General features: G+C 42.5%; 1 pseudogene; it reads left to right on the top strand.

Moving 5' to 3' along the window:
* Positions 1 to 13240: 13240 nt before the first annotated feature.
* On the top strand, positions 13241 to 57295 carry LOC140915211 (zona pellucida sperm-binding protein 3-like; annotated as a pseudogene).
* Positions 57296 to 72089: the final 14794 nt, after the last annotated feature.

The raw sequence follows: 72089 nt of genomic DNA on the forward strand, positions 1-72089 counted from the left end.
AAACAGTTCGGTTACAGCTCTTGTTTCATAAGAATGAGGAATAAATTAGAACATTTATTTTAAATTGAAAGAAAGAAAATGGAGATGTACGATTGAAAGTCCTTGAACCAATTAGCCACTGTATTTCTTATTCGTGTGCTAATTTCTTTCAGTTTTTTTGCAGCACTTAGCACCTGGCTTAGAATCCCTGATGTTGGCTTCCAGTATCATCCCAGGATGATATTAAAGTTTTATTTATTTCTCATCAGGTATTCTTGGATGCAAGTGGTCTCCAGATGTGCACTGTAGAATCTCTACAACTGTCTCCAAGGCAATTGGGATGTGCATTTTGTGTAGGTTTTTTTTGGGGTGGTGGTGGTGGTGTAAGTGACCATAGGGTCAGGAGAATCAGTTCAGAGCTGGACACTAACTTCAACAGAGGCGAGTCTCATGAATTTGGTAGAAAGTAGCCTCTAACACACTGGGTGGCTGAAGAAGAATGAATGAAGGTGCAAAGCTGTATGACACTGCTTCTCTTCCCTACATGGAACGAGAGCAGGCAGGGTGAATGCTGGCGTCTCCCCACTTCATCTGTGAAGACAGCCACCAAAGAGTCTGTGAATGATCCAAGAGACTTTGACTTTCTGGTATCTATATCCATATGTCTACACTTTGTATCAAGTTGAATGAAGGAGCAGCATTCATTTTATTAATAAGAACTTATTTTTCAATGCTTTTCACTGTAGCCCTTCTCTTGACCACTTGTGCAAGGGCTGGGGCAAAATGAGCTTGTCTCCCGGAGGCTTGGTTGTATCTTTGCACATTCTTGCACCTAGTTGTGACCAAGAGATCATATATCATGATGACCAGTGGGGTGTCAGGCCACATCTAGCTCTGAACCTGGAATGGAGATACTCCGCAAATAGGCTGGATGGTATGTCACTCATACCTCGTTCTTGTTGCTGATCTAGTGATGTCTGTAATTTGTTTAGGGCTGGTATGAGGAGAAGTATGTAACTATTTTGTTTTTTTCCCCCTTTTCGTGCTCTGATCTCTTGTTTCTCCAAGAAATGTGCAAAACGTATTGTCTTTGCAAAAATGTTCTTTCACTAATATATCCCATGTGAGCATGAGTTCTGAGCTGTATTCTCTTGGTCCTGACAGCAAGAAAGGAATTAGCAGTAGCACATGCTTCTATTTTTATTTTTTCTTTCGGTTGGAACTGCCTGGGCAAAAATTCTCTCTCTCAACTGATTTTCCCAAACTTATTGTTGATCTTTTAATCTCACTCTTGCTCCATGAACAGTTATGTGTATCTCTTCCTCCTTGTTGGCAGGAAGGGTGGGGGATGGGGTGTGTTTGTGTGTGCTTGTGTGTGCATGCTCATTTGGCCGGAAGGCAGCAAGCTGCATGATTCTTCTTCTTGTATGAGGCAGTGAGTTCCATAGTGCTGGGAAGGTTCTCTCTCCAGAGATCACAAGTCTCCCCCTTGTGAGACTTCTGTATTGAGGCTCTTAATGTTTCTGATCACTTCACTTTTTGTTGATGCCAAAGTATCTCTACCACTCCCTGCAGATCAAATGCATTCCTACCCATCATTTATTTTGCTTTTTGTCACCTTTTTTTCCTTCTGATATTTGCTTCAAATATATGAGGCAGTAGATTTATAAAATATATTCTTCTTAACTAAAAATCATTAAACTACTCAGGACTGCTTCAACTGTGCCTGTGTGCAATGGCCAAACTGCTCCTTCATTTACAAACACCCTGATGTCCCAGTGATCTGAATGTACCACTCATGCCCAATTATGTGGCAGTTTTAAGAGCTGAGCAAATATATTGTAGGAAGGTATCAGAATGTCTGACCTATTTATACTATTTAGAGATCAGTATGGAACAAGATGATGCCTTTGAATTACAGGAAACCCTTCAATGTGACTTTATAAGCATCAACATTTATTTTTCTGCAATAGTACATATCAAGAATTTCTGGTTTTTAAAAGCAAATTGATAGGCTGGGACAGGCATTAAATTTCAATGTCTCATGAGTATTAGATGAGGTGTTGCACAAAGACAAGCTTCCAAAGGTGCCTCTCTTCAGACTCAGCACTTACATGTCTTGATGTGCAGATGGCAATTTAGTGAAAGCAGATGATTAGGTACACTGTCATCCATCTTGGTGATGCTGTTGGACAAAACTGCAGAACTTAGTAAAGGTATTGACAATCTGTCCTCCAAACACAGCTGCTTGACCTTGCAAAGTGAAGAGCAGCAGTGGTGATCTCCAGACATTCCCTGAATGATTATAAAAATAGGCAAAAAGCTCCAAGGTCTATTTAGCCTGTGTGAAATTTGCATCTACCAGTTATATACAGCTTTCAAAAAACTGAATGAGTCTGTTTTCAAAAAACTGAATGTACAGGGTCTCTAAAATATTAACTGATGGTGCAAGTCTGATTGTCATGGGGTGGGAAAAGAATGGAAATGAAATGGCTACCTCCTTCCATAACAATATATATTACCCAGCACTTTGCTGCATGGGTCAGGAAATGGAACATAGCTCTTCAGCCAAATAAAATTCTGCTGATGAAAAGGAGAATGCTAACTTTTATACCTTTGAAGGTCAGGCTTCCCCCAGTGATCCAGACTTACAGCCATTTATTTATATATATATATATATATATATACATACATATACTGTGGAGCAGCTTTCTTCCTTTTGAACATCTCACAATATAATACATTACTCATGATTTCTATCAAGTATTTGTCCACAGCTGGTTTTGTTGCTTAGGATGTGCACAGAGAGTGGATGCCACAGAAAGCTTCATTTTGGCAAATTAATTCATATCTTCATTTTTATTTTAAAATTCTCCTATACCACCACACTTTCTCTGGCTCTGTCAGAAACCAGTCCTACAGTATTCCAAGTAATCATCTAAAATATTGCAATATCATTGTCATACATGGTTGCACGGGGAACTTTAACTGCAGAACATTGTGGTACTTTCTTATAAGTGCTCCTTACATCACTATTATTAGTATTTTATATAACAGTAGTGCCTAAAAGTACCAACTAAGATCAGGGTCCCTGTCAAGGTTCCTTCCCCACTGTGAACTCTAGGGTACAGATGTGGGGATCTGCATGAAAGACCCCCTAAGCTTATTCTTACCAGCTTAGGTTAAAACTTCCCCAAGGTACAAACTTTTACTTTTTGTCCCTGGACCTTATGCTGCCACCACGAAAGTGTCTAACAAAAATAATAGGGGAAGTGCCCACTTGGAAACATCTTCCCCCCTCCCGCCCCCACCCCAAATATCTCCCCAAGCACTACACCCCCTTTCCTGGGGAAGGCTTGATAAAAATTCTCACCAATTTGCATAGGTGAACACAGACCCAAACCCTTGGATCTTAAGAACAAGGAAAAAGCAATCAGGTTCTTAAAAGAAGAATTTTAATAGAAGAAAAAGGAAAAGAATCACCTCTGTAAAATCAGGATGGTAAATACCTTACAGGGTAATCAGATTCAAAACATAGAGAGTCCCTCTAAGCAAAACCTTAAGATACAAAAAGACACAAAAACAGGAATATACATTCCATTCAGCACAACTTATTTTATCTGCCATTTAAACAAAACAGAATCTAACACCTATCTAACTAGATTGCTTACTAACTCTTTACAGGAGTTCTGACTTGCATTCCTGCTCTGGTCCCAGAAAAAGCATCACACAGACAGAGAGGACCCTTTGTTCCCCCCCCCTCCAGCTTTGAAAGTATCTTGTCTCCTCATTGGTCATTTTGGTCAGGTGCCAGCAAGGTTATCCTAGCTTCTTACCCCTTTACAGGTGAAAGGGTTTTTCCTCTGGCCAGGAGGGATTTAAAGGTGGTTAGCCTTCCCTTTACATTTATGACAGCCTCCTTGTAGTAATAGCTCTGTGCACACATAGTAGGAGATGGATCCTGCCCTGAAGAGCTTATAAATACAACCAACATGGACAAGAGAAAGGGGGTGGGGGAAATGAAGTATCATTATGTATTACTTACGGAAAATTGAAGTTATGTGTCTCACGCAAGGCCACACAGGAAGTCTATGGCAAAGCCAAGAATAAACCCAGTGCCTTAACCATAGTGCCGTCATTCTCCTTTACCCTTGTCTCTTTTTGCCCCAGCTCAACAGAAATGTTTCATTTAAAATTACTAAGGCCAACCTGTCCTTGTCTCTTCCAAGACTTTCCTTTGCAGTGATTTCTGTTAATTTTCCTGGTACATGGTCAGACCAGAGCATTTGATGAACCACATTCAAAACACCCAATGGGAGTTTCACATGGCAGGATCAGGTGTCACAATTACTTCTAATTAAGTAATGTTAAATGTATACAGCAGAAGATGATCAAAGAGATTGTATTGTTGTCCAAAACCTCCACAAGTTTTGGACACTTTCTTCTTATTCTAAGTCTGGGTTTCTACACCTCCAGCTTGCGCTTTTCACCTCCTTCAGTGCCTCACTGGACCCCAATCACATGCAACCATATCCTAGAGGTGAGAAGAGTGAAAACTGACTCTGTGAGTTTCTGCAGGTCCCTTAGAGCTGACAGAACCAATGCACTGTAATATACATGTCCAAAAGATTCTGAAAACTCTTTCCTGCAACATTCCACAGAAAAACATTTCTTGCAAATTATCTTCACTGTACACTTGTTTAGGTATATTCTAATTTAAACATTTTAACTTGGGTAAATGCTTACCTCTTTTCAATGAGAACAAGTACTTGAAACCAAAAGGCCAGTGATTGAAAACAGAGTATTAGCATTCCTACAGAACTCCAGTTCTTACAGAAATACAACTAAGAAAGCATAAACAGAGATGTGGGTCATGAAATATGACTTTGCTACTGAAACCATAATCTAACAACAGTTCCGCCAAAGTAGCAAAAGCCTGCTGATAAGGAGGCACAACTTTTTATCAGACAGTGGCTGTACCTTTCAGTGGGAAAGAAATGAAGAGCTAATCTTGAACTCAATAAATAAAGTCAACGCCAGTTCTCTAGCCTGATCTGACAGACATTAATTCAAGCCAGTTCCTAAAGAAATAAATCCAGCCAATAAGGTTACGAGTAGAAACTCAAAATAGATTAGGCAAATTTAAATCTATTTGCCGTTTGCAAGTACATAGCAGATAGGGTGACCAGATGTCCCGATTTTATAGGGACAGTCCTGATTTTGGGGTCTTTTTTTTTATAGGTTCCTATTACCTCCCACTCCCATCCCGATTTTTCAGACTTGCTGTCTGATCACCCTAATAGCAGATAGAGTAAGCTGTAAAGAACATGTAACATGTAAAGTACCATGATAGAACCCAAAGGGAAACAAGGAATCTTGTCTTATTATATCTGTGTCTGTCTTTTAGATTCTTGGGGCAGACTTGTCTTCATTTTTGTCCTATACAGTGCTCAGCATATCCTCGGTGTTTAAGAAATAATAAATAATGACAGTATTCCCAAAATATATGTCAGGTATTCAGTATCAGGATCTAATAAGCACCAGCAAAAAGCTCCCACTGAAAATGGTCAGAGTGTGACTGTGAGAAAGATCATTCCTAGCATTCAGCAGTGCTCTTAGTGCATTTACAATAGTGCATTTAGTACAATAAACTTTTCTTACTCATTCCACATAGTATACACCATAACTTTTCACAAAGAGAAGAATCCTCTAGAAAGCCAAATATAGACAATGGCATAGAAATCTAATTACAACTGATCAAAATCTAGCCCGATGACTTAAACCCCATTGTGATGAATGGAAAAACTCCACTGATTACAGTGAGGGACAGACAGATAGATTCATTTTTTTAGAGAAACCTTTTGAAAGGTCATGCATCATAATTTCCTCATGTGAAGGAAATTTGATGTCCGCAAGGTGTGTTTGTGAAGTTTTTGCCCCATTCTATAGAAGCCTGTTTCACCGTCTCAGTTATATAAACAATATCTCAAATATATTACCATGTGCTGAATAGAAATGCCTGTCTATTTGCAGGCATCATGTCAGATGAGGGTGGCAAAATGCTGTTTGGAGGGTAAGTCAAAGAATCAAGAACCTCCACGTTTTCTAACCACCCACTTAGGTCCCACTCTGTTCCATCCTACCCTTCAAACTCACACTTCCACCTGCATGGTATTATGGTGGCAGGTTAATGTTCATATCTGAGTTACAATACAAAACACGCTAGAAATCTTGGTTGGCTGAAGCTCAGGGTTTTTCTCTTTTCACTGTCAATATTTTCTTTCTTAATTTTTAGGTGAGGTTATTTCTAATGAGAGATGGTGGCTCAACAGCTCTGAAGAATGGGTTCCTGTTTTTATCCAGCCAACAGGAACAATAAAAGCAACTAAAGGACAAGTTTCCCCAGAATGCCCAGCCTATTTGCTTTAACTCTGCTTTAAAGGGATCCTTTTAGGAGTGAAAGGATAGTTGAGTCTCTGTGTTGGCTATTTTATTGAGATGATCAACAAGGGGGCAGAAATTAAGAAAGTGGCTTTTATGCCTGTCAGGAATTGTACCCGTCTACCCATTTCACACAGACAATTTAAATTCATCAAACAGTAACAGCTTTCAGTCATTACTAACTTAGCATTGATTCAGTTCAATAAGCTAACAGAAAATGTACTACCACTTATCTCTGGAGGAATTTTATCTTCTTCCAAATGAAGTATATTTAAAATAAACACAATCAGACTTACAAGTATGGTGCATTTGGGAATTTCCCGTGCTGTAAGTGCATTACTAAATATACCACCTGAAGACATGACAAATATGATTGTGAGCAGCATAAATGATTGTTCTGTATCCATGCAACACAAGATCAGGCCTGCATAAACTTCAAAAAACTGCTGATCAGGACCAGCAACTCAGGGCTGGCAACATTTCGTTCACATAATATCTGTACCTTTAATCATATATGCTCAGATGAGCATATAATAGAAGGGCAAAGGGAAATTTGTATGCTGTTTGTGAATTTTGAGAAGGCATTTGATAAAATCCAAATTGAGAAGACGATATATGTTCTTGAAGGATGCAGTATTGACTTCCAAGATCTAGAATTAATAAAAAGCCGGTATTGGGGATAGAAAGCAGCAATCCAAATGAACAATGAACTATCTGAGGTATTGCAGCATCAAGAAAAGTATATGCTAAGGTTGCATCCTGTCTCTGCGACGATTCATCATATACGTAGAAGGCATAATGAGGAAAAGCTTAGAAGACACCCACAAGAGAATACATGTCAATGGCATATCTATCAACAACAAAAGATACGCCAGTGACCTAGTTTGCATCACTTCACCAAGGGAAGAACTTGAGAACATGCTTACTGCCCTGAACAATGCCAGAAAGAAATATGGAATGACTATTAACATTAGCAAAAAGAAAAGGAGTACTTGTGGTACCTTAGAGACTAACAAATTTATTTGAACATAAGCTTTTGTGAGCTTATGCTCAAATAAATGTGTTAGTCTCTAAGGTGCCATAAGTAGTCCTTTTCTTTTTGCGAATACAGACTAACACGGCTGCTACTCTGAAACCTGATTATCATTAGGAAGCCAAAAAGTATGATAATAAGTAAACAAAGTAATGCAAAAGCTAAGCAACACCTATATCTTGACCGTTAAATGGTGCAACAAATCAATAGTTTCCCCCTGTTTAGGGAATCTAATAATATCAGACAGATGATGCAACGAGGAAATAAAAAAAAACACATTCAGCAACTTGCAAAGGCTTCTGTGTTGTCAAAAGCTAAAACTATACATCCTCATTAGATTGCTGAAGTGCTATATATGGTCACCCCTCCTGTGCAGGTGTGAGAGCTGAACACTTAAAAATGAAACAGATGGCTCAGAATGTTCACATTGTGTTGTTACAGAAGAATGTTAACAATTAACTGGATAACCAAACCTATGAATGATGAGGTGATATTAAGAAAGAATTTTTAAAGAGCACAATTATTTTAGGCTCTAGGTAAGAGAATAGCATCTTTCTGTGGTTGCTGATCGCAGGGTAACTCAATTCCAGCACTCATACTATCAGGCAAGATCACAGGCAAACCAGGAAGGGAGAGGAAGAGAGCCAGCTACATTGGATACACTACCAGATGGACTAGTATCCAAAAGAGAGTGGAAGTTTTACACCTCTTTCATGATTGTGAAAGATGAAAGGTGGTGGTTGACAGTCTTTGTATCACTTGAAGAAGAAGAAGTCCCATTAAAGGCAACAGCACTAATCACATGAGTAATAATTATATCGTGTGAGTAAGGCCTGCAGAATTAAGTCTTCAGTTATTTCAGGTACTTAGGCCCTATTCAGCCAATATATGCAAAACTTTAAGCAATGTTGTCATAAATATAAAGGGAAGGATAAACCCCTTTAAAATCCCTCCTGGCCAGAAAAAAAAATCCTCTCACAGGTAAAGGGTTAAGAAGCTAAAGGTAACCTCACTGGCACCTGACCAAAATGACCAATGAAGAGACAAGATACTTTCAAAAGCTGGGAGGAGGGAGAGAAACAAAGGGTCTGTGTGTCTGTCTATATGCTTTTTTGCCGGGGATAGACCAGGAATGGAGTCTTAGAACTTTTAGTAAGTAATCTAGCTAGGTATGCGTTAGATTATGATTTCTTTAAATGGCTGAGAAAAGAATTGTGCTGAATAGAATAACTATTTCTGTCTGTGTATCTTTTTATAACTTAAGGTTTTGCCTAGAGGGGTTCTCTATGTTTTGAATCTAATTACCCTGTAAGGTATCTACCATCCTGATGTTACAGGGGGGATTTCTTTAGTTCTATTTACTTCTATCTCTATTAAAAGTCTTCTTGTAAGAAAACTGAATGCTTTTTCATTGTTCTTAGATCCAAGGGTTTGGGTCTGTGGTCACCTATGCAAATTGGTGAGGCTTTTTATCCAACATTCCCCAGGAAAGGGGGGGTGCAAGTGTTGGGAGGATTGTTCATTGTTCTTAAGATCCAAGGGTCTGGGTCTGTAGTCACCTAGGCAAATTGGTGAGGCTTTTTACCAAACCTTGTCCAGGAAGTGAGGTGCGAAGTTTTGGGAAGTATTTTGGGGGGAAAGACGTTTCCAAACAGCTCTTCCCCAGTAACCAGTACTTGTTTGGTGGTGGTAGCGGCCAATCCAAGGACAAAGGGTGGAATATTTTGTACCTTGGGGAAGTTTTGACCTAAGCTGGTAAAGATAAGCTTAGGAGGTTTTTCATGCATTCAGAGCATTCCTAGCATTCAGAGTGGGGAAGGAACCTTGACAAATGTGATCAATTGTTTTGATGGACAGAGATGTATTTAAGCACATATGTAAGTACTTTGTTGAATAAGGACCTTAATGCAATAGCTTTGAACCTGAAAGCCTGACATGAAATTTGAGTTAGGACACTAGACAAAATTCACAGAAAAAGCAAAATTCAGTGGTACACAAATTGTAGTAACCTGGTTATCTTGTATATAGTCATATGGCAAGATATTAACCCAGTGAGAACTCAGATCTGCACATTATCACCCCTCTCCTATTAACAGTAAAGGGAGAATAATAATTCAATCTAATTACACATACAAAAGGTAGTAATTAATAGTACAAATTAGCTATTAAATGATTCAGAAATTCTTAAGTGGGTAAATGACCTTTTCACTTTTTATCTGGCAGTGATACACTGGCTGCTGATTTGGGGGAGAAACAAACAGCAATACAACTTGATACAGATCTTCCTTAGACTCAGACAGGCTCAATGCCAACCTAATTAAAAATATAGTAGGAATGCTTTATTTCATGATGTACCTTGGCATGTCATTGTTACACAACCAGTTCTAAGGGTCATCTTTCTTCATCTACTGAACCATGAAGCCTTTCCTAATACTCCAAGTGGAAAAATAAAAATGAAGTTTTAATACTTAATATCAACTATAATTAACTTAGAATCATTCAATATTATTACATTCTGATTAAGTATTACCTACTGTAAATCAATCTATTTATTGTTCATTATTTTGTTTAACAAATAATTATATTACAGAGTTCTACATTTCCACTCTTGATGGCTTCAATTTACAAAATGCTACAAGTTTATTCATACATGCATTTAATATTGTGCCAACCTGCTGGGATGCATAATATACAGCACATAATATCAAGTGTGACTTATATTGTAATATCAGCTCTTACTCTTATTGTTAAATTAATTTTAGTGCCATGATAAAGATTTTTAATACTGGATTTCTCCTTTCTCAGAAAAAGAACTTCGTTTTTTTATTTGTAAATAAGTTTTAGAATTAATTTCTGGCCTTGCATGATAGTGCCTAGTCAGATAATAATTCTTTTACACATAATTATACATATATATATGGGGCAGATCCTCAGTTGGTTTAAAGCAGCAAAGCACCACTGAAGTCAGTGCAGCTAAACTTATTTACACCAACTGAGGGGCTGGCCTACAAATTCTCCTTAATAAATAAAGTAAAATAATAATGGCAATGAGCTTGAATAGCAATTTACATTTTCTGTTTCATACTTTTTTACAAACATAAACTAAGTGCTTTTCTGAATGGGAATTGAACATAGTTCATCAGCTTTATTGTGATAGCTGCAACCATTACCTCTTGGGCTGTTTTTTTTCTTTTATCTTCCTGGCCTGGCTGCTAACCATGAACACCACTGAACCTTCTGATAGTCGGGTAATTAATCATACAACTTTGCACTTTTCTAATACTATTTTTTTTCAAAGGTTTCAGAGTAACAGCCGTGTTAGTCTGTATTCGCAAAAAGAAAAGGAGTACTTGTGGCACCTTAGAGACTAACCAATTTATTTGAGCATGAGCTTTCGTGAGCTACAGCTCACTTCATCGGATGCATGCCGTCATGCATCGGCATGCATCGGCATGCATCCGATGAAGTGAGCTGTAGCTCACGAAAGCTCATGCTCAAATAAATTGGTTAGTCTCTAAGGTGCCACAAGTACTCCTTTTATTTTTTTTCAAAGGCACTTTTCAAATATGAGCTAACCTCACAATAAGCCCTTACAGCTAGGTGAAAGAGAATGATGTCCTCATTTTAAAGATAAAGAAAGTGAGACACAGTTATTATGGCCCTGATGCAGCAGTCCTTCCCTACTGAGCATGTGCTTAACTTTAGGCAACAGAGAGAGGCAATGTCACAGCTGATAATAATGTGAGCACCAGAGCCAGAAGCTTAGAGGGATGGAACCCTCTTGCTCTCTCTAGAGTATGAAAGTCAGCTCTGGCCAGCCTCATTTCCATGAATTAAAATATTGCTTACCCATGTGGTTTCACATACTGTGTTTTATTGCTTCAGCTGGAATTTATGGTCAGATTGTGTAAGTAGTAATAGACTGTTCCTGTGACTGTACTCATGAAAGAGCACAGAAATTGTGCAGGATATTGTTAGGGGATCTCCCCAACTTTGCAGACAGAGAACTAGGAACAGGACAGAAGGTGGTGGAGGGCTGTCTCCAAGAGACCAGCAGCTCTCTCCCAGGGAGCAGAAACTCTGTCCAAAGACCCTGTTTTGCTCCAGGTTCTCCACCTGGAGACTCTGAACATGTTGAGTGTACTGATTCTTTAGGACTGGACTGGACCGGACCAACTGAACCAGTAGCAGCACAGAGCTGACTTCATAGTGACAGCCAACTTCACTGGTGACAATCGTACCCCCAACAGGTGGTGCCTGCACAAAGTTCACCTCGAAGAGAGCCCCTATCGGACCAGCAGTGGCAGAGCTGATTTCACATAACTGTACCAGAAAGCTGCACATCACCGCAGGTCTTGGTGGTGCAGACTTCTCCAGATGACCAGCCAGCTGGAGGAGAGCCCCCCGCTTATGCCTCTCCTAATACCACTGAATACAATTGGACCAGTTGGTGTGGATCTAGGTGGGTGGGGATTGCTTTGAGACTGAGTCATACTCCTGAATCACTAGGTGAGTTTTGCTCATTTTATTATAGATATAGATACAAACAGAGAGGGGGGGAGCATTATCTTGTTTCTAATGTTTGATTTTCCTTTTCCCCAAACAAAAGGTATTTATGGTTCCATATTCCAAAGACTCCTGGGTGCTTATAAGTGAGGAAGAACCACCTAGAAAGGGAGTATATACTTTAATTTCCCAGAGCCAGAAATAAGGCCTGGTCTACACTGGGGGGGAGGGGGAGGATCTATCTAAGTTATGCAACCTCAGCTAAGTGAATAACGTAGCTGAAGTCGACGTATTTAGATCTACTTACCACGGTGTCTTCACTGTAGTAGGTCAACTGCTGATGCTCCCCCATCAACTCCGCCTACACTTCTTGCTCTGGTGGAGTACTGGAGTTGACAGGAGAGCACTCGGCGGTCGATTTATTGCGTCTTCACTAGACAAGATAAATCGACCCCCCCCCACTGGATTGATCGCTCCAGAGGTAAGTGTAGACATGCCCTAAGAGTACAGCTCTGGGTGAGTGCCTGAGCCATAGTTTTATTTATTCTTGAGACAGACTGAACCCAGCCCTTGTTGCTGCCATTGGCAACTGGCAGAAGTGTCATTAGAATTCAGGAGATCCTGACTCAGAGTCCTGTGCTCAGACCACGTTTCTATGTATACCCGTCACTGTAGTCTCGTAAATGTTGTCTCTCTTCTCTCCTCCCTGTTCCTCTGGAAGTGGTAGGAAGGAAGGAAGGAAGGAAGGAAGGAAGGAAGGAAGGAAGGAAGGAAAAGTTATCCAATATATTACTATACAATAGTTTTTGTGCGCAAAAGTCGTTCAAAACTCTTGAGAGTAACTGTAAATATAGTTCAGCAATTTAAAAATTAGCAGTGGGGGGTAGATATTAAGAGGCAAAGAATGAAATATATATATATATAATTACAGCAGAGATTTTAAATGAAATGGAGAGCTGAAGAGTCTGAAAGATGCAAGAAGACAGTTCTAGATGGCAAGACTAGAGCAGGACACAGCAAGATTCTGTCAATGGACAGAGCCTCTAGCCAGTGTTAGCTTAGCAGAGGAAACAAGGAAAGGAGCAGAGAGATTCAGAAAATCAAGGGCAATTTTGAATAGTATCTTGAACTGGATAAGGAGGCAATGAGGTTATCTGAGGTTGGAACAACAGGGTTGTACTTTGTATTTTTGAGAAGGCAGGGTACAGCTTCCCACAACTGCTGACCTCTGGAGAGTTGCTATTTTAGGATGTAATCACAAAGGGAATTGCAATAATCTAGATGGTGGGCAATGAAGGCACAGGTAAAGACTGTGAGAGTGGTGGGGGCATGCCAGGATTGTACATAGGCACTGATAACCACTTGGTGATATGGAGATTTACAAGCACGGTCAATTTGGGAGAAAAAACTTTCAGCATTAAGGTTGTCACTGCAGCTTCACATAGTGGAGGTAAGTGGAAGGCCTGTGTCACACAGGAGATAGAAGAGGGCATTCCCACTTGAGAGGATCACTTCAACATGTAAGATATTTAATTGAAGAGGGTGGAGATAAAGGCAGAAGTTTGCAAGCTTAAGGCAGGCAGAGAAAGGCAATAGTAAAGAAGTCATCAAACAGGGACAAGTTAGGATAACCCACATAACTTCAGTAGCTATGCTAAAAAATTGCCCAATCCTCTGGTTCCCTCCAGTGGCACAAAGAATCTGCAACCACAATTTAAATGGCCCTGGGAATATACATCTCCCTTGTGCAGGGAGCATGCAGGGGCATTCTCCCCTCAACATGAGCTAACAGAAATGAAGGGGAAGCCTGCTGCACCTCCTTTAGGCCTTGGGCACACCCCACTGTCCACTGGAGACCTCTCTGAGGGCTGGAGCACGACCATCCCAAAGCTCCTTCTGAGGCAGCTTTTCCCACCCCTTTCTGAACTCTGTGCCTACTGGGCCCAATCAAAAGGTATTCTGTATTTGCACCAATGGAATATACCCCACAGGTTGTTTCCCAAAGTCAGATTTTGGTGAATTAAACACAGGCCTTTAACAAAGTGATTGTTGAGCCATATGATTTCTTCATGTGCTCGATCACACATTAAAACCAGAGACAGCTTTTCTTTCCCCCCAGTGCCAGAATTATAGCTTTCTGCTCCAATGTATTCCACCTGAGACAGTATCTACTGCAACTGATGATGTTGTACATTGTGCAGCATCAGTCCTTATCTCCTCTGCAACAAGAAAGTCCTGAACAGAGATTTGCTGCCAGAATACGCAGCAGAAGCTTGGAGGAAAAACACTAGTTTAAAGAAAAGAAAAGAAGAGAAGAGAGAAAAGTAAACACAAGCTCTTTGGTCTCACAAGCCTAAAGCTCAGTTAAATGTAATAGAGGATTGTGGTACCCAGACTCAGGCTGACTAGTGCCTCACGCTGAGAGTAATCTCAAAGTTTTACATGAGAATTGTCATAAATATAAAGGGAAGGGTAAACCCCTTTGAAATCCCTCCTGGCCAGGGGAAAGCTCCTCTCACCTGTAAAGGATTAAGAAGCTAAAGGTAACCTCGCTGGCACCTGACCAAAATGACCAATGAGGAGACAAGATACTTTCAAAAGCTGGGAGGAGGGAGAGAAACAAAGGGTCTGTGTCTGTCTGTAGTCGTCTTGGCGGGGGACAGAACAGGAATGGAGTCTTAGAACTTTTAGTAAGTAATCTAGCTAGGTATGTGTTAGATTATGATTTCTTTAAATGGCTGAGAAAAGAATTGTGCTGAATAGAATAACTATTTCTGTCTGTGTATCTTTTTTGTAACTTAAGGTTTTGCCTAGAGGGGTTCTCTATGTTTTTGAATCTAATTACCCTGTAAGATATCTACCATCCTGATTTTACAGGGGGGATTTCTTTATTTCTATTTACTTCTATTTTTTATTAAAAGTCTTCTTGTAAAACACTGAATGCTTTTTCATTGTTTTCAGATCCAAGGGTTTGGGTCTGTGGTCACCTATGCAAATTGGTGAGGCTTTTTATCCAACATTTCCCAGGAAAGGGGGGGTGCAAGTGTTGGGAGGATTGTTCATTGTTCTTAAGATCCAAGGGTCTGGGTCTGTAGTCACCTAGGCAAATTGGTGAGGCTTTTTACCAAACCTTGTCCAGGAAGTGGGGCGCAAGGTTTTGGGAAGTATTTTGGGGGGAAGGACGCGTCCAAACAGCTCTTCCCCAGTAACCAGTATTAGTTTGGTGGTGGTAGCGGCCAGTCCAAGGATAACGGGGGTAATATTTTGTACCTTGGGAAGTTTTGACCTAAGCTGGTAAAGATAAGCTTAGGAGGGTTTTCATGCAGGTCCCCACATCTGTACCCTAGAGTTCAGAGTGGGGGAGGAACCGTGACGTGGTGGCACAGTGGTGGGATTAACCTGAAATCATTTTGAGATCCAGTTGAGATTTTTTGAACTAGAAATACAGATTTTAAAAAGGAATTTTTAGGAAGTCCAGAAAGCAGCTTTGAAACTGAAAGCAGCTTGGTTTCTCTCTGCTTTGTGGCCAAGCAGAGACAAAAGGGGATTATCTTGTGAATTGCAGGTTTTCTTTGCCTGGAGGCAGGGTACTTAACTCCTGCAGGGAAATTCACAGTCTTCCAACCCAGAGGTGTTTTTTTTTTCTTTTCTTCCTAAAAGTAAATAGAGGGTGTGTGCTCTACCCATTTGCCTGGAGACAAAAGTGGCAGGGTTTTTTTTAGGATTTTGATTTTTTTTTTGTTTTACAAGGAGCACAGGTTTGAAAAGAAATTTTTTTTTCTTTGGGCTGGGTAAGCAGGTTTCCAAGTAGTTGGAGGTTTTTTGCTTTAATTTGGGCCCAGAGCAGAGACAAGGGAATTGTCTTTTTCTGTAGGCTGACAATCACTATCAGAGAATAGGTATTCTATTCCAGCACAGCAAAATTTTACAGCCAAGTTTTGTTTGTTTATTTCTAAACCTCGGGTGTAAAGTTAGTTAAAAACAGAGAGGTTAGAATGGCCAAATCCTCGGCTCGACTACAGCTGGAATTAGCCAAATTTCAGGCTGAGGAAAAACAAAGGGAACATGAAAGACAGATAGAACTCATGCGGCTGGAGAAGGAGGTACAGGAGGCTGCCCACAAGAGGGAAATGGAGGCAAGGAAGCATGTGGAGGAGATGGAGAGGATAAAGGCCCAGCAGAATATACCAACAAACCCTAGCAATCCTTCTCCAGGTACCACTTCCCATCCCAGAAAGTTCCCCACCTACAAGGCAGGTGATGATACTGAGGCCTTCTTAGAAAACTTCGAAAGGGCCTGCCTTGGGTACAACATCTCTACTGACCAATACATGGTAGAGCAGAGGCCGCAGCTCAGTGGACCCTTAGCTGAGGTGGCAGCTGAAATGCCTAAAGAACATATGAACAAGTATGAACTGTTTAAATCCAAGGCGAGAGTCAGAATGGGGATAACACCCGAGCAGTCTCGTCGGAGGTTCCGAGCCCTAAGGTGGAAACCAGACATGTCATTTACCCAACATGCCTACCACATTGTGAAACATTGGGATGCCTGGATATCAGGAGCAAGTGTTGAATCTCCAGTAAATTTGCCCTTCCTAATGCAAATGGAACAATTCTTAGAGGGTGTTCCTGAGGAAATAGAAAGATACATCCAAGATGGGAAACCCAAAACTGTAATCGAGGCAGGAGAGATTGGAGCCAGATGGGTGGAGGTGGCAGAGAAGAAGAAAACTGGTCGCAGTTGGAGCGGAGACCAGAAGGGACCACCCCAGACCACACCCTATTACCGGGGGCCGCCCAAAGCCCCACCTACCTCCCAAAGAACCCTCCAGACCCCTTATCGTCCCACCACCCCGTTCTCCAGCAACCCACCTCGCCCCGGTGACCCGTCAGCTGGACGATGTTTTAAATGTAACGAGCTGGGGCATGTAAAGGCCAACTGCCCCAAGAACCCCAACAGATTACAGTTCATTGCACCGGAATCACACCAGAGGTCCACAGGCCCAGATACCTCCCAGATACCCTTGGAGCGGAGGGAAACTGTGAGTGTGGGTGGGAAGAAGGTCACCGCGTGGAGGGACACCGGAGCACAAGTGTCAGCTATCCATGCTTCCTTAGTGGACCCCAATTTAATCAACCCAGAGATCCAAGTGACGATTCAACCCTTCAAGTCCAACTCTTTCAATTTGCCTACAGCCAAGTTGCCTGTCCAGTACAAGGGCTGGTCAGGAATGTGGACTTTTGCAGTCTATGATGATTATCCCATCCCCATGCTGTTGGGGGAAGACTTGGCCAATCACGTGAAGCAGGCCAAGAGGGTGGGAACGGTCACCCGCAGCCAGGCTAAGCAAGCCGTGGGGCCTAGCTCTGTTCCGGAAACTTCTATCAGGGCCCGGTCAGAGGTGATGGACCTGGACCCCAGGCCAATGTCTGCAACAGCAGTAGTGGATCCAGTCCCATAGACCCAGATGGAACCAGTCCCAGAACCGGAACCAGCCAAACAACCAACACCAGACCCCGTGCCAGCACTGAATCCAGTACTTGCAACCTCAACACCAGAGGGCCCCACCGAACCTGAACTGGCAGCAGCCGATAACCCTACACAAGAGGCTCAGCCGGAGCCTGAATCCCAACATAGTGCACCAGCGGAGAGCGGTTCACAGTCAACAGAAACAGCTCCATCCCCTATATCGCTTCCAGAGGGACCAAGCCTATGTCCCCAATCCAATGAGGAACTGATGTCTCCAGCATCAAGGGAACAGTTCCAGACCGAACAGGAAGCAGATGAAAGCCTCCAGAGAGCGTGGACGGCGGCACGGAGCAACCCACCGCCTCTCAGCTCTTCTAATCGATCCAGGTTTGTTGTAGAAAGAGGACTTTTATACAAGGAAACTCTTTCTGGGGGACACCAGGAAGACTGGCATCCTCAGAGACAGTTGGTAGTTCCAACTAAATACCGGGCCAAGCTCTTGAGCTTAGCCCATGATCACCCTAGTGGCCATGCTGGGGTGAACAGGACCAAAGACCGTTTGGGGGGGTCATTCCACTGGGAGGGAATGGGCAAGGATGTTTCTACCTATGTCCAGTCTTGTGAGGTGTGCCAAAGAGTGGGAAAACCCCAAGACCAGGTCAAAGCTCCTCTCCAGCCACTCCCCATCATTGAAGTTCCATTTCAGCGAGTAGCTGTGGATATTCTGGGTCCTTTTCCGAAAAAGACACCCAGAGGAAAGCAGTACATACTGACTTTCATGGATTTTGCCACCCGATGGCCGGAAGCAGTAGCTCTAAGCAACACCAGGGCTAAAAGTGTATGCCAGGCACTAGCAGACATTTTTGCCAGGGTAGGTTGGCCCTCCGACATCCTCACAGATGCAGGGACTAATTTCCTGGCAGGAACTATGAAAAACCTTTGGGAAGCTCATGGGGTAAATCACTTGGTTGCCACTCCTTACCATCATCAAACAAATGGCATGGTGGAGAAGTTTAATGGAACTTTGGGGGCCATGATACGTAAATTCGTAAATGAGCACTCCAATGATTGGGACCTAGTATTGCAGCAGTTGCTCTTTGCCTACAGAGCTGTACCACATCCCAGTTTAGGGTTTTCCCCATTTGAACTTGTATATGGCCGTGAGGTTAAGGGGCCATTGCAGTTGGTGAAGCAGCAATGGGAGGGATTTACACCTTCTCCAGGAACTAACATTCTGGACTTTGTAACCAACCTACAAAACACCCTCCGAACCTCTTTAGCCCTTGCTAGAGAAAACTTACAGGATGCTCAAAAAGAGCAAAAAGCCTGGTATGATAAACATGCCAGAGAGCGTTCCTTCAAAGTAGGAGACCAGGTCATGGTCTTAAAGGCGCTCCAGGCCCATAAAATGGAAGCGTCGTGGGAAGGGCCATTCGTGGTCCAGGAGCGCCTGGGAGCTGTTAATTATCTCATAGCATTCCCCACCTCCAACCGAAAGCCTAAGGTGTACCATATTAATTCTCTAAAGCCCTTTTATTCCAGAGAATTAAAGGTTTGTCAGTTTACAGCCCAGGGAGGAGACGACGCTGAGTGGCCTGAAGGTGTCTATTACGAAGGGAAATGTGCTGGCGGTGTGGAAGAGGTGAACCTCTCCATGACCCTTGGGCGTATGCAGCGACAGCAGATCCAGGAGCTGTGCACTAGCTACGCGCCAACGTTCTCAGCCACCCCAGGACTGACTGAACGGGCATACCACTCCATTGACACAGGTAATGCTCACCCAATTAGGGTCCACCCTTACCGGGTGTCTCCTCAAGCTAAAACTGCTATAGAACGGGAGATCCAGGATATGTTACAGATGGGTGTAATCCGCCCCTCTGAAAGTGCATGGGCATCTCCAGTGGTTCTAGTTCCCAAACCAGATGGGGAAATACATTTTTGCGTGGACTACCGTAAGCTAAATGCTGTAACTCGCCCAGACAACTATCCAATGCCACGCACTGATGAACTATTAGAGAAACTGGGACGGGCCCAGTTCATCTCTACCTTGGACTTAACCAAGGGGTACTGGCAGGTACCGCTAGATGAATCTGCCAAGGAAAGGTCAGCCTTCATCACACATCTCGGGCTGTATGAATTTAATGTACTCCCTTTCGGGCTGCGAAATGCACCCGCCACTTTCCAAAGACTTGTAGATGGTCTCCTAGCGGGATTAGGAGAATATGCAGTCGCCTACCTTGACGATGTGGCCATATTTTCGGATTCCTGGGCAGACCACCTGGAACATCTACAAAAAGTCCTTGAGCGCATAAGGGAGGCAGGACTAACTGTTAAGGCTAAGAAGTGTCAAATAGGCCTAAACAGAGTGACTTACCTTGGACACCAGGTGGGTCAAGGAACTATCAGCCCCCTACAGGCCAAAGTGGATGCTATCCAAAAGTGGCCTGTCCCAAAGTCAAAAAAACAGGTTCAATCCTTCTTAGGTTTGGCCGGTTATTACAGACGATTTGTACCACACTACAGCCAAATCGCTGCCCCACTGACAGACCTAACCAAAAAGAAACAGCCAAATGCTGTTCAGTGGACCGGAAAGTGTCAGAAGGCCTTTAACAAGCTTAAAGCGACACTCATGTCTGACCCTGTACTAAGGGCCCCAGACTTTGACAAACCGTTCCTAGTAACCACAGATGCATCCGAGCGTGGTGTGGGAGCAGTTTTAATGCAGAAAGGACCTGATCAAGAATTCCACCCTGTAGTGTTTCTCAGCAAAAAACTGTCTGAGAGGGAAAGCAACTGGTCAGTCACTGAAAAAGAATGTTATGCCATTGTCTACGCTCTGGAAAAGCTACGCCCATATGTTTGGGGACGGCGTTTCCACCTGCAAACCGACCATGCTGCACTAAAGTGGCTTCACACCGTCAAAGAAACTAACAAAAAACTTCTTCGGTGGAGTTTAGCTCTCCAAGATTTTGATTTCGACATCCAACACATCTCAGGAGCTTCTAACAAAGTGGCTGATGCACTCTCCCGTGAAAGTTTCCCAGAATCAACTGGTTAAAATCGTCCTTGAGATGTGGAAAATATTGTTAGTCTTTATGTACTTGGTAGTATATTTAGAGATGCATGTGTCTTATTAACTCTGTTTTCCTAGAGCTCCAGGAAGAAATCCCAGCCAGTGTTTCACCCTAGCTGAGATTTGGGGGGCGTGTCATAAATATAAAGGGAAGGGTAAACCCCTTTGAAATCCCTCCTGGCCAGGGGAAAGCTCCTCTCACCTGTAAAGGATTAAGAAGCTAAAGGTAACCTCGCTGGCACCTGACCAAAATGACCAATGAGGAGACAAGATACTTTCAAAAGCTGGGAGGAGGGAGAGAAACAAAGGGTCTGTGTCTGTCTGTAGTCGTCTTGGCGGGGGACAGAACAGGAATGGAGTCTTAGAACTTTTAGTAAGTAATCTAGCTAGGTATGTGTTAGATTATGATTTCTTTAAATGGCTGAGAAAAGAATTGTGCTGAATAGAATAACTATTTCTGTCTGTGTATCTTTTTTGTAACTTAAGGTTTTGCCTAGAGGGGTTCTCTATGTTTTTGAATCTAATTACCCTGTAAGATATCTACCATCCTGATTTTACAGGGGGGATTTCTTTATTTCTATTTACTTCTATTTTTTATTAAAAGTCTTCTTGTAAAACACTGAATGCTTTTTCATTGTTTTCAGATCCAAGGGTTTGGGTCTGTGGTCACCTATGCAAATTGGTGAGGCTTTTTACCAAACCTTGTCCAGGAAGTGGGGTGCAAGGTTTTGGGAAGTATTTTGGGGGGAAGGACGCGTCCAAACAGCTCTTCCCCAGTAACCAGTATTAGTTTGGTGGTGGTAGCGGCCAGTCCAAGGATAACGGGGGTAATATTTTGTACCTTGGGGAAGTTTTGACCTAAGCTGGTAAAGATAAGCTTAGGAGGTTTTTCATGCAGGTCCCCACATCTGTACCCTAGAGTTCAGAGTGGGGGAGGAACCGTGACAAGAATATTCATTGAATAAATTGCTACACTGTGAAACTGCAGTACAATCTAGCCATGGATGCAATTACCAGCACCTTTTGGACTTTATTTTTCAACACAATCCAAGGACTGAACTGTACCTCTTAAGCACTGCCTGCTATATGGGGCAGTGTGAAGACTCATTGTCCCATGAGGAGCACAAGTTAACAATGTGTTTCAGAAAGGCACGTCTAGCTGCGTGACCTGATTGCAAACTGGCCAGTGGAGGGCAAGGAGTGGAGCCATAGCTCCATCTACTCTTCACCCTCTTTCCATCATGGTAGCCATGCCTACTGCACCCACTGGCAGAGGCTTTGATTCTTGGATGCCTTCGAATAGGCCAAGCAAAGGTTATGAAGGCTTCTTCTTCTCTGCTTCTCTATCATATGCAGCTGTGTGAGGAAACCACAATCTAATCTGACATGAAGCAGCCGGCAAGTTTTACTGAGAGTCGTGAGTGACTAAAAAATTTTTGACTGAAACATTTTCCCATTGGGAAAAGTAGTTTCATCGAAATTGAAATTTTCCATAGAAAAATGTCATCTTTGGCTTTTAAAAATTTTCAATAGAAAAATTCAAAATTATTTTTTTGTTTAATTTCAGCTTAAACTATAATTGTGTTTTAGTTTCTCACAATTCTTGCCTTTCACCCTGGAAAAAAGGGAAGAAAATTTTAAAAAGAGAGTTGCCTGAAAATCCAGAACTGATAATGATTTAAGAATGGTTAAAAGTTTCCATTTCAGATGGCAACATGCTAATATCTACCCTGTGAGCTTGATTCTGCAGCAGCTTACTCCACGAGTCATCCTTTTAGTTTCAGTTGCTAAGAGAGCAAGAGTCCTGTACATTTTCATAGCCTGTCAGGCCACAAGAACAGAGCAGACTGGCAGAGATGCAGACTACAACCCCTGAAGTCATATGCACACACAGATCTGTCAACCAGACCAAAGCTGGCAGGCCTAATTTTATACCTATGATCCTTCCCCCCATTCCTCTCATTACAAAAACTGAAAGGACACACAACTTTCTCATAAACTGCTGAGTTGTACTTTGCCAGTTAAGTGTGATTACAAATTCAGACTTTAGATGAATTATTTCTTCCAATGCAGCTGTCAGGTTGGACATGTACAGCACAGGATATTTTAGATTAGCTCAGTTAATCTACACTGTGAGTAGGGGAGGAGGCTGAGGCCAGGGCTTTGCCCATTCCTTAACTTTCCCTGCCCACCTACTCCAAGGGGAGTAGCCCCACTTACACTGATCTGCCGGGACCCAAGATCTAGGTAGCTCACACTTGGGAAGGGGAATTCTTACTCTTATTCCTTTCTTCAGGCACATAGTCTGAGTCACAGCCATTCCCTCAATAATTAGTTGCACTGACAGCTTCAATATTCTCTTGAATATGGTTCTCTGACACTGCTACAAAAAAACAGGATCAGAGAATTGTATTCAAGAGAATCTAACTGAAACTCTGGAGAATCCCCAGACCCACTGAGGGCAGGGTTCTGCCTGGTCCTATCACACGTGCACAAAGGGAGAGTGGAGAGAAATCAGAAGGGACAAGCAGCTTCCCCAGCCACTTGCACGGCCTGCATAAGGGCCAGGCAGAAGTTCTGTCAAGATCCAACTGTCCTCCATATTCATCCATGAGTAGCGCCTCCAAAGGGAGCAGGAAGAGAAAGGGAGGTAAGAAACCCTGGATGGTTTCCCCCTGCTCCCGGTGGTGGCTTCCCCTGCCCTCACAGGGAATGGGGAGTAAAGGGAGGGCAGCCTGCCAGGAACCTGGGAGCCTGTGGGGTAGAGCTGCCAGCAGAGCTTAGAGACCAGGCTCTCAGCTCCCCACACTGCCCCTCTTAGATCAGTGCTCTTGGTGAGGTTGCTCACCACCAACCCAAGGAGGGTAATATGGACCACCACAGTAATTACTGCATTGGTTGTAAATCAACCTAATAGAGGTTGAATTAAGTTTGTAGTGTAGACATACCCATAGTTTGTAATTCCAGATGGCGGCAGTGATGTCCCTAAACTGACAGTTTCCCAAAAGTCTTCTCAGGGTTCCCAGATTGTCTCGGGGGATCTGCGCTTTGCATCTCGTGCACTTCCTTGTAAGAGTTCAAACAGTCCAGAGATGCAGGATCTTCCCTTGAATCCATACTTATAGCTTCTGCTCACAGAAAACAAGATGACAATGGCACTGCCCACGTGGGCTTTTCCTTTGATCACGGAGAGTGAGAAATGCATTTTGAGTCTTTGACCTCCAGACATCACACACAATGACCACTTGCTTTGAAATTAGCACTTTTCTGCTGAAGTTCTTCATTTGCATTCCACAAGGCGCCTTTCTTGTTTGATGGGTTATTTCATTACAGGAGTACACACAATGTAAATGTTTGCTACTACATTATAACGGGATACAGATAAGTGAAAACAATGCAAGTAACATCCCAACAGTTTTCATGAAGTTTAAACACTAAATACAGTCTCATACTTTTAACAATCACTTTGATCTATACTACTAATACACAAATGAATTGGCCTGGGGCTCTGGCATGAGCTGGCACCTGGTCTGCTAGGGTCACACACCCCCTTAGTATTTACTAGATGTGTTAACTTCCTACAGCTTTCTACAACATGAAGGTTAACACTTCTTCACACTGTAGCATTTGCACATAATATATTTAGTTTGCTGTACTTAGGGACAGATCATCAATAGTTCATAAAAATAACCAGAGTACAGGACAGAAATCTCAACCAATTCTCACTTGCTGTGTTTCATCCACATTTTTCCAATCAAGAGAGTATAGAGCACCCAAACCTGTTGGTTCTGCCACATTTGCATAGATCTTGGGAGATCTGTGATGTCAGGGCCATGGAGATCACTTTTCTTCCACCAGATCTATTCCCTTGGCCTCCTCAGCAGCATGTCTCCTGCAGGGACAGGGCTCCCTTGGGCTGGACACCAGCAGGTAAATGAGATCATTACAGTACTTTTCTGTCTCTTGTAACCATTCTAAAGGTAAAGAGTCTAGAGACTGTTTTAAATAAAGTAGCTCACAAATTTCTTGCTCTGGTAAATATTATCTTCCCCAGTTAGACAGTTTTTGATGTTAAGTGGCTGTCCTGTAAGCCTCCACAGCCACTGCACTACAGACATTTAACTCATAACTATGCTCTGTAAAAGCACTCTTATATTCCAAGAGCATGAAAAGCCCTCTGTAAATGCTATTCCATCCATTGTGTGACTGTCACTCAGAGATTACAGATCATCTTATTTGTGACAGTATCTATTGCTTTTTTTCTTTGAATTTCCTAATCAAACCTATTAAGTAAATAAATAAATAAACCCTGTTAGAACACATTAACTTTCCCACTAGACCACAGAGCAAAAAGCCTGTGTATGGAGACACAGCAGGGGGAGAAAAAAAACAAGACAGTAGCTACAGTAGATAGCTAAAGAAGGGCAGGGGGAAGGACTGAAAGCATTCAAAAAAGAGAAACATTAAAAACACTTAAAGATGTGTGTACAAATACTAAATTAAACCTGACAGCACCCAGCAAATGTGAAATAGAGAAATACTAAAATTGATATCAGGTTGGCAACTTCAAAGAGCAGGGAAAGGGAGAGGGCAAAAGCAATCATCTTTTAAATAAGAGATGTCTAGGAGGAAGCAATAAGCAATCAAATTTCAAATAGAGGCCTAGGAAGAAGACAGTACAAAGCATTAAGAGTGTATAATGGAAAGTGAAGGGTGAGGGAGGGAAGTTGAAGAAATAACATTCCATGCTGAAGCATATGTGGAATCCCAGACACAAAGATGTATATTATTGGTGTTTATAGGCATTGCTGCAGTGTTGCAGAAAGTAACTGAATTTGGGTGTTTTATGGGTTTTATGGTGGAGAGCCATATTGTTATAAATACAGTGTATTTGTGTTGGATTGTTGATGTCTGAAGGCTTTTGAAATTACATTGCTATCACCTAGATACCTCAGTGGAAGGTCTATTGTGGATTACTGTGCCCCAGTATGCTCACACTTGAGCCATGCACACAAAATTGGTATTGAACTAAATCAGTCCAGGAGGACCATCACAGAGACTTTGAAACCAACTCCCACACAGTCACTATACTGCCTTGCAGGGATTGCACAACCATAGATTCATAGATACTAAGGTCAGAAGGGACTATTATGATCATCTAGTCTGACCTCCTGCAATTAGTAAGGTAGGATGCCTTCAGTAAAAAGGAGAAACAAAAACAGGGGCATGATCCAAGACATCCACTGCATGGACACATTCTACCACCTAAAAGGCTAGAATCCAGAAAGAGAGCAGCCTCTGAAAATCCCTTCCCTCAAAATACCACTGTGGAAGGTTACAGAGAAAAAAAATGGCAGGAAATTCTGAAGATCTTGGAGAACCTGGGTCCTTCAGAACTACTCCATCCAGGCACTGTTCTTGAATGAAAACACTGATGTACTCTAAATTGAGCAAATGCGGAGATTGCAAAGGCTGGTGACAATATGACCAAGTGGAAGCTGAAGAGCAACCTCAAATGTGAATGTGGAGAGCCTCGGCAAACACTTGAATATTGCCTGATACAAAGCATGCTGTCAACATCTGGTACTCCCAAGGAACTATTCAAGATAAATGATAACACTAGATCTTGGCTGCCATTTTGGAATGACAAGCTGTGGTGGTGATGATGATGATGTTGATCAATGATGCAAGGTCCCAAGACAGCAAAGTTCTTCACAAATGCTTAATTTTAAGCATCTGAATAATGTCACTGAAGTCTGAGAACTGCCACTCTAAGGGTACTCCAAAGCCCACTGACTTACAGTGATGTAAATCAACAATAACTCTACTGAAGCCAATGGAATTGCACAGATGCTTAATTCAGTAGAGTTGCTCTAGATCTACAGCACAGTTAGTCATTGGGAGGCTTTCCACTGATTTCAGTGGGCTTTGGATCAGGTGCTGAGGACACAAAACTGGGATTTTCAAAGTTGCCTAAAGCATTTGTTTATCCAGTTCTTATTAAATTTACTTGGAACTGGGCACCCAAATTCCCCTAGGTGTTTTTCCAAGACTCAGCCTCTGGCTGTTTCATTTCTTACTGCTATTGGGATTTTCAACACAAAACATAAAAGCTGAAGAGAAAGGAATTTGATTTGTGGACACCTAATCTGCCACAATGGTCACACCAGTGTAACACTGGTGTAAGCAAGATGAGAATCGGTCCTATCGCTTTCCAAGTTGCAGTAGCACTATATTAAATAACAAAGATCCCAAACACCACCCACTCATGAAACCTTATAATTCTTCAGAGGAATAAATTCATGGCTTTGGTATATTCAGTGCAGCATCCAGAAGACATTGTAAAATAGAAGGGACTTGATTCTCTCACAGCATTTTTCCATAACTTCACTGGTGTAACAGTGGAATTACTTCTGATTTACTGCAGTGCAGAAAGAGATTCAGCCATAGATGTCAAAAAAGCATGTTTCTCCCAATAAAGTATGGAAATAAGCTTCTGCTCATTTGGGTTAGAAGCTCTGCTTTTAAAGAATTTTAGCATTAAAAAAGAGAGTTGCCAATTTCAAGAGGATATATGATCTCAAAAAGAGGCTATTAATGGAGCATTCTCACAACACTGCTGCTTCCTGGCACTGTTATAAAGAATTTGCAGAAACGGTGCTGCATTTCTTACACTGCTGTAAAGCTACCATGGGCTCCAAATTCATACTGTGGTAACCTGAGAGCTTGCAAAAAAAAATGCTTTTAGCCACATGATGTCCTTGAAGCTTCCAGCAATGTGTGATTAAGTGTTCACTAATGAAAACTGAATTTGACATACAAATGCCATATATTCAAGATTACTTACCTTAATTAGTGAGTCTATTTACTAATTAGCAATTAACTACTAACAAATGATAATTAGTAGTAAATTAGTGATTGCTAATACCTTCACTATTAAATTAATATGATTGTGTTAAAATTATAGTTTCAAATAACACTTTAGATGTTTCAAGGTCAAGAATTTTAATAAGGAATTTAAGTACACACGTAATGTAAAGTGTGTGTTTATGTGCTTTTCTGTATCAGGCCCAGCACATTGCAGGACTAAACTCTAATTGCACAAATTATCTGCTGGGTTTGTTTTGTGGACAAATACTCCCTACAGGCCAGGTTAAGACCACAGAAATGACCTGCGAACCTAGATCTCCAGAGGTGAAAGAAAAGGAGTACTTGTGGCACCTTAGAGACTAACCAATTTATTTGAGCATGAGCTTTCGTGAGCTACAGCTCACTTCATCGGATGCATACCGTGGAAACTGCAGCAGACTTTATATACACACAGAGAATATGAAACAATACCTCCTCCCACCCCACTGTCCTGCTGGTAATAGCTTATCTAAAGTGATCATCAGGTTGGGCCATTTCCAGCACAAATCCAGGTTCATTACTACACCTACTATTGCTGTGTTGTTTTTGTCTGGCTATTTGAAGGAGCCTGGATAAATGCATCTTTTTAGGGGACTTTCTGAGCCGTACACGTAGAGCGATAACTATTTGCCTGCCGCATTGCACCCTACAAATCTGGCTCAGCACACAAGGTCTTCTTAGGCTCTATCAAATGAAATAAGGGTTGTATTGATCCCACTCACAGAGCAGTGACATTTATTCTATTATGCAAAGCACTTTAGAGAGATTTTAGTTTCCTTCTAATTACTTAACTGTCAAGTCTGAGCTGGTTTGGGAAACAGAGCCTGTCATCATTCTCTGGATAGTAACAGATAGGAGTCTTAAAGTGTCTTTAGACTGTAGAGGAAGTGAAGCTACTACCGCCAAAGAGAATTTATTCCTGTATCAAGCACTGAAACTAGCCTGTATTTTTGATGACAGGAATTAAGATAATCACAAACTAAACAATATATTCTTATTAGGCCATTGGCATTAAGAGTAGGGATTTCATAATGTTAACCTCTGGGGTAATAACACTGGGTAGTCTGCATTATGGGGTAGCTCAAGGGCTAACTTTCTAGTTAATTATTTCAGTGAACCATCTTTTACTTCTCCCCATTGTTGCACAGCATGTGTCTTGGCCAAGTAAGTATCAGCCAGGCAAAATAACTACTGACATCCTACAATACCGAATCAAATGAAGAGAGCCTTCCACAGCAGCACATCTTTTCTGAAAGAGAATCATACGCCGCAGCAAATAACAGAAGCCACATCACTGAGTTCTTGTCCATAAAGCCTGCTGTCTTGTTGGAAAAAAATTGAGTCAACACAGAAATAAAATAAATTAAATAATGGTAAAAAAATCTCCTCTTCTGTGTCATAAACCCTGTGTTCAGATAATTGACTGCTTAGATTATTAATTCTTAGTAAACTCTCTAAGTCCCTGATCCTGCAAACTTATGCATGTACTTAACTTTATTCTGGTGCGTCATCCCATGAAATTCAATGGGCCTGCACTTGGCAGTAAATTAATCATGAGCATATTTCCAGAATCAGGGCCTTAGAATGTAAACAGTTTAGGGCAGGAACCATCATGTCTTTATATGTGTTTACAGCACTTGGCACAACAGAACCCCAATCCCTCACCAGGACCTCTAGGTGCTCTACATAAAATACTAATACTCAGAAAATTCAGTCAGTACTCAAACAGTAAATGCTGTAATTTTACGAAGGATACATACTATTCTTAAGTACCAAACTCAGCTTTAATATGGAGCTACTACCAGTACTTCCATAATACATATACTAACACTAACTGTAGTACTAATGACTTTCGGAATGAAATCTTACTTATTCCAAAGCACTATGAAATCCCCAGTATATGTTTTTATTTAGTTTGGTCACATTATCCAAAAATCAAATCATTCCAATTCCAGAACATAGCTCTCCTCTATCTTATGTGTCAGACAGGATTAAGTGTGATTGTTTTTAAAGTCTGCAAAGTCAAGTTTTGTGGTTTCTTAGATTTATTTTTTTTAAGCTATGGCTTTATGATTTTGTCATAAGCTAATTTAGGTTCATAACCTGTTTCTAGAAATGAATGTGTAATTTGTTTAGAGTCTGATAAATACCAGCTTTCTGCTTCAGTCCTTGTGAATCCTTATCCATCCAGACCGTAGCAGCAAGTGAATATTAGTTAGTAACTTAATTGATTTACCCATAAGATTCCTATTAGTTATGCTGAGCAGTAGAAATTAATGATATTCAAATACTAATGGAATTGGCCAGTGTGATTACAGCAGCATTTTTAATAATAAAATACATCTGTCAATATTATTGATTCATAGATTCATAGATATTTAGGTCAGAAGAGACCATTATGATCATCTAGTCCGACCTCCTGCACAATGCAGGCCACAGAATCTCACCTATCCACTCCTGCGAAAAACCTCTCACCTATGTCTGTGCTATTGAAGTCCTCAAATCGTGGTTTAAAGACTTCAAGGAGCAGAGAATCCTCCAGCAAGTGACCCGTGCCCCATGCTACAGAGGAAGGCAAAAAACCTCCAGGGCCTCTTCCAATCTGCCCTGGAGGAAAATTCCTTCCCAATGTTGGATCATATTAAAGAAGTTCTGTATTAAAAATCACAAATGAGTTTGATTCCCCAGAGTTTAAATTCCAGGGTATTACTAATTAAGAGGTCTCTTGGTTTTTGGTACTGTTTCTCTCCCTCTATGTGTGAAACTTGCAAGCTGCTAATTGTGTTAGTACATTCTAAGACAGAGTCTGTTCTCAAAGCAATTCACAGAGAGAGAGACTCAAAGCAATACTCTAACAACAGAAACAGCACCCAGAGACTCCCCACCCTTTTGTTGTATTAACAATTGTGATTAAAATAGAGATAGAGGATGGATGTGGATGGATGCTTGGTGTGGATAATAACTGAATGATCAGGGAGGTGCCAGCCTAAGAATCCAGTGTCCATCGGCTGAAGAAGGCGTCAAGTGGAAATAACCAGAGGACCCCCCGGAGGGCAGACTGGAATCCACCCAACAGCCTCAAGAATGGGAGAACCAAAGAACAAGATAACATCTTGGAGCCGTCAGGAATGTGCTATCTGCTGATTGATTCAGCAACAGCATGATGAAGCAATTCCCATAGACTGGCATAGGAAGAAATTCCTATAAAAATAGACTCTAAAAAGTGAGAACTTTGGGGTCTGATTCTGCAAACCAACTTCCAGGAGCATCAGATGAGCATCTGACAAGGCCCTGCTCCCTCCTCATGTCCAGGCCACCTGGCCAGTGGCTTGGCATGAGCAACTCTAAGGCTGGTAACTATGATAACAACCTTGCAGAACCTGTGTGTGTGGGTGTGTATGTGTGTGTGTGTGTGTTTGTATGAATGAATGTGAGAATAAATATGAGATTGAATGGAATGTTATAGCTATAACTAACTGCTTACTATGATTCTTTCTGTATTTACAATAAATGTGGTATTTTGCTTTTTCCCTTTAATAAGATCCTGCTGGTTTTTATTTTATTGGTACAACATTTTGGTGGAGAATTGCGAAAGGGGGAATATTGGTAAAAAACCTCAGTTATTGTAAATATTGGTGTGCACACCGCCAGCTCTAGTGAGCTAGGCATTTCTATTAGGTTAACCAGACCTGCTGGCCTCCGAGAAGGTAGCAGGGGACCTGCTGGCCTCCGAGAAGGTAGCAGGAAAAACAGATTAAACCAGACCTGCTGGCCTCCGAGAAGGTAGCAGGAGACCTGCTGGCCTCCGAGAAGGTAGTAGGGAAAACAGATTAAACCAGACCTGCTGGCCTCCGAGAAGGTAGCAGGGGACCTGCTGGCCTCCGAGAAGGTAGCAGGAAAAACAGATTAAACCAGACCTGCTGGCCTCCGAGAAGGTAGCAGGAGACCTGCTGGCCTCCGAGAAGGTAGTAGGGAAAACAGATTAAACCAGACCTGCTGGCCTCCGAGAAGGTAGCAGGAAAAACAGATTAACCAGACCTGCTGGCCTCCGAGAAGGTAGCAGGGGACCTGCTGGCCTCCGAGAAGGTAGTAGGGAAAACAGATTAAACCAGACCTGCTGGCCTCTGAGAAGGTAGCAGGGGACCTGCTGGCCTCCGAGAAGGTAGCAGGAAAAACAGATTAAACCAGACCTGCTGGCCTCCGAGAAGGTAGCAGGGGACCTGCTGGCCTCCGAGAAGGTAGCAGGGAAGAACAGGTTAACCGGACCTGCTGGCCTCCGAGAAGGTAGCAGGGAGAAACAGGTTAACTGGACCTGCTGGCCTCTGGGAAGGTAGCAGGGGACCTGCTGGCCTCCGGGAAGGTAGCAGGGGAAAAACGCATAGATTAAGCTATGATTTCAGAATCTAGGCTGTGTCACTTGCTAAGTAATACCAGCAGTGACAAAGAGATTGAAATATCCATGTTAAGATGTTTAAAAGAAAACAGGGTAAGCCAGTACTAGAGGGAGGAATGGAGTCAGAAGGAACTCCAACCTCACCTTTTGTTAAAGAAATTACACCTTTTAAACAAATCCTTCAAAAATTTGGGCACAGTCCTTGGACTAAACAAGCCCTAGCTGATGTCTGCACTATTTCGGACCTAGAGGATAGATTGGCTCAGTATATCCTCATATACAAACCTTCTAGTGCTGCCAAAAGAGATGCAGCAGCAATTTGGTTGTTGTGGGAGGCATGTAAGGATTCTTCTCTCCGCTTGTCTTCATGTAAAGAGGAAAAGGCACAAATGGAAAAGGGAGCAGACAATTGGAAGGTGCTGGCTACAAATATCCAAAGCCAGCTGAAAATAGTGAAAGAGGCACTCCAGGAATACAAAAAGAGTGAAAAAGTTAACTCTGCAGAGGCTGGAGGGAGGCAGGTAAAGGGGGAGAAGGTCCTATGTACGGCACCCCCAGGCATAATTACAAAGAGAAAAGAGAGTAAAAAAAAAAAAAAAAAGTTAACTCTGCAGAGGCTGGAGGGAATTAAGCAGTTAAACTTTGTATTTCACCCAAACAACTTTTAACCGAAAATGTTAAAAAGGAAAAGTGTTAGAGCATTCTTGGTTTCTTTGCAGCCATTCTGAAAGAAAAATGGGCCCTTTTCCAAAGGAATGTCTGTAAATTAGCCAGGCAAAAATAAACTATCTGATTAAAATAATTTGACTGGACAATTTAGTCAAACTTGCTAAAAGAACATAAGAGGGTTCTATTGGAACTTAACTGCCTCAAATGTATAAAGGGAATGTAAGATGTAAAAAACAGAGCAGTGTGGAAGGGATGTTGAAGGAAAAGAAAATGTGTATGTATCTGTGTGTGTGTAAATATGTAAAGTTCTAAGGACCAGTTAGTTTTGTTTTTGTTAATGCCACTAAAAATCCATTTGACTCTTTAATTCAAAGTTGCAAAACTGACAGACCTTTTTGCTAGACACAGGTAATTAGTGTTGTTTGGCTTTGGGATTTGGCATTTAACCCTTAAAAGGTAACTCAATGCTTTACAAAATTTAAAATGTTTTTAAGTTGTGGCTGCAGCAGGGCAGTCAAAATCAGGAGAATATATTAAAAAAAAAAATTGGATTCTTTTTGTTTGTTTTTTGTTTGTTTGTTTTTGTAACAAAATAGCAGATGAGAGTTGTAAAAAAAAAAAAATAAAAAAAGACAGTGCCTCTCTGAAGCAACAGCAGGGGTGAGGTGCACAAAACAAAAAGAAGCAATGTTAGAAACACTGAGTCTTAAAATGGCTCTGAGTAATCAGACTGTCACTTTGATAAAGGTACATGAAAACTCTGTAAGCAAAAAAAAAGAAATAGTGACACCTTATGTAAAAATGGATCTGGATAATGTTATAGAAGTTAAACTATGGAAGAAATGTGCATTTGCCCCAGAACATGTGCAGGGTATATTGTAGAAGGGGCAAAAGAAATGCAAACATACCATGCTACTTAATTAAAATGCTATTAGGGCTCCAAAGGGAGCCACAATAGGTTGGGTTTTCTTTTTCAGATTGCTGTGTGTTTTGGAAGCAGAAGTTAAAAGTAATCAAAACTCTGGTGAAAGTTGATTGTGTCCCTTTTAAGATAGAGTCTCTGAGCTGCTGATGGCTTTAAATCCAAAAGCAGGAAGTTTCTGTGAAAATGCAAATTATCTAAATGATAAAGGAAGGAAAGAACTAGCAGCACAAAGGAGCTGCAGATAAAGGACATACCTGGTCAGCAAACAAATTGTCTAAATAAAAGGCATGGGATAACAAGATAATTTTAATACATTTAATGATAATAAGTATCCCTGTAACAACGTATAGTGTGTATGATTTTTGGAAAAATCCTTTAAGGTCGTATGGTAATGATGCTTCTCAGTTATTACCTGTAAATACAACTTAAAGCTTAACACAGCAGGAAAAACATTATAAACTTGGTCTGCTGTATAAGAAGGAAAACTCAGGGATTTAATGACTAAACAGTGGGATAATTTCCCCATAACCCTTAAAAGATAAAAGCCTTTGAAACCTGGCCTGCCTATAGAACAAAAACAGGAAAATATGGGGGCAATTTCTCTGTTTTGCCTGCAATCAGCAAGGGTATTTGTAAAAGAAATATTTTAAGCAATAATCTGCCACCCCAAAAGGGGTAGAAACATGTTCTTTTTGTCTTTCAGAAAATCAGGAAAAGCTGCCAGCTGAAAAGCAACCCAATACCATGAATCTACTGTCACAATAGAAATTGTGTTCTGTGTTCTATGTTTTGTCTTGTGTTTTGTGTTGTTGCTCGCACTGTTGTGTGTTTAAAAAAAAAAATACTGAAGACCTGCAGGAACTTAAAAATAAATTAAGCTTTCTGTCCCAGCTACAGGACAGCCTGATACAAAAACAAGTACATGCCAATGTAGACTTGGTCCAAATTGGTCTGGGTAACCTAAAAGGCCAATGGAATCTTTAGTAATGGCTTAATACTACCACATGGCTTATCCATAAGAAAAAAAAAATATTAGAAATAGGAAACTACACAGCCATAACTATGGGATGCACTGAAATGCAGATACTTGCACTAGCTACTTTGGAACACAAAATGTTCTGGGTCCTATTGGGAAATATTAAGGGTTTGATGCATTTGTTAAAAAAGAAAGAGATAATTGTTTGACACTTATCAATATGAATGGATGCAATATGTTTCCACTATTGTAAACCAGACTTGTTAATGGGAGAAATTGTTGTCAAAATTGCACACCAACAGTCCCTGGAGGCAAAGGTATTGAAGGTTAACCCACTCCCCATATTACACATGGGATCCTTTTGGCTACCCTGGACCTTGAGCCAGTGAGCTGGGGAGGGAGGGAAGCTATTGGACACTAGAGGTTGTACCGAATGGACTCCTCAAAAGTGGGTGTGCCTCACCTTGCCTGTTGCCCCAGAACCTTGTAGTAAAGATACATCACTAGGATCATGTATGTGGCATGAATTGGAATCACAAACTCAAATTGCCTCACAGTACTTTCTCTTGAATAGGCTACATAGAAAGTGACACTGACGATTATAAATCTTAGTGTCAAAAGGGGGATTATGTTGGATCATATTAAAGAAGTTCTGTATTAAAAATCACAAATGAGTTTGATTCCCCAGAGTTTAAATTCCAGGGTATTACTAATTAAGAGGTCTCTTGGTTTTTGGTACTGTTTCTCTCCCTCTATGTGTGAAACTTGCAAGCTGCTAATTGTGTTAGTACATTCTAAGACAGAGTCTGTTCTCAAAGCAATTCACAGAGAGAGAGACTCAAAGCAATACTCTAACAACAGAAACAGCACCCAGAGACTCCCCACCCTTTTGTTGTATTAACAATTGTGATTAAAATAGAGATAGAGGATGGATGTGGATGGATGCTTGGTGTGGATAATAACTGAATGATCAGGGAGGTGCCAGCCTAAGAATCCAGTGTCCATCGGCTGAAGAAGGCGTCAAGTGGAAATAACCAGAGGACCCCCCGGAGGGCAGACTGGAATCCACCCAACAGCCTCAAGAATGGGAGAACCAAAGAACAAGATAACATCTTGGAGCCGTCAGGAATGTGCTATCTGCTGATTGATTCAGCAACAGCATGATGAAGCAATTCCCATAGACTGGCATAGGAAGAAATTCCTATAAAAATAGACTCTAAAAAGTGAGAACTTTGGGGTCTGATTCTGCAAACCAACTTCCAGGAGCATCAGATGAGCATCTGACAAGGCCCTGCTCCCTCCTCATGTCCAGGCCACCTGGCCAGTGGCTTGGCATGAGCAACTCTAAGGCTGGTAACTATGATAACAACCTTGCAGAACCTGTGTGTGTGGGTGTGTATGTGTGTGTGTGTGTGTTTGTATGAATGAATGTGAGAATAAATATGAGATTGAATGGAATGTTATAGCTATAACTAACTGCTTACTATGATTCTTTCTGTATTTACAATAAATGTGGTATTTTGCTTTTTCCCTTTAATAAGATCCTGCTGGTTTTTATTTTATTGGTACAACACCAACCCCAAATATGGCTATCAGCTAAACCCTGAGCATATGGGCAAGATTCATCAGCCAGATACTACAGAAAATTCTTTCCTGGGTAACTCAGATCCCACCCCATCTAATATCCAATTATGTATTGCTAGGGCTAGCATCACGATAATATCTGAACACCAAATATGGTCATTAAGATTTGAATGCACTAGTGCAATGGGGGAATAAGTGGCTGTTATTTTCATCCTAAATATGCAGTGAATACTGCTTCTTTTCTTTTCCTATGTCTATCATAAATATTTACCAACATAACTCAATTCTGTCTGTCTTCTTTTTTTCAGTGGTTCTGCATATTGGAATTTATAATTGAGTGAGTACTCTCTCTCTCTCTCAGTGAAGCATGATAGAAATCCTGCCAGGTGTATAAGACCAATCTTCCAAGAATGAGCTCAGTCTGATGGAGGAAGAGCCTGGAAGAACTGTAGGAACCTAGAACTTAACTCAGGAACACGTTTTTCCATTTATAGCTTTTGCCTGAGTTCTGTCCTTTTCCTTTTATTTGCAAATTGCTTTGAAAATAAACTGATATTGGTGGTAATAAACAGTGGTATTGTTTTTAAAATGTCGCATTTTGTGCCAGAAGCTCAGGGACTCCTGTTGGCCTCATATGACATAGATCTCTCTCAAGTATTCTTACATCTTTGTGATAGCACAGCTGGGTGCCACTGGCTAATGTTTGGCAGTGGAGCCTAGAGCTTCTCACAACCTCTCCAAGAATTCATATACAGATAAAAAGGAGATGGGGTGGGGGAAAGGGGAAGTATTGGACCGTGCAGGACTCCATAGGTGAGAGTTCTTGGGAATAAGGAGTAACAGCCCATCAAAACTTTCAGGGTCACGTCTGAGAAGAATGATTGACACCATCACAGCATTGCACCACTCACTCAAGCTAGGTCTTGTAAGTGGGTCAGTAGTACTTTGCAGACAGCTGCATCAAGTTATACACACTGTCCCAGATCCTCAGCTACTGTAAGTCAGCCACTGAAGTCCTCGGAGCTACACCGATTGACTCCAACTGTGGATCTGGCTCATTAAGTAGATATAGATATACATATGCTATAGCTAATACTACAAACTTCTTATCTCATAACCCATCTTATTCCTTTCCGAGTAACAGCCGTGTTAGTCTGTATTCGCAAAAAGAAAAGGAGGACTTGTGGCACCTTAGAGACTAACCAATTTATTTGAGCATAAGCTTTCGGTTAGTCTCTAAGGTGCCACAAGTACTCCTTTTCCATCTTATTCCTGTATATAACCAACTTACTTACAGATGGATACTTGTACTTTACTTAGCACCATCATACCTACAGCTTATGTACGTGACTTTCTTCCTGGACACAATTTATATTCTGATTTCTATTTCAATATCAATAGTAACGCATTTAAAAGTTAAAACTTACCATGTGAACCTTCAAAGAAAAAAGTTTGCTGCTTAAATTAGAGAACAAACTGGGGGCAAATTGGGTACTCCTTGCCCTGGTTTTTAACAGAAGAATGACGACTTTGTATTAGCAAAAGCCACTGAGCATATCCCAGTTTAATTGGCTCCATCAAGTGAAGTTTTACTTCATTAAACCTCTAGCTTAGAGATGGGAATATTCCATTCACATCCTGTCATGATCCTTTCCCTCTCCACCATAGACACTAGCCATGCAACTTTGTAAGCTTTGGGTTTCTTAAACTCATAGTCTTTAGCAAATATTTTTCCATGCAGCTGAAGAAGGTGAAGTCAAGTCCTGCTCATGTTAAACATAGGAAATAATTTCAGTCGGACTAGTCATGGCAAGCTGGATTTCTCCACTGTTCTGCTTCAGCTTTGCATCCAAGTTCATAAACAAGATTAAATTTCCATATTACATCTGTTGCATCAAATAAAAGCAACCATTGGGGACTACATATGTGCTCAAGTTACTAGTACTACTTGCAAGATCAACCTTTTCTTTTTAGTCCAACTCTTTAGCAAGCTACCAGTCTGACTAGGGCATTTAGACTAATGTTAGCCGTGTCTCATGTTCCAAGCTTTAGAGAGTACAAATATTTGATTTAAATATGTTGAGGCCTTGTATCTGTCTTTTTAACAGTCAATTCCTGGTCTCACTGAAGTCACTGCAAGATTTGCTGTTATTTTCAATAGGATCAGGATTTGATGTACATATATAAGCATTCCTTGGTAATACAAGTATGCTTGTATTACTATCATGTACTACCTACCTGTAATATTCTTACTTAAAAGTTACCTTTTCTTGGAAGTGCATACTATAGTTTGGGTACAAATTAACTTTTTTGAATCTAAATGGACCGGGGTATGTCTACACTATGGAATTAGGTCGAATTTATAGAAGTCGTTTTTTTAGAAATCGGTTTTATATATTCGAGTGTGTATGTCCCCACAGAAAATGCTCTAAGTGCATTAAGTGCATTAACTCGGCGGAGTGCTTCCACGGTACCGAGGCAAGCGTCGACTTCCGGAGCGTTGCACTGTGGGTAGCTATCCCACAGTTCCCGCAGTCTCCGCTGCCCATTGGAATTCTAGGTTGAGATCCCAATGCCTGATGGGGCTAAAACATTGTCGCGGGTGGTTCTGGGTACATATCGTCAGGCCCCCGTTCCCTCCCTCCCTCCGTGAAAGCAAGGGCAGACAATCGTTTCGTGCCTTTTTTCCTGAGTTACCTGTGCAGACGCCATACCACGGCAAGCATGGAGCCCGCTCAGATAACCGTCACCGTATGTCTCCTGGGTGCTGGCAGACGCGGTACTGCATTGCTACACAGTAGCAGCAACCCATTGCCTTCTGGCAGCAGACGGTGCAATAAGACTGGTAACCGTCATCATCATGTCCGAGGTGCTCCTGGCCACATCGGCCGGGAGCGCCTGGGCAGACATGGGCGCAGGGACTAAATTTGGAGTGACTTGACCAGGTCATTCTCTTTAGTCCTGCAGTTAGTCCTATTGAACCATCTTATGGTGAGCAGGCAGGCGATACAGATTGTTAGCAGTCGTACTGTACCATCTTCTGCTGGGCAGGCAAGAGATGAGGATGGCTAGCAGTCGTACTGTACCATCTTCTGCCGAGCAGCCATGAGATGTGGATGGCATGCAGTCCTTCTGCACCGTCTGCTGCCAGCCAAAGATGTAAAAGATAGATGGAGTGGATCAAAACAAGAAATAGACCAGATTTGTTTTGTACTCATTTGCTTCCCCCTCTCCCCTGTCTAGGGGACTCATTCCTCTAGGTCACACTGCAGTCACTCACAGAGAAGGTGCAGCAAGGTAAATCTAGCCATGTATCAATCAGAGGCCAGACTAACCTCCTTGTTCCAATAAGAACAATAACTTAGGTGCACCATTTCTTATTGGAACCCTCCGTGAAGTCCTGCCTGAAATACTCCTTGATGTAAAGCCACCCCCTTTGTTGATTTTAGGTCCCTGAAGCCAACCCTGTAAGCCATGTCGTCAGTTGCCCCTCCCTCTGTCAGAGCAACGGCAGACAATCGTTCCGCACCTTTTTTCTGTGCTCAGCTCACTTTGGCAATTAGGAGCACATTAAACACCACACACATTATCCAGCAGTATATGCAGCACCGGAACCTGGCAGAGCGATATCGGGCGAGGAGGCGACATCAGCGCAGTCACGTGAGTGATCAGGACATGGACACAGATTTCTCTGAAAGCATGGGCCCTGCAAATGCATGCATCATGGTGCTAATGGGACAGGTTCATGCTGTGGAACGCCGATTCTGGGCTCGGGAAACAAGCACAGACTGGTGGGACCGCGTAGTGTTGCAGGTCTGGGACGATTCCCAGTGGCTGCGAAACTTTCACATGCATAAGGGCACTTTCATGGAACTTTGTGTCTTGCTTTCCCCTGCCCTGAAGCGCATGAATACCAAGATGAGAGCAGCCCTCACAGTTGAGAAGCGAGTGGCGATAGCCCTGTGGAAGCTTGCAACACCAGACAGCTACCGGTCAGTTGGGAATCAATTTGGAGTGGGCAAATCTACTGTTGGGGCTGCTGTGATGCAAGTAGCCCACGCAATCAAAGATCTGCTGATATCAAGGGTAGTGACCCTGGGAAATGTGCAGGTCATAGTGGATGGCTTTGCTGCAATGGGATTCCCTAACTGTGGTGGGGCCATAGACGGAACCCATATCCCTATCTTGGCACCGGAGCACCAAGCCGGCGAGTACATAAACCGCAAGGGGTATTTTTCAATAGTGCTGCAAGCTCTGGTGGATCACAAGGGACGTTTCACCAACATCAACGTGGGATGGCCAGGAAAGGTACATGACGCTCACATCTTCAGGAACTCTGGTCTGTTTCAAAAGCTGCAGGAAGGGACTTTATTCCCAGACCAGAAAATAACTGTTGGGGACGTTGAAATGCCTATATGTATCCTTGGGGACCCAGCCTACCCCTTAATGTCATGGCTCATGAAGCCGTACACAGGCAGCCTGGACAGTAGTCAGGAGCTGTTCAACTACAGGCTGAGCAAGTGCAGAATTTGGACGTTTAAAGGTGCGCTGGCGCAGTTTACTGACTCGCTTAGACCTCAGCGAAACCAACATTCCCACTGTTATTACTGCTTGCTGTGTGCTCCACAATATCTGTGAGAGTAAGGGGGAGACGTTTATGGCGGGGTGGGAGGTTGAGGCAAATCGCCTGGCTGCTGGTTACGCGCAGCCAGACACCAGGGTGGTTAGAAGAGCACAGGAGGGCGCGGTACGCATCAGAGAAGCTTTGAAAACCAGTTTCATGACTGGCCAGGCTACGGTGTGAAAGTTCTCTTTGTTTCTCCTTGATGAAACCCCCCGCCCCTTGGTTCACTCTACTTCCCTTTAAGCTAACCACCCTCCCCTCCTCCCTTCGATCACCGCTTGCAGAGGCAATAAAGTCATTGTTGCTTCACATTCATGCATTCTTTATTCATTCATCACACAAATAGGGGGATGACCACCAAGGTAGCCCAGGAGGGGTGATGGAGGAAGGAAGGAAAATGCCACACAGCACTTTAAAAGTTTACAACTTTAAAATTTATTGAATGCCAGCCTTCTCTTTTTTGGGCAATCCTCTGTGGCGGAGTGGCTGGTTGGCCAGTGGCTCCCCCCACCGCATTCTTGGGCGTCTGGGTGTGGAGGCTATGGAACTTGGGGAGGAGGGTGGTTACACAGGGGCTGTAGTGGCAGTCTGTGCTCCAGCTGCCTTTGCTGCAGCTCAACCATACACTGGAGCATACTGATTTGGTCCTCCAGCAGCCTCAGCATTGAATCCTGCCTCCTCTCATCACGCTGCCGCCACATTTGAGCTTCAGCCCTCTCTTCAGCCCGCCACTTACTCTCTTCAGCCCGCTACCTCTCCTCCTGGTCATTTTGTGCTTTCCTGCACTCTGACATTATTTGCCTCCACGCATTCATCTGTGCTCTGTCAGTGTGGAAGGACAGCATGAGCTCAGAGAACATTTCATCACGAGTGCGTTTTTTTTTCTTTCTAATCTTCACTAGCCTCTGGGAAGGAGAAGATCCTGTGATCCTTGAAACACATGCAGCTGGTGGAGAAAAAAAAAGGGACAGCGGTATTTAAAAAGACACATTTTATAAAACAGTAGCTACACTCTTTCAGGGTAAACCTTGCTGTTAACATTACATACATAGCACATATGTTTTCATTACAAGGTCGCATTTTGCCTCCCCCCACCGCGTGGCTACCCCCTCAACCCTCCCCCCTCCCCGTGGCTAACAGCAGGGAACATTTCTGTTAAGCCACACGCAAACAGCCCAGCAGGAACGGGCTCCTCTGAGTGTCCCCTGAAGAAAAGCACCCTATTTCAACCAGGTGACCATGAATGATATCTCACTCTCCTGAGGATAACACAGAGAGATAAAGAATGGATGTTGTTTGAACGCCAGGAAACATACACTGCAATGCTTTGTTGTACAATGATTCCCGAGTACGTGTTTCTGGCCTGGAGTGGTAAAGTGTCCTACCATGAAGGACGCAATAAGGCTGCCCTCCCCAGAAACCTTTTGCAAAGGCTTTGGGAGTACATCCAGGAGAGCCGCGAATGCCAGGGCAAAGTAATCCTTTCACATGCTTGCTTTTAAACCATGTATAGTATTTTAAAAGGTACACTCACCGGAGGTCCCTTCTCCACCTCCCGGGTCCAGGAAGCAGCCTTGGGTGGGTTCGGGGGGTACTGGCTCCAGGTCCAGGGTGAGAAACAGTTCCTGGCTGTCGGGAAAACCGGTTTCTCCGCTTGCTTGCTGTGAGCTATCTACAACCTCATCATCATCATCATCATCTTCTTCGTCCCCAAAACCTGCTTCCGTGTTGCCTCCATCTCCATTGAAGGAGTCAAACAACATGGCTGGGGTAGTGGTGGCTGAACCCCCTAAAATGGCATGCAGCTCATCATAGAAGCGGCATGTTTGGGGCTCTGACCCGGAGCGGCCGTTCGCCTCTCTGGTTTTCTGGTAGGCTTGCCTCAGCTCCTTAAGTTTCACGCGGCACTGCTTCGGGTCCCTGTTATGGCCTCTGTCCTTCATGCCCTGGGAGATTTTGACAAAGGTTTTGGCATTTTGAAAACTGGAACGGAGTTCTGATAGCACGGATTCCTCTCCCCATACAGCGATCAGATCCCGTACCTCCCATTCAGTCCATGCTGGAGCTCTTTTGCGATTCTGGAACTCCATCATGGTTACCTCTGCTGATGAGCTCTGCATGGTCACCTGCAGCTTGCCACGCTGGCCAAACAGGAAATGAGATTCAAAAGTTCGCAGTTCTTTTCCTGTCTACCTGAGCAGTGCATCTGAGTTGAGAGTGCTGTCCAGAGCGGTCACAATGGAGCACTCTGGGATAGCTCCTGGAGGCCAATACCATTGAATTGTGTCCACAGTACCCCAAATTCGACCCAGCAAGGCCGATTTAAGTGCTAATCCACTTGTCAGGGGTGGAGTAAGGAAATCAATTTTAAGAGCCCTTTAAGTCGAAATAAAGGGCTTCATCGTGTGGATGGGTGCAGGTTTACATCGATTTAACACTGCTAAATTCGACCTAAAGTCCTAATGTAGACCATCCAGTTTAACCCAACTGAAGTCAATGAGGTTGTACTGATATCACTGGGAGAAGAAATTGGCCCACTGGGACTTAAATAATTTTAAATAACCACCTTGTAAATAACCACATTGTAAATAACTTGTATTTTTAAAATTCTTCACATTGTAACAATCAGAAAAGTCAAACACATGACCCTGGTCCTCAGGCCCATCTGACCTGCACGCAAGACACACTCTAGTTCAATTACACATATTTGGGTTTGAAAGACTATAAAACTGGACAGAATCCAAGGTCAGCTTACCAACTAACTGAATTTGAAGTGGCATTTCTAGCACTACCTTCACATTCTCTGTGAAAAGAGAATAGACTAGGATTGGCTCTGAATTACCTGCAAATAAACTCAAGTAATTTTTATATAAATGAGCCTCATTAGTTTTTGGTTTTATAGTACATTTTTAGTTTTTTTCTTCAAGCGTCACAATTGCTGCATCCTAGAAAGTGTTGCTGGGGCCCAGAGGTTTGTCAGGGAAATGTTGCAAAGCTTTCACATAACCTTCACAACGGTCTATACGTGAGATAGTCTTTAGCTTTCCTTGTATTATACCACTTATGACTCAAGTCCTACATGGATTAACCCATGTGAATGATGCATTTCTTTGCATTTGTGGGTGAGTTTACTGAAAAAGAAAAGGTCAGAAAACTTTTCTTAGGAGATTACATGCAGAAATATTGACCTCTTTACTGTGGCACCACTCCGAAAGAGAGCATACGCAGCTTGGAAGAGGGTTACAGTCTGAAGCCAAGATTTTCAGAAGTGATTAGTGATTTGGGGGACCTCCACTTTTGGGTGTCCAACTTGAGACACCTTAAAGAACCCCCATATTCAGAAGGCGCTGAGCCCCTCCCTCTGAAAATAAGGCCCCTATTTGATAATGAATGTTACTTAGAGCAGAAGCACATGTTATCTCTTAAAGTTAGAACTTTTTCTGTGTCCATCAGATCACGATACTAAATGTCCCTGTTGTAGGGATAACAGCATAATTGTATGGCTTGATAGCCAATACCACTTGCAGTACAGCCTAGTTTCTCCTTCAGTGAGTGGATTTTATGAGTCTGCAATGCACTAAACGTAATTGTCAGCTAATTTTCCTAAATGAACATTATGAATTCAACCGGCCGAAGCACAGCGAAATGTCATCTGCATCCCAGCTTGCAAAAGCTGACCTCACCATATACACCAAATAGCAGCACTTAGTTCTAATTGCACCTTAACTAACGATGATAAAGCATCATGTGATTCCACATAACTATCAAATGACCACATCCTAATCAGTACCTTTGAATATAAAGGATAGTTTAAAAGATTATTACATACATTAAACAGCCGATGTCAGGTCACGTCTGGCTCCAATTGCATGTTTTGTAGAAATAAGTTTTTTACAAAAGCTAAGCCAGTACAAATGGTTTCACAGTGTTTGTTCTTTTTATTTCCACTGGAAATCGGTTCTTAAACAAATAAGCATTCACTGGGAGTGTTTTCCGCGTATGGCTTGAGCCTCGGAACATGCACCTGTTTAACTTTACTAACGTTGCAATCCCATTGCAGTCAATGGAACTGCTCGTGTGAACCAAATTATGCATATGCATAAATATTTGTAGTACCAGGGCCTAAAACATTTTCACCTTAGTGAAAACCTCGGAGTAAATATTGCAAAACGTTGCAATCCCATTGCAGTCAATGGAACTGCTCGTGTGAACCAAATTATGCATATGCATAAATATTTGTAGTACCAGGGCCTAAAACATTTTCACCTTAGTGAAAACCTCGGAGTAAAGTATCCAAGCACCCAAACTTGCCGACACTGAAAGCCATGCTTACTTTTATGCACATGAATAGTTAAAAGAATTACTCTGTATTTGCATCCATATAATTGAGAGCAGCAGTTGGATCCAGCAAAAGTACACTGAAGTAAAACTAATCAGACTGGATAGACCGTATCCACAGCTGATAGATCATTAATAAAGTTCACAGATGTCAAAATGGGCCACATTCTCCTCTATTACACCCAGTGCACATCAGGTCTAATTATGTTGCCATTGACAGATTTCCAGCAGTGTAAAACTGGTGTAACTGGGGGCAAATCAAGCCTACTAGTCTACGTAATGTATCAATCTTCAGTAAGTATAAATACTCCTTTATCGGTTCCTTACTCTTAATGTATTCTATGTGCATTTCCCTGTAGCAGCATGTATCCATTCAACAGATGAGTCTATTATGTATTTCATTGCATAGGATGTGTGATTTGGTAAAGTACTGTATACATTTGTAACTTTAGCTTTTAAAAAATGGGATAGTTAATATATACATACATCTTACTTAGCTACATAAATGTTTTTATTGTTTAATTATGTTTGCTCAAAGCAAGCACACTCCCATAGCAGTAGCAAGAAATTTTCTTGCAAGTTAATAAGTAGAATTGAAATCTTCTCTTCACAAGTAGGTGAGTTCTCTGGCAATCAGGCTGTTGGGGATGATGTCAAGGGAATCCACTGAAAATGCTTAGGGAGTTCACTGGCATCCTAATGGGAAGGATGGGGTGTCCTTCTGATTCAGTGGACTATGAATCAGTTGAAGAAGAAGCTTAAAAGAGCCATGAGGAACGAGGTACCAGGGGGTCTGTGCCTTAGAGGAACCATCCAGTGGGTTGTGACCCAAAATCTGAAATAAAGCTATACATTATTAGGAATGGAGGGACCTTACTATAGCAGTCCTCAGAGTCTGGCAGACCCAGCAGCACTCTGAAGATGCAAAAGCCAGAAGCCCTCAGCTCCAGGTCCCAAAGTCACTAGTTCTTTAAAGAAACAAAACAAAACTTAGTCCATAGGGTGGGATCTTAGAACCAAACTGCTCTAGCCCCACTAGGCTGTTCTTACAACCTCTTCAATTAAAAGAATATCACTTTGACCTTATATATGTGAAATATGGAGCTCCTGTCCATCAGCATTAAACCTCAGGCACATGTTGACTTGTCCAAAAGGTTCCTAGCATCTAATTTGTTGTGGAGAGTTCTAGGCTGGTCTACCCTTAAAACCCTATAAAACCCTTATATTGTCATAGTTATGTCAGTAAGGGATGTGAAAAACCACACTCCTGAGCAACGCAGCTATGCTAACAAAAACTCCAGTATCAACACAGCTATGCTGATGAAAGAGTGCTTCTGTCGGCATCACTAACATCATTCCTATGTCAGCATTTCTATATCAGCAGAAAATCGCCTTCTGTCAGTATACACTGTGTCGCTACTCGGTGGCGATGCCAGCATAGTTATACCAACATAGTCCTAGTCACTCACCTTCCATTAAAACAAGTGGAAGTCCCAAAGCAAAAGCCGTGCATAAGTCTTTGAGAGTTTACTAGCAAGTATTCAACTTAAATATTAACTCTAAACAGAGGAAACATTTGAAACTCTTTTGTTAATGAAAAATCAACAGAAATTGCTTCTTTCCCAATAAGTTATTCTGACATGTTATAACACGCTGTAGAGCTAGGAAAGCATCTTTTAATGCACTGTCATTTGTACTATGTTTTGTAACAGGTTCTATCACAGGAACTGCTCAGGATTTTAAAGTCACTGAGCCTGATCCCTACAATGTGTTAGGCAACGCAACTCCTGATAAGTTATTGAAAACAAAAGCAATTTCTATTCATCACATATTATTGTTAAACTATTTATAGACTTGGAATTGTTGCCACCATCTTGTTTTTGGCTTCTAGAGCAACTGTATGTTGTGATGCTTTGTGGTAGCTTCCGGAAACAATGCAACATGACAAATCATACTGTAGAGTGAGGCTACAATGGAAAGCTGGAGCATGCATGTAACACATCACTTTTCCGGTTATGGGAATCTGAACAAAAATGAAACTACCTAAAAGTTAAGCTGCCAGAACATATTGAGAAAGTAGCAGATACAGAAGGTTGGGTGAAGAAGAAAAGGATACAAACCCACTGGAAAGTGCTATGGAAGTATCGGTCCTGGCTTGCCACACAGTAACTCCCCACATAGACAAATCTTAAAGGTCTGGAAAAGGATCATGAAGAAAACCCTGGGCAAAATCCTATGCCCACTAAAGTCAATGGCAAAACTCCTGTTGATTACAATGGAGTCAGGATTTCACCTCCTATGTTTTAAATATTTGTGCTCAATGGGTTAAATAAAAAATTAATGGGTGATGGAAACAAAGGGACAGATTGTGTGTGTTTGCTTTTGGGGCAGGCAACAAGTTTGCACAGAAATCCTCTTCCCCTTTTACCTCCTGCCAATGCCAGAATTCTCTATGAGAAATTATTTATAATTTTCCAAGATATTAACATAATTACTCTCAACAGTGACCTTAATTCCAGTTTTGTATTGCTTCAGACTATATTGCGAGGCATAATACACCAGCCAGATACTAATAACTATTTACAAAAGTAGATACCACTGTTACACAATGTTCAACTTGTTTCCCTGACATACATCCCTTGTTTTTCAGACATTCGAAGTAGCTTCTCCATCATTTTTAAATGTGATTAATCCAAACTTTTAGCTCATGCTCCTCAGCAGAATCCATTCGCTTTGGACACAGCCTTTCTCTGGGACATATTTGTCCCTTTCTTCTGACCATTGCATTATTTAGGTCAAGTTCCAGATACTATTGCGCTTTCTGGTTTATTAAGTTGTTACTGCTGGCAGCCTTTCAAGAACTAGCTAAAGGAAGTAGTTACACAATGGAGATATAGATTTCCTTAACTTGATTATTTAATTTTAATGACTGCCAGAAAGAGTTATCCTTTGCACTCATTTTATACCAACCTCAAAGTTAAATCACCTATTGCCTTAGTCTCTACTTTCACAAACTTTAAAGTCAAAACAGATTTCCTGCTGTTTTCTCTGAAATATACAATGGAAATGTGACATGCAACATTAAAAGAAAGGAAATGTCAAGCTGCTATATTTCGATGGCTAGTTTATTTATTCGGTAGGAAGCTGATGGCTTCTCCTAATAATATTCAAAAGCAGTTGTAGCTTCTTGTTTCCTTACAGGCAATTTCTAATTTGTAGAGTAAGAATTAAGTTTACAGTAAAAAAGAAAGGTGCAGTTTTCATGGTAATTTTCAACCATAGAGAAAACTGTAGTGATCTTTCTGGAGGCTATACATAGTCCTCCTTTTATCAGCACACCATACGAATTACCCAATGGCTCCATCCTAACCCTACACAATACCTGTGCATGATCACTCAGTTTGATACATTTTACTTTTCTGTTAGATTAAAAAAAAAAACTAGCCAATCATAATTATTTATTCTTTTAAACTTGCCTGCACTGGTCCTCAACACATCCTCCTCCTGTCCAGGGCAAGATGAATGCCTCAGTGCAGCTGAGCTGTAGCTCACGAAATCTTATGCTCAAATAAATTGGTTAGTCTCTAAGGTGCCACAAGTACTCCTTTTCTTTTTGCGAATGCAGACTAACCCGGCTGTTACTCTGAAACCACCATCTAAATGTAACTGACTTAGCCCAAATGCAGTCATGAAAGTCACATAAAGTTACCACTTGATTTTTGTCTCTTTGGCATAGCTGCTGTTTATTGATATCCAGTCTTTTATAAGAGTTGTTGATATTTTCTCTTTTCCTGCCAACCCATAGCTATTATCATTCCTTCAGTGTTCAGTATCTCCTTCACCATGATTTGCTCTATTTTTGAGTTTTCTGCCCCACTGGGCCAGATCTTCATTTGTTTCCTTGAGAGATTTAGCCCTCCATGTGTTATTCACCATGTTGTCCTTCAGCCCATGGATTCTCCAACTGTAGATCCAATGGCATCAGAAACACTGGCCTTTTTTATGGCTAGATCAGAGAAAAGTCCTGAAACTATGGGGGTCAGTCCCCAAGCCAGTTTGTATTGTTGTTGTTGCTGCAAAATGGGGTCAGGGTATGGCAAAGGTTGAGAATTGCATTAGTTCATACTTGTCTGGCCAGCCATTAGCTTCTATTCTATCTTCTCTCAATGTCCATTTTCTTTCCCATATAGTCTGTTATAGCTAGCAATGTGTTAAAGCAACGGCAGTAGATCATTTGTGTTTCATTATGAGATGTGGTCTCCAAATTTTGCAGCAAAATCAATTCATTCAGATACTTTTGTTTTATTCACACACATTAAATGAAATCATGCACTATTTTTATTTAAGTTCAGTTTTGGAAAAATGAAACACTTGCATGCTCTTAGTCTAGCCAGCATTTCTGACTCAAAGACACCTTTGTATCTACTCTCCGAGAAACCACCCTGCAAGCAGTACATTTTAAACATTAGGGAAATCAAAGGGACTGCTCACAGAGTAAAGTACCATTCAATGTGAGTAAAGGTGGCAGAATCTGGCTCCTAGAGAGAATGTTTGTTTTGTTATTGCCCTTCTGATTCTAAGTGGTAGACACGGAGAATTATATAAATACAGAAAAGAAATGCCACCATTTTGGGATTCATATTTCAGAAATCTCTTTGTGCATTGCACAGAGTTTGTGTGACTAAAACTAAAATAACCCAATAGGAAAGAGGTTTATAATGTTACTAAGACAGAATTTCTATTGACTTCATGGCAAGTGTAATTTGTTTTTTTTTAAGTGAAGTACTATATATCCTTCTTATAAAACTTGGCTAGATTCTCAGCTAGTGTAAACCACTGTAGCTTTCCCAAAGCCAGTGAAGTTGTGCTGATTTACACTAGTGGAGAATACAGCTCCCTTTCTATAGAAGATAATAACTATGGTATGAATATACAGAAAAACAAAGAAGTAGTTCTAGACTCACACAATTTTATTGTAATAGAATTTAGCACCAGGGTAGATAATACATAAATTCCAACAAAAAGTATCATTTTGGAAGCATGCTTTGACTGATTTTCATTAGTAAGTTATAGATTTGCAACTTTGCTCTGATTGGGCAATAAAATCAGGAATAAATTATAAAGGTATGAAACTCAGCCAGCCTCAGTTGATATGTGGTCTGAATAATTATTATAAATGAAGCAGTCATGGTAAGTAGTTAGTTTCTCTCTAAGACTTGATTCACTCATGTTGTACCAACTAAGTTCCTCTTTTTCACTTTCTTTTACATTTTACTTTTATTTATTTATTATTGCTTTGCAACATAAAGGAAAGGAAAGTACTATGTGTATTATCCAGTACTGAGATAGCTCATTATTTTTCTGTGTTCAATGACAATCAGGTTGAAGTTCCTGCAATGATTGTATTGAAAAGTTCCATGTTTTCTCATGCACGTTAGGCCCCAGTCCTACATCAGGATTCATTAGCATAGACCAGGGGTATCCAAGGGGTGGAATCTGGACCCTGACTATACCTTGACTAAGAAATTTGGACCTTGACAAAAATAATTGATTACCCCTGGCATAGACCCCTGCATTTTACAGAACTATTTCAATACTAGCTAGCAGGTAATGTGAAGTATAAGGGCTCAGTCTCTGGCTCTATCTAGTTACACCTGCTTGTATGCTCTGAAACATTTACTCAAGTGATCAACATTACACACTTCAATAGTATACAAGGGTCTAAATGTTTGCAGTATTAGGGTCATATGAGTATGCAGGAAAATGCATCTTCCAGCCGGTGGGGATTAAAAAAGTCATGCAGGGCAAAATGGGAGCAGCTGTCCATTATGTTTGCTAGAAAAAAGGATAGATTCAGTTAGAACCTTACCCATTACAATTAATGACATTTATTCTCCTAATTAACCACCAACCATTAAGATTTTAATTTACAACTGAATGTACACAGCATAAAATATTTGAAAAAGCCCTTCTGATATTAAGCAGCATCATGGACTAACTACAAATGATACTTCCCATCCAAATTAAAAAAGTTTAGCAATGTGTTTCCAAGAACCCTTCAGGAATTTCCCCACACACAGATCAAGATAGGTGGGATAAGTCCTCATTACTCCCCCTACTCCAAATTCTGCTCTGGCCACTGGAAAGGGCTCTGCTTGCCTGCAGATTATTTACTACAAGCTGAGAGAAGGTCAATTAACTGACGCAGCTGTGAATGGACATGGGGTATAAAGGGATTTGGAGCAACAGCCTTTGTGTGTGGTGCAATTACTCAGATTAAATAGAATAGGAAGCAGATGTTTCTGTGTCTGATAATTAATACAGTACATTGCTCTGACTTCTGGAATTTGTCTAGGAGCATTTTAGCAGGGTTGGAGACCTTCAAACAGAGTTAATATTTACCCAAGACAGTACTGTGTGCTATCACCTGCTCCATCCCTTCCCTGGGCTCTAGCTAGAGCTGTGTCCTTATGGCAACCTGTTACCTTACAATGCCAAGAGTCTCAGATGGTAATAACTGTGCACCAGGACCTCTTTGAAACAGGCCAGCTGACCAAAGCTACTGATCTGAGCCTTGGCCCAGCTGCTTGCCAGCACTCTGCCTTGAATGCTGTAGCCAACAGGGTTATCTTTCAGATGGGGCTGCATGAATGTGGCAGTGTGCTGCAGGTAAGGACTGGGTTTGCTCTCTCAAAATTAAACTGCAGGGTCAGTATCTAATGACTCCCCCTTAGCTCTGTCTAGTTGTGGATAACCAGAAAACTCTTCTAGCTTGTGTAATGCTGAAATCTCTAAATCAACAGAACCTGGAGGTATTATTGGTGTGCTGCCCTAGATTGGGCAGGGTTCTCAGCACAAGTGCAATCACAGGGCGAGCAGACCCATGCAAGCTGGAACAAGAAGCGCAGTACAGACAGTCTGGTGGTCTGTGCCCTTTGTTTACTCCTCCAGAAGGTGCTGGGATTCGGCTTCTCCATCCTGCCAGCTGCAAGAAGACAACAGCACTGTAGGGAGTCTAGTTGTTGTGCTACGGCGTTCTGAGTAGGGTGACCGTACATCCCATTTTGGCCGGGACAGTCCCTTTTTTAAGTCCTGTCCCGGACTGCCCGATTTCTTTTTTTTCCCCAAAAAGTGGACATTTGTCCTTTTTGCTCTTCCCAACCTGATCCGTTGGCAAGTGCAAATGGGACAAATGCCCACTTTTGCCCCCCACCCCCCAAATGGAGTGCAGAGGAACATGGGGAGGGGGTTGGGTCGAGTGGTAATGCCAGCCTGCACAGGGAGGGAGGCCAGGGCTCAGGTGAGCAGCGATACCAATCTTGTGCAGGGAGGGGGAGACATGGCTTGGGTAAATGGCTCTGGCCAGCCCTGCGTGGGGAGGGGTAGGGCTCAGGTTAGCCCCACATGGTTTCCTTTTTTCCCTTTGGGAAATATGGTCACCCTAGTTCTGAGAGTGCACTGCATTGTGCTGTGACTTCAGTGTGTGACGCTGGAGTTAGATAAACACTTTAATTGGTATTAGGGGTGGGATCCACAAAGGGACTTAGGGGTGTTGTGGCACCTTGAAAATCATGGGAACAACACTGCAATCCACAAAGCTGCGCTGGGTGTCTAGGCTCCCTGTACGCTGCCCGGGGAGGGATAGGTGCCTTACAAGGTGATCCAAAGAAGCCAGCATGCTATTTGGGGAGGCTCTTAAGATAATCAATGGGAGATGTCCAACGACTATTCCACTGTGGATAAATCATTCGATGGTCATTGGGCCAGTGAGAGCCTGGCCCAAACTCTGTAGTCCGGTGGTTATGGTGTCCATCTGGGAAGTGGGAGACTCCAGGTCCACTCCCCCTGCTCCAATCCCTCTTTCCTTATTTATCCACGTTGGAACAGCTTCTACAGGAGAGATGGGCACCCCACACCAGAATATCCCATAGCTCAGTGGGTAGAGCACTCTCCTGCAAGGCGGAAGACCCCTGGCCAAATACTTACATGCCCTCAGGTGGATTGGGGTGAACTGCATGTGGGATTCCCAGCTGAGTGCTTTAACCACCCCATACCGGCTAGACACCTAGAGGGAGGCTGCAGTTTACACGCTACAGGCAGAAATGTAGGTGCTGAGTTTTCAGGGTAAAGGTTCCCTCACAGTGGAGCCAAAACTGGGACTTGGGTACCTAAACCAGAGCCTTAGGTGCCCAAGTACCTCTGTGGATCCCACCCTCAGGCTGCATCATATCTTCCTTGTGGTTCTCAAACTAATTGAAATACTCTGTTACTTCTATAACATTCCTAAAGACTACAACTTTGTACAAACCAGCTGCTTAGAGAAAGGAATAGGGGTCTCATTTAGCTAATTCCTTCTAACTGGTGCCTGTCCTCATTAAAGAAGATTAGGTGTGAATTCATGTAAAGCTGCTGGGATGAAGTCCTCATCCACTTCACACGGCCAACCAAAATCCAGATCAGAGTTTACTAGGGACTTTCTCAAGTGTGTCATGCTTAAGAATGAAGAGGACTCCTATACCCGAGGTAGGGATCAACTAACTAACAAATTCACTTAAAATGAAATTGTACCACCCCATACTGGCTTAGGTACATCACTGAAAAGAAGTCTTGGTGGTGGTTGAATGAATATTCTTCCACTTGCAATCCAGAGTATTAAAGTAACTCTTCTCAGAACTGAAAACTGGAGTAACTAGTAAACGGGACCTTTAAAACTGCCATTAGTGAAAAATCACCCAAAGGACCATTTACTGCATTGGTGGGTGTCTGGGCACCTTTCCTTTTCTTTTGGGTAAAAAGACAATCTCTGAGGGTGATCAGATTCCAGACAGTTGTGGGTCTACAATTTGGGGAGAAAGAACTAATCTGACTATCACTATTTCTAATACTTCCATAGAAAGCAGAATAAACTACTGAATGCAGTTTATAATCTCCTCAGGGAGCTGCAGAGTTCCATGGCATATGGTGACAAATGTTTCTGCAGGAGTTAGCCTGCCATGGAGCTAACACTAATGGCCCAAACATAACCTGAGTGCTAGATGCCTTGCTTATTTGATAGTCTTTAAAGGAAGGATTAATTATATCAGATTCTCTCCCTTCAATATGTGAATCTTTCCAGATGATACCAGACTCCTTGGTTTACAGCACAAACCTTTATTACAACCTATCTGCTGAAAACAACTCTATTATCTTAAGAACAAATCCAGCTGTGATTCCTATTGAGTGTTGTTATCCAAGGTGAGTCAGGCATTTTAATCTCATCTTTCACATTTACTTGCCAGTCTGTGTTCTACTTTAGCAACTGAGGGTGGGGGGGGTGCAAGAGGGGATCCAGATGTGGGCATTGCAACACTGAGTGTCTAACTTTTAGGTACCTAGAAAGTCAAAGGAACAACATTTCAATCAACAGCCCGAGTCAGGGAGCCTAGGTACCTATACAATGACTGGGGAGATAGAGGTACCTTAGACTCCAACCCACAAAAGCCAGCACAACAGGAGAGGAGCCACTTAAGGTAGCCAGTGGGAGATGCTGATGAGAGGGCTGTTTGCTAAACCCTGCCCCCCTCTCAAAGATAGGTACTTAAGGGCTTGCACTGGGGCAGCTGGGCTGCTGTAGCATGTGGTGAAGATGCTACTGATGCTGACAGGAGATGCTCTCCTGTCAGCATAGATAGCTACCACCTCTTGGGGAGCTGCAGTATGTCAATGGGAAAAGCCCTCTTGTCAACATAGTTCTGTCTGCACAGGAAGCTAGGGCAGTATAACTGTCGCTTGGGGGTGTGGTGTTTCCACACCCCTTCGTGACATAGTTATACCGACGTAGGTTGGTAGCATAGACCAAGCCTCATAAGTCTGGGCTGCAGGAAGGTGCCTATCTCTGCTAGTGTTCCACAAACAAGAACCTGCTGCCTGGAGTCAGGCACCTTAAACGTCTACAGCGTTCCTTGCAGGAACAAGTTCAACACCTGCCTTGCTTCACACACACCCTCCAGTGCTGGTGCTGCTATAGAGAGTCTCTATAGCCCAGTAGCTAGGGGTCCCATCCCTCTGCTCCAATTACTCTTTCATTACTTAACCAACTTCAACTGGAGAGATTGAAGGAGCCCCACATCAGACTATCCCATGACTCAGTGGTTAGAGTATTCACCTGGGATATGGGAGACCAGATTCAATTTCCCCCTCCCTGCCTGAGGTGGGGGATGATTTGAATAGAGACTCTCTTTTCTTCCAGTCAGGCAGAGAGGGAGAAACTGAACATGGGTTTCCCACATCCCAAATGAGTGCTCTAACCATTGAGCTAATGGTTAAGGTTAGCATCACTGCCTGCTCCAATTGAATTTTGAATGGGACCTGATCCAATAGGTGGCCTCTGGGCTCATCTACTGGATTTGCCCCTGCATGCAACTTAGGTGGCTGCATCCCTATCTTCCCCGTTTGTGAATTGCTCTGTAGCTTAAGCGGGAGATAGGTGTCCAGATGCCTGTAGGGAGGCAGAAATGTACACGCCCCAGAATTTCCTATGGAATTTTCACAGAAGTAAGTTTAGCATCTACAGGGTTAGGTGACAGCCAGGCAGGAGTCAGATCCCAATGGTGGTACACATGGGGGACTTAGGTGCCTATTCTGGAGTCCAGGCACATAAGTTGCTTTGTGGATCCCACTCTGCGTTTCTGTCTTTCAGGAGAAACAATTTGAGCAGAAAGCAATCAAGCCAACATGGGTTCCCTTCAGGTCTATGCTATCTGCAGAAGAGAGGCTGGTTTTTTTCTTGTATCTGATGAAAGGCAGGTGGTATGAAAAATTTGGGGACTTCCTTGGCAGTAGCCAAAATCATAGCAGCATAAGGCAGATGACATGCAAAAAAGACCCCTTACTAGGTCTCTTAAAGGCAGAGGAGTCTAGTATGTTGATGTGTAGGCGTGTGTGCACACACACTTGGGTTACCAGTTCAAGTTACTTTCTACGCAGGGGAGTTGTGAAAGCTTCTTGAGGGAGTAGCTCAGTAGGGACCAGCACTTATCCTGTAGCATGCACTGTTTCTTGCACCTACTATATCTGGCTAGAAAGCATGGGCTTTCTTCTGGAAAGAGAAGATGCTGCATCTTACAATGAGCGCTGTAGTAAATACCCCCCACTCTCCTCCTACAACACAATAATAGCGGGAAACATTCTCCCTTGATTCACCTTTGTTAATGCTAAGTGCACAGATTGTCAGGCTTTTACAGATGACTGGGCAGCTGAAAGGACCTCCAGTGGATTCCACCGGGGGGGTATGATTCACCTTCAAGCCGATGTCAGTACTGGAAGTCATGTTGTGCTGAGGCGCTTTACAGACCATTGTGTAGCTACGCTAATTCCACAGCGGGACTCCACTCTCCAATATGTGATCCACTTCAATGGGTAGGATCTCGGCGGGAGGGGCTTTCATGGCCTGACATATCTTGTAAAGAGCTAGTGAGTAGAGGATTGCTCTAACCAGGGTCTTTTTGACCTACCTATCTCGTAGATGGGAGATCAGATGACATCCTCAGCTTTCCTATCCCCATGGCCTCAGCAAGATTCCCTTCAGTTCACAGTTGACATTTTCCGGTTTGCTGGAGATACTAGAAACTTGGTAAGAACTGTTTCCTTTACTCCAAACTAGAGACCTAGGTCCCGCAACGTTGTAGTGTTCCCTTGTCCCACTCTGACAGTTCTGATCCCTCTATTCACAGTTGCACCTAGATCTATATTACATGCCATATGGTCACTGCAGCTGACTAAGCTCCAGATTCTCTGAAGAAGGCTCCTTCAACAAAGCAACCAATACATGAGTAGACTTTTTGGGGGTGGACGAGGAGGGGAGAGGGAAATGGAAGAGCTGTTGAAAAACCAAAGTTTCTCCCTGTTAACGTTGCCATCTCTCCCACTGCAGTTGGTCACCTGTGGAAGGCACCAGGAATATCTGTAGCTGCTGTGAGACAGGGACTGTGGGTCACTTGGAGGATAATCCAGAAGATGTATCCCTCTGCATAGACCCTGGAGGAGAGATGTGTCTTCTAGTCATGGTATGTATGTCGCATGCATCTAATCAAGATACAGGGAGCATGTTTATCTTCAGAATCTGTAAAGCTTTGACTTGGTCTGACTAAGTGAATCATAAGGTCTCGCAAACATGTGGGTGAGTGGACTAACTCGTAACAAGCTCCCTAATACTGTACCTCTTTCAGTGAAGCAGCACCTACTTTCAGGGAAGCTGAGGCTGATAGTATAGTTGGACCTCTTTCTGTCCTTGATGCAGATCAACACTCCAGGAATTTTCCAGAAAACAAAACCAGAGTGACAGATGGGATTACAGGGTATGAATTTGACTGTGTGACATGGCTGCCAAACTCATGACTCAAGTCCTAACGCTGTGTTTTCTCTTAAAGTGTAGCAGAGAAGCCTCTGATGGTGCTGGGGTTGTCATTGCTTGTTGTAGCCATTGTTCTTGCCTTCCCTTTCCTGGGAATCTTTCATGTGTACAAGAAATACAGGAATTATTGGTCTCTTTCCTAGCCTGTACAATAAACAGGAAACTATATTTCAATCTCTGTGGTCAATCCAGATCTTCTAAAGGGGCAGAAGTATCCCTGTGTGATCTAATGGGCACTATGATTCAGTAGCTATCTCTTGGTTGAAGACTGTGGGTAAGAAACACCTAGACTGAAAGGAGGGATGGAAACTATCACCTTAATGATTAATTGGCACTAGCCTGGATCTCAAAGCCCAGCTCTTGCCTTCTTTGGGTAGAAAAATTCAAACAGTGTCTAGTGAATAAGTCCTTTCACCAGAACAGCTTAGCCCTACAAAGCTGTTCTCCTGGACAGTGTTTCCTTTCGTATAAGAGTCCCTAATGCCCAAGAGTAGGTCTGAATGGTGTCTGTGTACATAGGAATAGAGCTGGTTGCAACACTTACAATTCAATATGTCAAAATGGGCTGGTTTGTCTAAAAGTTGGTGGGGAGAGCATGAGAGTCTGAGCCTGGTAATTAGCACACTGGCCTAGGATGTGGGAGACCCAAGTTCAAGTCCCTGCTCTTCCAGACTCAGGGTGATCTGGTATCTATTGGATGCCAGCAGAAAGCCAAGCACTCAGTTGATGTGTCTAACAGAAATCAGAGGATGGTCCTCTCCAAGGATTCCTGAGATCAGAGTATATAAAACCAAGGCCACCCTGTGGAACCCCAGAGTTGACTGAACCCAATAAGCTGCTACAGAATCCAAAGTGCACCAGTCTTAGAACAGCTGTGCAGAAAGGATTCTTCCCCCATCCCAGAGTTAAAAGGATAAATGCTGAGATCTCAGTTGAAAGATTGTATTTCCCTTTCTATTCTTTAATATAAGTAACTGTAGGTTATCTTGCTAAGTCTATGCTCTCTAGTAACCATATTCTAGATTTTAACTCCTTATTAAGTCCAAGCAAATTGACCTAAGCGATTTGAACCATAACTTAAGCAAATGCTTTGGATATTCTAAAAACTTGTCCCTTTTTGACCAATCCATTCAAACAGCAGGGACCGAACCCTCAAAAGTGCCTTTAAAAACCACACTTTGGCTTCCTTTGCTTTTACTTTTGCCAGTACATCCTTCCTCCCCAGAAAAATTCTGCAAGGGTGATAAATGTGTTAGGTATTTCATTTATTTATGATCATCAATTCTTTAACAAGAAATCTTGGTGATTGGCATTGTTCTGTGGGGTAACTGCTGAGCCTCAAACTTAGTTATAGACAAGTGCTCATACTGGTTTGTTCTAGCACCCAGAATCTTGGTTGCATTAATTTTTAATTTTCCATTTAAAAACCCAACCAATGGCATTTGCTATTTCTTTTTTTCCCCCTCTCCTTTTCTCTAGCACCTCTTCAAGGGCAGAATGGAAAAGGGAAGGGGAAACTAATTTTTTTGTGTAATAAATGAAAAAAACCCACTTTTTTAAAACCTGGAGAACAAAAAATATTCAAAATTTTGTGAAAAATCTTTTCAATATTTTGAGCAGCTTTAATAAAAACCTTACTAATCTAAGGTTTCAGAGTAGCAGCCATGTTAGTCTGTATTTGCAAAAAGAAAAGGAGTACTAGTGGCACCTTAGAGACTAACAAATTTATTTGAGCATAAGCTTTCATGAGCTACAGCTCACTTCATCTAAGGATGTCTACACTTTAATCAGAGGTGTGACTGCAGCTCATGTAGGCAAACCTTCATAGCTGTGAAGGCATGGTAGCACAGATCCCGGCACAGGCAATCCATGTGAGTACATACCCAGAGTCCAGGATGGACTTATACAACCCATGTTGGAGCTCATGCCACAAGATAGATTAAAGCTAGCATGGGTAAGCCTACCTAAACTGCAATCATATCACCAATTGCAGTGTAGACATAACATAAGTGAGCCTGATCTAAATAGCCTTTTAAAGCACAAAATATCCCACAGATGTATCATCATCAGAGCAAGATATTCCTCTATAATGTGCTACATTAAGCTCCACAAAAAACAGATTCACAAGTGTGAATGTCCATTGAGGTGTGGCTGTAAAGGCCCTGAAAAGAACTCCATGAACAGATAGCTCAGTGGTTTGAGCATGGGCCTGCTAAACCCAGGGTTGTGAGTTCAATCCTTGAGGGGGCCATTTAGGAATCTGGGGCAAAAAAAATTGGGGATTGGTCCTGCTTTGAGCAGGGGGTTGGACTAGATGATCTCCTGAGGTCCCTTCCAACCCTGATATTCTATGATTCTATGTGGCTGCTAAAATAAAGATCAACGTTGCTACACAGAGCACTCTGCATTGTGGTCTGTGCTTATGAAAAGCTCAGAGCTAGACTAGAAGCATATTGCAGGGGAGGACTGGGGAGTACCTGTCCATGTTATGCCTGGGTGAAGCTTCTCATTTTTGTGAACAGTAAGGGTGGAGCTTTCAAAAGTGTCTGTGATTTAGGAGCACAAGTCCTATTGAAAGTGCTTTTGGAAATCCTACCCTCAATCCATCCAAAAGCTTTTAAAGAAAACCTAACAAAGCCTTGATTTTTTTTCTCCCATCTTTTCATCATAGTGTTTGAGCTGGAGGACTTTTAAAATTAGGTACATAAAACCCATTTCTCATAGATCACTGTAGTAAACGATGTTGAAGGCAGTTGCAGGAAATGTACTTAGTCTCCTAAAGTATGTCTTAAGACTTTCCTTTTTTTTTTCCCCTCTTCTGGGGGCAAAAAAAAAAAAACCAGATAAAATGAAGCTGACTTATTTTTATAAATACAGGGAGTTGTATATAATGTGGTGGAAAACCTAGAAGCTATCAGCTGTATTTATCATCTCATTGCAGTTCAAGACTTTGCTGAAGCACAGAAAATTATTGCCCTAAGGCAAAACTAGATCTGTGCAGCAATGACAAATGATTTAGGGACCCATGACTCTCCTGAATCAAGTTTTCTCAAAGATTAAAAAGACAAACAAAAAACCAAACACTTAGCAAAGACAGTGCTGCTCCACAAGGAAAAACACTTCTCGCCCAGACTGGTAGAACGCACTCTTGGTGAGGGCAAATGATCCTTCTGAACAACTGTCTTTTCTGCAGCTATGAAGATCCTTATGTTGCCCTTATAATAAAAAGGATTCATTATTATTTCCAACGAAAGTGCTGAGCACTAATTAATTATGTTGAGATAAAAGTATTTGCTGTATTTGGAAAAAAATCTTCTGTGCAATGTTTAAAAGATCATTTGAAAAAGGAAGCAAATCAGTTTGTATAATCAGTTTTGGACATTGTTTTGTAGCTAAAATCATTAATTAAAGCACAAATCACAGAAATTAGAAAAAGGGTTCTTGACTTACAAAGGATAGAGTATTTTACAGCTTTGAGCAAATTTATTTTGCACAATTTAATTTATGCATTGATTTTTCTTCCAAATGTTATGAATACTTCCCTTATGTCTGCTTTTGCCTTCCTTTGTCTCTGTCTGTGTCTCTTCATAGACCATTCCTGGGGCCAACTGATAACAGTAATGACTTTATAAAGGCCAGTAGCCCTGGCTACATTTCTTGCATTTTTCATTATCATCATCATCATCATTTCAGGCCCTGAAGTTACTTAAAAAAAATCCTAATCCCATCTCCTGCAAACAGTCTTCCCAGATCCCAATGTAAAACTAATGGAGCACAAAATAGCACTTTTTAAACACCATTCCAACGTTAAGTTTTGGCTGAACGACATGAGGCTGAGACAATGCATTAAAACAGCAAGCATCCAAAAAGTTTAATTGTTAAGGTCTAGGGAAAGTGTACAAGATTTCACATTTTAATTTAGTAGCACAGATTTTCATTATTGACATTAATGGAACTTCAGCAATTTAAACTGCTTGAGGATCTGGCCAAGGAACACCAAGAAGCCTTTATTATGAAGGGGAAACATTGGGCTTGATGCTCTTTTTGGAAAACACATATGCATATACTTAACTTTAAGCATGTGCTTAAAACTCAGTGAAGTCAAAGAGGACTTGCATTGGAATGTTTTCCTTGAATTGGAGCCTAAATCAGGAGTAACTCTGAGTCCAACAGTTACACCACTGTAAAACCAGTGTAAGTGAGAGAAGAAGCAAGTCCAGTATTCATAAGACAGGGTCTTTCACAGAGGTCATGGATTTCATAACTTTCCAAGACTTCTGCAGGGGCTGGTGTGGCTGACCCCAGGGTCGCCCAAGCAGTTGAGGTGGCCTTGGGGCCAAGTGCACTGGCTGCTGCTCAGGAGGCCCTAGGCAGCTGGCCCCAGGTGCTGCCCCAGAGCAGCAGTCTGGGAGCAGCAACAGTGCCCTGGGCCACTGCCCCTCATCTAGAGCAGCAACAGCAGTGGTGGTAGGGTGGAAACCCGGTCTGCCACCCCCTGCCTGGAGCAGCTTTGGGGGTGGGGGGCAGGCTCCAGGCTGCTACCCCCCATCCTCCAGCAGCAGGGCCCTGGGCTGCCCCCATCCCCCAGCAGCAGTGGTGATGGTGGTAGGGCCCCAGGCTGCCAACCCCAGGAATGGCAGTGGTGGTTCCCCAGGACCATCCCCCTCCCCAGTGGCAGTGGGGCCCTGGGCCACTCAGCAGCAGCATCCCACACAACAGCAGCATCCCACACAACAGCAGCATACATAGGCGCTCCCCCACACACTCCCAACACCGAAGATTGTTAGGGGTATTTTTAATGAGTCATGGACAGCTCACAGGCTGTGACTTTTTGGTTATTGCCAGTGTCCTGTCCATGCTTTTTACTTAAAATACCCATGACTAAATCATAGCCTTATTCATAAATGTCTGTAGAAGGAACAGAAAGCTGATTACATCATGTGAATCCAAAGGGTACGAGAGAGAGTTGCATGCCCAAAATCTCACTTATGATCTCAAGCAATAATGTGCCTTCTACAGTTAAACGACTCTCTAAATCAAGGCAGGATAGCATTCCATAAAATGCTGATGAACTTAAGGCTGCTTGATTGCAAGTGACTAGCAGCAGAAGGCATAATGCATGCTAATGAATAGATCATTGCTTTTTTAAAAAAGCTACTGTATACATATAAGTACCTATTCTGAAGCCCACTGGTGATGTGGAAGCTAATTATTTTATGTGCAAGAAGATTGACATTTATTTTATATTTGGATTTGATTATGTTATTTATTGTCCACAGTAAAACAGAAGTCTAAAAAGGCACAATGAGGGAAGGCCTAGAAGACTAGATTAAAATTTATTTAATCACAGACAAATTAGTGTCGTCAGATTATATGCTTATCACATATACAATGTGGGAGCAAAGTTCACAAAGATGGCCAGAGCTGGGGTATTATGGGACAGCTCCTGAAGGCCCATGACAGTTGGTGGAGGTAACAGTGTGTCTACACTATCACTGCATTAACATAACTACCTTGACTTTATGCCTCACATGGAGGTGATGTTATTAAATGGGCGTAGTGGGCAGCAATGAAATTTAAGTATAGTAGACACATACACAGCTAGGTCGACATAAGCTGCCTTTCTTCGACCTAATTGTTGAGACAGGGTAAGGCCAGATGGCTACAGGAGAGAGTGTTTGAAGGCAGATATTAGTCCCAGATTAAGCAGGTCCATTTTCCCAGGGTCAGGTAACAGGGACAGTTCCAGAACAAGAAGGAACTTGCTGGAAAAAAATGCAGGCAGGCAGGCTAATAAGGACACCTGGAGCCAACTAAGAAGCTGCTAGAATCAGTTAAGGCAGACTAGCTAATCAGGGCACCTGAGTTTAAAAAGGACCTCACTTCAGTTTGTGACATGCATGTGAGGAGCTGGGAGCAAGAGGCACTAGGAGCTGAGAGTGAGAAGGCATACTGCTGGAGGACTGAGGTGTACAAGCATGATCAGACATCAGGAGGAAGATCCTGTGGTGAGGATAAAGGTGGTGTTGGGAGGAGGCTGGGGGAAGTAGCCCAGGGAGTTGTAGCTGTCGCACAGCTGTTTCAGGAGGCACTCTAGACAGCTGCAGTCCACAGGGCCCTGGGCTGGAATTCGGAATAGAGGGCAGGCCTGGGTTCCCCCCAAACCTCCCAACTCCTGATCAGACACAGGAGGAGTTGACCTGGACTGTGGGTTCCACCAGAGGGAAAGGTCTCTGGGCTGTTCCCTGACCCACATGGTGGATCAGCAGAGACTGCGGGGATTGTTCTCCTTCCTTTTTCCCATGCTGGCCAGTGATGAGGTTAGCTGAGTGAACGGCAGGTTGAGCCACTAGCAAAAGTGACCAAACTGAGGGCTGCCCTGAATCTCTGAGGCAAGCAAATCCGCCAATAAGTGCAGGACCCACCAAGGCAGAGGATGAACTTTGTCACACTGTGTAGTGTAGACCAGGCCTTAGACAAGTTAGATGTCTTCAAGCTGGCAGGGCCTCACAAAATACAGCCTAGACTATTTAAGGAACTGGCTGAAAAGATCTCAGAGCCATTGAGAGAACTCATGGAGGAAGGGAGAGATCCAAGACTACTGGAAAAGGGCAAATATAGTACCTATCTATAAAAGGGGGAATAAGGACAACCAGGGCATTATATACCAGTCTGTTTAACCTCAGTACCCAGAAAGATAATGGAGCAAATAAAATCAAAGTTCCTAGAAGATAAAAAGCCTATAAGTAACAGTGAAAGTGGCAAAGAGTCCTGTGGCACCTTATAGACTAACAGACATATTGGAGCATGAGCTTTCGTGGGTGAATATCCACTTCGTCGGATGCATGTAATGGAAATTTCTAGAGGCAGGTATAAATATGCAAGCAAGAATCAGGCTAGGGATAAGAGGTTAGTTCAATCAGGGAGGATGAGGCCCTCTTCTAGCAGTAGAGGTGTGAACACCAAGGGAGGAGAAACGGCTTTTGTAGTTGGCTAACCATTCACAGGCTTTGTTTAATCCTGAGCTGATAGTGTCAAATTTGCAAATGAACTGAAGCTCAGCAGTTTCTCTTTGAAGTCTGGTCCTGAAGTTTTTGGATTTGTCAAGTGAACATGGATTTGTCAAGAACTAATCATGTCAAATCAACCCAATAGTCTTCTTTGAAAGGATAACAAGCCTTGTGGAGGAGGGAAGCAATAGATTTGAAATATCTCCGCCTTAGAATCAAAAACCTGAGAAATCACCTCTCCTTCCATGACGATGACTACCTCATATGGCAGCTGTGCTCCACTACAAAATCATACTGTCCACAAACAAGGAAAAACGCATATCCACAGGAGCTAGGCCAAGATTATGAAACTCACTGCCAGATTCACCTCATTCAGAACTAAATGCAAAACACACCTCTTCAATTCAGTCTTTCCCCCCCAAAAAAAGCTCTGTCACACCAGCATCCTCACCCTTTATGAGGCAGATCTTCAGCTGCCATCAGTCAACATAGCGCCATTAAGTTCAATGGAGCGACACCAATTTCCACCAACTGAGAAACTGGCACTTTTTTTTTTTAAATCCTAACAATAAACTTTACATTTTCTCTTGCCAGCAGAGCTGAACAGGGGAGATTTGTGTGTTCACTTCCTGTACCAGAAGCTCAGATACCTTATCAAAGCCTAGACAGAGGCTCGGTGGTTTTTAATGCATCTAAGTGCCTTGTCAGAAATGGAAATTGCCCACAAAAACTTTTATAGAAAAATATTACATTACATTTAAATAGCCATGCTTAGAACTCTCTCTCCCACTTCCAAGGGATGCAGACTGAGTCAAGCACATCTATGTAGTCAGAGTTTAAATTGATCTTGCACAATATATTGGATAGCCAGGTGTGCACACCGCCACCTAGGGTTTTGTTTTTAAAAATTTTGAAAACCTAACCCACAATTGTCATACTGAGACTAAATCTCTGAACCTAATTACAGGAAACGCAGCTCAGGATTTTAAAACATTCAGATTAACCTATTTTTCTAGGACTATGCCTATAGGATTTTAAATAGCATCATAGTGTATGAAGATGATTTCTGCATCTAGAAAGGCCATGAAAAAGAGATGCTTGTGGGTGTATGCCAGAGCCATCCCTTGGATAGGGTGAATTGGGGAGACCAATCCAGGCCCCATGCGGCCGGTTCTGGAAGACATAGGCACAAGAACTAGGGGTGTTGGGAGTGCTGCAGCACCCCCGAGCTCCCAGCTGCCACCCCAAGCATCCAGGGTCCTGGCTGCTGCCCCACGCATCCGGGGCTCTGCCCAGTCGCTGATGCAGAGCAGGCCCCCCCAAGCTGGCAGAGATTGATTTGTCCCAAGCCCCACGCTCCCCTAGGGATGACCCTAGTGTATGCATACATGCATATGAGAACTCATGAAGAAACATGCAGATCATAAGCTGTAGGGAGGAGCCAGTCAGTGACTTCTGCAGAAGAAGTTCAAGTAGGAACCAATTTTGACTAGATATTCTCTCACCTGTGCTGACTGGCTGTTTTCTCTAAGCCCCTTCCTCAGTGTCTCTTCACCTCAGCCTCACCCCATACCTGACTCAGTCTCCCCTCTCTTCTCCCTTGCCCTGTCTCTCTCACCTCCCTCTTTCCAGTGACCCTCCTTGTTAGGGGGCTTATTCCTTCACCCACTTACTTCCCTGGTCCTTCTTGCATGAACAGAGAGCAACAATACCCAAAGTCCAAAGGTGCAAACAATTCAATGTTTATTGGGGTGAACTTCCAGCAAGCATGATTCCAGTTTCCTTCCTTAGTGTCCCCCTTCCCAGCTCTGACACCACAGAGCCTTACCTGTGTCCCTGTTCCCATTCCTCCCCTTAGCAAAACATGATTCCAATTTCCCCACCTCCGTTCCCTTCCCCGCCACACACTTCCTGATTGACTGCAGACTATATAGTAAAACTTGAGTTCTGCTTAGCTATACCTTAACCAATCATTTTACTGAAATTTAACTAACCAATCCTAACATATTGTAACATGATTTAACCAATTATATCCCACCACCTTAGTTTACACCCAGTAAAAATTATACAGTAGAGAGAAACAATCACAGAACCAGACTGACACCGTGCAGACAAACAATAGCAAAGTGGGAACTAGAATGACAAAACAATACAGAAGTGAGGATTTCACATCCCAGCTATGGATAAGTGAGTTCTTGCCAGACAGGATGCTAGCAAATTAAGTTTCCTTTTACATTTTCTAGGCACTTCCCTTTCTCTGGAGGGGATAGGAATACAATCCCATCCTGATAATGCCTAACAGCACCTTATTTCAATGCGACCATTCGCTTCCCAGCTTATGGCTGCCTCTACTGCTTAGCCAAAGATCTCAGCCTAAGAACAGGGTCTCAGACTGTCACAGTAAGAGAAGGCCCTTACACCGGCGGACAGTGATTCTGATGCTCTCTTTTATACCTGTATAACTAGCTAAGTGATAAGAATACACCTAAATTAGAGTATAGGCCTTTACAGATAGGCCTGAATATCTATATCCTAACACTCCATCCTTTTTTTTTTTTTCTGGTTCCTTTTGGGATCCTCCTGCCCAGGTATCCCTGGGAAAGCATAGGACGTATGGTGACATTTCCTGATAGTGCCAGGCATCAAGGTGGAAGGTGTTGATATTCCATTTGTCCCACTGACCCTTGTGTAGTATAGTGCCCTGCACCTTCTCTCGTATGGGCATACCACTCCTATTCCAATTAGTGTTCCAGACTTCCCATTATAGTGGGCCCAAGAAGGTTAAGTCCGGGTTGTCGAGTACACTGTAAGGTGGGGAGGGCTTACTACATTACTTATAGGTTATCTCCATATGCAACGTAACACAAGTACAGTTAACAATACAAAATCCACAGCAACACTGAATCCTGACCACTGCAGTATGGTCCCACATCTAAGCCACCACTGAAACACCGATGAAGTGAGCTGTAGCTCACGAAAGCTTATGCTCAAATAAATTGGTTAGTCTCTAAGGTGCCACAAGTACTCCTTTTCTTTTTGCGAATACAGACTAACACGGCTGCTACTCTGAAACCCACCAAAACACTGCCTCTCCTCCTTTGGCAGGGTCACGATCTGTGCTTTTGTCCATATCGTAAGTCCATTGAATGTTCACAGAGAAATGGGATATTGTCCAAACCAGCTTAACCACTTGGTATGGAATCAGGCAGTAGGCCCTGGTTTGATTATTCACAGCAATAAGATTCACAGATCCATTTGTGCACCAATGTGTAGTTTGGTTATGGGCTCCTTTTGGAGCCCTAATAGGATTTTATTTAAGTACCATCCCAGCACACTTCCTGGGAAAATGCACATTCCTTCCATAGTTTAACCTCCGTACCATTATATTAGCCATATTAATTTTACACAAGGTGTAACTGCCTCCCCTGTGCCCACAGAGTTTTTATGCACACCCACCAAAGCAACAATCTGATCCCCCAGAGCCATCCCAAGGCTCTGTGTTGCCATCATTCCTCCCCTTTTACTTTTCTTTTTCCTATGCACACACACATTTTCCTCAAATCCCTTACACTGCAATTACTGTTTTACACAACTGTACCTTGATTACACTCCCATCTTGTATAACTAGACAAAACCAGGAGCTGCCAAGTTAAGTTCCAATAGAAACCCCTTACATTCCTTTAGTGATTTTGATTACCCAATAGTCAAATAATTTTGATCAGATTCTCTCTCCACCTGCTGCCTGCAGCAGTCCCTTATAGACCATTTCTTTGGGGAAAAGGGTCCATTTTCCCCTCAGAATAGCTGTAAAGGCTACTGGGAACAGAAGCATAGTGGTGGTAGTAGCCACTCTACCTGAGCCCCTTGGATAATTTAAATTACCAAGCTTCCATCCAATGTGACTGCACAGAGTTGCACGTACAGTTACATTTATATAACTGGGTTTTATCATTAAACAAGAACTTCCTTCTGGTAACTGTTAGGATATCGGAGTACTTGTGGCACCTTAGAGACTAACCAATTTATTAGAGCATAAGCTTTCGTGAGCTACAGCTCACTTCACGAAAGCTTATGCTCTAATAAATTGGTTAGTCTCTAAGGTGCCACAAGTACTCCTTTTCTTTTTGCGAATACAGACTAACACGGCTGTCACTCTGAAACCTGTTAGAATATAGATATTCAGGCCTGTCTGCAAAGGCCTATACTCTAAGAATTTAGGTGTATTCTTATCACTTGGCTAGTGATAGAAGTATAAAAGAAAGAATCAAAATCACTGTCTGCTGGTGTAAGGGCCTTCTCTTACTGTGACAGTTTGTGGCCCTGTGCTTAGGCTCAGGCCTTTGGCTAAGCAGCAGAGGCAGCCATAAGCTGGGAAGTGAACGGTCACATCCTCACATTCCAAACTAGTCACATTGAAATAAGGTGCTATTGGGCTGTTAGGCACTATCAGGACAGGATTGTATTCCTATCACCTCCAGGGAAAGGGAAGTGCCTAGAAAATGTAAAAGGAAACTTAGTTTGATAGCATCCTGTCTGGCAAGAACTCACTTATCCATAGCTGGGATGTGAAATCCTCACTTCTGCATTGTTTTGTCATTATAGTTCCCACTTTGCTGTTGTTTGTCTGTATAATCTCTGTCTGGTTCTGTGATTGTTCCTGTCTGCTGTATAATTAATTTTGCTGGGTGTAAACTAATTGAGGTGGTGGGATATAATTGGTTACATAATCATGTTACAATATGTTAGGATTGGTTAGTTAAATTTCAGGAGAATGATTGGTTAAGGTATAGCTAAGCAGAACTCAAGTTTTACTATATAATCTGTAGTCAATGAGGAAGTGACTGGGTGTGGGTGGGGGTGGGGGTGTGTGAGATGGGAACAGGGAATGGGGGTAAGAAAATTGGAATCATGTTTTGCTAAAGGGGGAAATGGGAACAGGGAATGGGAGTAAGGAAGTTGGAATCATGTTTGGCTAAGGGCAGGAATGGGAACAGGGACACAGGTGTAAGGCTCTGTGGTGTCAGAGCTGGGAAGGAGGATACTAAGGAAGGAAACTGGAATCATGCTTGCTGGAAGTTCACCCCAATAAACATCGAATTGTTTGCACCTTTGGACTTCGGGTATTGTTGCTCTCTGTTCATGCGAGAAGGACCAGGGAAGTAAGTGGGTGAAGGAATAAGCCCCCTAACAGTACCACCACAACTGTTACTCTTTTAACATCTTCACAACAGTTACCTTTTACCATTTCCACAACTCCCAACTGTTTACTTTCCTCCAAATCCTGTATTATCAATTTTTGCAAAAGCTATTTGTAACTTTTCACTCCTTTAAATCACTTACTCCTACATTTAGTTCTTTAAGGTAGTGCAATTTTTCTGTAACAACTTAGCCACCAAGTACAATTATTGCCGCACAGCTGTCTTAACCTGTGCTGTCTTGACCTTGAGACTGTTAAAAGAGGCAGTAAAACATTTGTCTCCAAGGATGCCCATGGATCTTTTACTCAAAAAAAAAAAAAATTCCAGTGGAATACAGCAGACCTCCCTCATACTTTGTCCAAAATAACCAAAAACATTTCACATAAGTATCCAAAGTACCCTCCATTAAAACTTCAGAAAAAACAAAAAAGTGTGGAAAGGCAGGGGGAAGAGGTGGAAAGAAACCAATTAAGCCTGTCAAGTCAGTTTAAAGTATAGGCTACCAACAGCAAATTAAGTAAACCGAGAAAATGAAGAGGGAAAAGAAAAGGACATAGCTAGCTCTGAGCTAAGGGTAGGCTCCCTGGGTTGAAACAGTTGGGAACCCTTATCCCCAGGTTCTCATTCTGGCTCTGGGAGAAGAGTGGGGGTTGTTACCTGCTCCTGCAAACCCTGCCATTTTGCACTTTGAATTTTTTTTTCCCCTCCTTTCTTTCTCTCCACTCCCCAGGACCAAGTCCCAGCTCCAGTTTCTAAAGGTAGTCTGTTAACTCTGCTTTTGACTTTAAACCCTGTTGTGCCAAATCATCTTTAACCACCCCTAATTTACAACCCTTCAGCAGACCTTGCTGAAGCAGCACCAAACTTGAAAGATTACTGGCAGCTTCCCATAATGCTGCCCTTACTTCAAGCCTTCCACAAGCAGACTGAAGTGCCTCCTTTCCCTGGAAGGCATTCAGTCCCAATGGGCAGGAACCTTCTTCCACTGCCCATATACCAAAGGAGGGTGGGCTCCTCAGCCACCCCCCATCCCTCTGGGTCCCCTAACACTGCCTCCATTTCCTTTTTAATCTCATCCCAGGTTGACCCCTGCATCTGGTATGGGCCCTGGTTCTTCCTTATCCATTTATTTTAAAAAATCCTTTACCCTGGCTTGCCAGAACCCACAACTACCATCACAAAAGTTCGCTATACCCCCTCCAAGCAGCTGCGCAGACTGTTGGGGAGAGGGACTTACAGGCTGCCACTCACCTATCCGATGCATCCGAGTCACAGCACCAAGATGTTGGGGGCTTATTCCTTCACCCACTTACTTCCCTGGTCCTGCTCGCATGAACAGAGAGCAACAGTACCTGAAATCCAAAAGGTGCAAACAATTCAATGTTTATTGGGGTGAACTTCCAGCAAGCATGATTCCAGTTTCCTTCCTTAGTGTCCCCCTTCCTAGCTCTGACACCACAGAGCCTTACCTGTGTCCCTGTTCCCTTCCTTAGCAAAACAGGATTCCAATTTCCCCACCCCCATTCCCTGTTCCCTTCCCTGCCACACACACACACACTTCCTGATTGACTGCAGACTATATAGTTTCAGAGTAACAGCCGTGTTAGTCTGTATTCGCAAAAAGAAAAGGAGTACTTGTGGCACCTTAGAGACCACAAGTACTCCTTTTCTCTTTAGGCTATATAGTGAAACTTGAGTTCTGCTTCGCTATACCTTAACCAATCATTTTACTGAAATTTAAAAAAAAAAAAGAAAAAAAAAATCAATCCTAACATATTGTAACATGATTTAACCAATTATATCCCACCCAGCAAAAATTAAATATACAGCAGACAAACAATTACAGAACCAGACAGAGACCATGCAAATAAACAATAGCAAAGTGGGAACTATAATGACAAAACAATACAGAAGTGAGGATTTCACATCCCAGCTATGGATAAGTGAGTTCTTGCCAGACAGATACTAGCAAACTTAAGTTTCCTTTTACATTTTCTAGGCACTTCCCTTTCTCTGGAGGTGACAGGAATACAATCCCGTCCTGATAATGCCTAACAGCCCAACAGCACCTTATTTCAATGTGACTAGTTTGAAATGTGAGGATGTGACCGGTTGCTTCCCAGCTTATGGCTTCCTCTGCTGCTTAGCCAAAGATCTCAGCCTAAGAACAGGGTCTCAGACTGTCACAGTAAGAGAAGGCCCTTACACCAGCAGACAGTGATTCTGATGCTCTCTCTTTTATACCTGTATAACTAGCTAAGTGATAAGAAAACACCTAAATTAGAGTATAGGCCTTTACAGATAGGCCTGAATATCTATATCCTAACACTCCTGGCTTCCCTTTCCAGTTAGTTTATCGTCTCCTCACTAAGCCCCACCAAAAAAGGCTTTTAAAAAACAAATGGCACTAATATGCTATTTTCCAGTTGTCACATTGTGTATTCTGCTTGTATGTTACATCCCTTCTCTCCTACCCTGCATCTGTCCTGTCTGTTTAGATGTTGAGGCCTGGGGTCTCCAGCAGAAAAATTAGGTTGGTTTAACTAAATCCACACGACTGAGCAGCGTTG

This window comes from Lepidochelys kempii, chromosome 7 (assembly GCF_965140285.1).
Source record: "Lepidochelys kempii isolate rLepKem1 chromosome 7, rLepKem1.hap1, whole genome shotgun sequence".
Lineage (NCBI taxonomy): Eukaryota > Metazoa > Chordata > Testudines > Cheloniidae > Lepidochelys > Lepidochelys kempii.